Here is a 72089-nt window from a genome sequence, read left to right on the forward strand (position 1 = left end):
CCATTTAGAATGATATTAGCCATGGGCTTAGCATAGATGGCCTTTACAATGTTAAGGAATGTTCCCACTATCCCTATTTTTTCTAGTGTTTTGAGCATGAAAGGCTGCTGTATTTTATCAAATGCTTTTTCTGCATCTATTGAAATAATCATGTGATTCTTGACTTTAAGCCTATTGATATGGTGAATGACATTTATTGATATCCTGGCATTGAACCAACCTTGCATCCCTGGGATGAAACCCACTTGATCATGGTGCACTATCTTTTTAATATGTTTTTGTATGCGATTTGCTAAAATTTTGCTTAGAATTTTTGCATTGATGTTCATTAAGGATATTGGTCTGAAATTTTCTTTCCTCGATGTGTCTCTGTCTGGTTTAGGTATCAGGGTGATATTGGCTTCATAGAATGAGTTTGGGAGGGTTCCCTCCTCTTCTCTTTCATGAAATACTTTGAGAAGTATTGGAATGAGCTCTTCTTTAAAGGTTTTATAGAACTCGGCTGAGAACCCATCTGGTCCTGGACTTTTCTTTGTTGGTAGGCTTTTGATGACTTCTTCTATTTCATTACTTGATATTGGTCTATTTAAATTGTGTATGTCCTCCTCGTTCAGTTTAGGCAATTCATATGTCTCTAGAAACCTGTTGATGTCTTCGAAATTTTCTATTTTGTTGGAGTATAGGTTTTCAAAATAGCTTCTAATTATGTTTTGTATTTCAGTCGTGTCTGTTGTGATATTTCCTTGTTCATTCTGAATTAGTGATTTGTGTTTTCTCTCGTCTTCTCTTTGTTAGTGTGGCTAAAGGTTTATCAATTTTGTTTATTTTTTTGAAGAACCAACTATATATTTTGTCAATTTTTTGTATTGTTTCTTTCATTTCAATTTCGTTGATTTCAGCTCTGAGTTTAACTATTTCCTGTCTCCTACTACTTTTGGTGTTGATCTGTTCTTCTTTTTCTAGAGCTTTGAGCTGTAGTGTTAGGTCGTTTATTTGTTGAGTTTTACTTCTTTTATTAAATGCGCTCCATGAAATAAATTTTCCTCTAAGTACTGCTTTCATAGTGTCCCAGAGATTTTGATATGATGTTTCTTTGCTCTCATTTACCTCTAAGAATTTTTTAATTTCCTTCCTAATATCTTCTGTTATCCATTCATCATATAATAGCATATTGTTTAATCTCCAGGTGTTGGAGTAGTTTCTGTTTTTTATTCTTTCATTTATTTCTAACTTCAATCCATTATGATCTGATAGAATACAAGGTAGTGTCTCTATCTTCTTGTATTTGCTAACATTACCTTTGTGGCATAATATATGGTCTATTTTAGAGAAGGATCCATGTGCTGCTGAGAAGAAAGTGTATTTGCTCTTGGTTGGATGGTATATTCTATAAATGTCTGCTAAGTCTAAATTATTGATTGTGTTATTGAGATCTATGGTTTCTTTGTTCAATTTTTGTTTGGAAGATCTATCCAGTGGTGAGAGAGGCGTGTTAAAATCACCTAGTATTATTGTGTTATGCTCTATTTGGTTTCTGCAATTGAGAAGGCTTTGTTTTACATACATGGATGAGCCACTGTTTGGGGCATAGATGTTTATGATTGTTATATCTTGCTGATTTATGCTTCCCTTAAGCAGTATGAAATGTCCTTCTTTATCCCATCTGAGTAACTTTGGTTTGAAGTCCACATTATCTGAAATGAGGATGGATACTCCAGCTTTTTTGCTGAGTCCATGTGCATGGTATGTTTTTCCCCATCCTTTCACCTTTAGTCTATGGGTATCTCTTTCTATGAGGTGAGTCTCTTGCAGGCAACATATTGTTGGATCTTTCTTTTTAATCCAATCTAACAGTCTATGTCTTTTGATTGATGAATTCAGGCCATTAACATTCAAGGTTATTATTGAGATATGATTTGTATTCCCAGTCATTTGGTTCATTTATTTTATTTTAATTATTTATTTATTTTTTTGACACAACTTGGTTCCTCCTTTATTTGACAGTTCCTTTAGGATAATTCCTCCCTTTGCAGATTTGCTTCTTTGTTTTTCATCTCTTTCTCATGGAATATTTTGCTGAGAATGTTCTGTAATGCTGGCTTTCTTTTTGTAAATTCTTTTAGCTTTTGTTTATCATGGAGTGATTTTATTTCATCATCAAATTTGAAGGTAAGTTTTGCTGGGTATAAGATTCTTGGTTGGCATCCATTTTCTTTCAGGGCTTGAAAAATGTTGTTCCTGGCTCTTCTAGCTTTTAGGGTCTGGATTGAAAAATCTGCTGATATCTGTATTGGTTTCTCCCTGAATGTAATTTGGTTCTTTTCTCTTGCAGCCTTTAAAATTCTGTCTTTATTTTGTATTATAGTTATTTTCATTATAATGTGCCTTGGTGTGGGTCTGTTGTAATTTTGTGTATTTGGAGTCCTATAAGCCTCTTGAACTTGCTTTTCCATTTCATTCTTCAGATTTGGGAAATTTTCTGATATTATTTCATTGAATAGATTGTTCATTCCTTTGGTTTGTTTCTCTAAACCTTCCTCAATCCCAGTAATTCTTAAATTTGGCCTTTTCATGATATCCCATAGTTCTTGGAGATTCTGTTCATGATTTCTTACCATCTTCTCTGTTTGTTCAACTTTGTTTTCAAGGTTAAATATTTTGTCTTCAATATCTGAGGTTCTGTCTTCTAGGTGTTCTATCCTATCGGTTATGCTTTCTATGGAGTTCTTAATTTGGTTTATTGCTTCTTTCATTTCAAGGATTTCTGTTTTTTTTTTCAATATCTCTAACTCTTTATTGAAATGGTCTTTTGATTCCTGTATTTGCTCTTTTAACTGTTGATTGGTGCAATCATTCAATGCCTGCATTTGCTCTTTCATCTCATCATCTGCTTCCCTGATCATTTTAATTATGTACATTCTGAACTCCCTTTCTGTCATTTCTTCTGCCATGCTGTCATTGGATTTTGTTGATGTAACATCTAGATTTGTTTGAGGCATTTTCTTCTCTTGTTTTCTCATATTATTCAGGTATCAGTGAACCACTAAGGTATTGCAGATTTCCTCTATTGACTTATAATGTCCCTGAAGATTGCTAGTATATCCCCTCTTATCCTTCAGTAGCCTGAAGTCTTGGAGGAAGTTGATAATGCGGTGCTCCACAAGGAAGCTGCCTCTCTAAGGGTGGTGACCTTCAGGTGGGGTATATTCCCTGCTAGTGGGCAGAGGTGCCTCTACTTGTTGACCAATGGTCATCCAAAGGGGAACTATACTGCAGGCTGAGGCAAGGCCTGTTTGTGCCTATGTCTCTGGTTTTACTGTCCTTGTGGGAAAACCTCACCCGCCAGGGAAGACTCACCAGTGGGGAGGTCTTGCTGGTCTGTTCCCCTCCTAGAGGTTCCCCTCAATCTACAACTACCACCTGGGCTGGGCTGTCTTCCTCTGCAACGTTCCCAGGGGCCTGGACCTACCTCCTGGGCCTGGGAGCCTCACCATTCACAGACAAGTCTCCTTAGGCTGCCTCTCCTCAGAGAATCTGCCGGTAGTCCTGGAACCTTCACTCCACCCTAAGCGTGTCGCTGTGCGGCTCTTCCACCAAGAAGTCTCCTAGGTCCTGGGACCCTGCTCTGCACCTAATCACCTGGCTAAGCGGCCCCTCCTCTGAGCATCCACCTGGAGCCCCGTACAGTCGCTCTGAGTCCCAGTGACCCGCCACACGCCTCTTCCTCCAGACAGCCGCCCGGTGTTCCAATGCAGTCACTAGGAGTCCAAGCAACTCACTTCGCATCTCCTCCCCCGCTATCCGCCCGTAGCCCTAGGTAGTCACTCCGAGTCCAAGGGACCCGCCCTGTTCCTCCTCCTCCTCCGGGTAGCCCCCCGGGTGTTCAGGAGCGGTTGCTCCGAGACCAAGCGTCCCACCGCGCTCCTCCTCCGGGCAGGCCCCCAGTGTTCAGGAGCGGTCGCTTTGAGTCCAAACAACGCACCACTCGCCTCCTCCTCTGAGAAGCCACCCAGAGCTCTGATGCAGTCACTCCTAGACCAAGAGACCCACCGTACTCCTCCTCCTCCGGGCAGGCCCCAGTGTTCAGGAGCGGTCGCTCTGAGTCCAAACAGCGTGCTGCACAGTTCCTCCTCTGGCAACCGCCTGTAGCTCTGGTGTAGTCCCTCTGAGTCCAAGCAACCCACCGTGCTCCTCCTCCTCCTCCTAGCAGGCCCTGGTGTTCAGGAGCAATCGCTCTGGGTCCAAACAGCTCGCCACGCAACTCCTCCTCTAGGCAGCCGCCCGGAGCCCCAGTGGTTGCTCTGAGTCCAAGCACTGCCACCTCTACGATGTTCCCAGCTGTCCATGTTTACCACTCCAGTGGGGGGAGGGGCGTCTCGCCGGGCAACTCTACTTCACATAGTTCCTTGCGTTCCAGGACTACCACCCCATCCGGGACGCCTCCCCAACAGGAGAGACTCACCTGGCAGCTTTGAGTTGGTCCCAAGTCTCTCATTATCTCCTCTTTTGAATCCTGAGTCCTGGAGCAACATGAAATGCAGCCACCCTCTAGTCCGCCATCTTGAAATGCCCCCGGAAGTTACAACTTATATAGACATAAGTGTTGGTCCTGTGTTAACCACATCAACATAATATTTTGTTCCTTTATTCAACACATATTTATTGAGCATCTACTATGTTTAAGGAACTATTTGGGGCATTCACTGAAGATGAAAAGAATGAACAAGACAAATAAAATTTTTACCTCCTAGTCATAAATTAATAATAGTACTACACACAACTGAATCTAGACCTGTTTCTCCAGATCTAAAACAGAATTTCTTCATAGCACACAGCAATTATAAACATGCCTAATCCATAAGTTTCTAAATTCAATTGCATTAGTGACAAATGAGAATAAGAGACTCGAAGTCAGTGAATTCATGTATCACATAATTACATTGTTTTGTTTGAAGCTTAATTTTTAAAGCATTTCTACGATGCAAGAATATTTATATTTGAAGTAACTATTTCCAGTTATCCACAGTCACAGAAATTGTCTTCTGGACAAGAATATTGAATGAGAAACCTCACTGCAGTGGGTGGGTGCAGGAGGAGTGAACATCTGTCATTTCCCAGGGGATAGTCATCTCCCCACAAAATCCATTCAACATGGATTAGTAAACATGTATTAAGCACTAACCATGAAAGATGAATCCTGCTTACCAGTGGAAAGACAGAAAAAGGATTGTAGGATATTTACTTTCCTATAATAAGTTCATTACGGACAGGAATGAAGAGAGAGGGAGGGAGGGAGGGAGGGAGAGAGAGAGAGAGAGAGAGAGAATGGTTAATGCTTAGCTACCTCTGGTTTTATTGTTTTGTTCTAAAAAATAGAAAATAAATATAGTAGACACCCAGAAGTAGGAAGCAAACAATGAGAAGTCAAGACAGACATCAAAGGGCCATGAGTCTTAAGAAACTAGAGGTCACAGAAAGGGGTCTGACATCTCAGGGCACGCACTGCAAGATCCAAACCTCCCCAGTGGTGGAGAGCTAGGATTCTTGTTATTACAGAAATTAAACCCCAGTGAAATCACTGGTTGGAATGAAAGATGGCTGGATTAAAATAACAGACTTGCTGTTAAAAGGAAAAAAGGTAAGCAAGAAGAAATTGAAGAAGCTAGGGAATAGGGGAATTGATTGACTTATTAGCGGGATTATTCAAGTATGGCCAGATCTAGGTAATGATATGATGTCATCGGGAACCTCTTTCAACTCACACCTCTGCTATCCTTGTGTGTTTCTTTAGTCCCACTTCCTAACTCTGGAAAACATTGAAATCTCTCCTTTCTTGTTCCTATCCATACAATTATTTCCTGAGTCAGACATGTAGGCAATTGATTATATTTTTTTTCAATAATTTATGAGTTCAGTAGACAATCTCTTTTTTATTAGTCTTTTTATAAGATTTTCCAAGGTCAATGATATATTTTTTTACTTGTTCTAATTAGTTATACATGACAGTAGAAGGCATTTTGACCCATCTTACATAAATGGAGTACCATTTCTCATTCTTCTGGTTGTACATGATGTAAAATCACACCAGTCATGTAATCATATATGTATGTGGGGTAATAATGTCTGATTCATTGTACTATCCTTCCTACCCCCATACCCCCTCCCCTCACTCCCCTTTGTCTAATATAAAGTGCCTTTATTTTTCCCTAGCAACTCCCCTTATTGCGAATTAGCATTCGCATATCAGAGAAAGCATTTGCCCTTTGGTTCTTTGGGATTGGCTTATTTCACTTAGCATGATACTCTCCAGACTCCATCCATTTACCTGCAAATGCCATAATTTCATTCTTCTTTAAGGCTGAGTAATATTCCATTGTATATGTATACCACAATTTCTTTATCTATTCATCTATTGAGGGGCATCCAGGTTGGTTCAATAACTTAGCTATTGTGAATTGAGCTGCTATGAACATTAATGTGGCTGCATCATGGTAGCATGCTGATTTTAAGTCCTTTGAGGATAAACCAAGGAGTGGTCAAATGGTGGTTTCATTCCAAGTGTTCTGAGGAATCTCCACACTGCTTTCCAGAGTGGCTGCACCAATTTGCAGTCCCACCAGCAATGTAGGAGTGTACCATTCTCCCCACATCCTTGCCGACATTTATTGTTGCTTGTATTCTTGATAGTTGCCATTCTGACTGGAGTGGGATGAAATCTTAGAGTAGTTTTGATTTGCATTTCTCTAATTGCTAGAGATGTTGCCCGAGAATCTTAATGCTTGTCTTTTTTTCAGTCTGTAGCAGACTGTATGCCACCTTTCACACAGCAGGTGATCAATAGATATTAGGTGCTTTGAAATTATATTGAATTAATCTTAAGTGAGGTAGTTAGGGCCTTGTATTTGAAGAAGAGATTAGACATGATAATTTATAAATTAAGTAGTGGGACAAAGAAAGGAGTCAGCAACAAGTTGGAAGTGACAGGTGCAATAAACTTCTGTGGCATTTTCAAGGTCTACATGCTAAAAATGAGGAATAATGTTGACATGTAGCAATAACCAAACAGCAAAGTTAAAGAAAAATCAATTATTGGAAGAAAATAAATTCTACTTTGTATACCTTGAACTTTAACAGTTGATGTAATATATGAGTGACTAATTCATATTTTCAAATGCCTATAGAAAACAGAAAGTGGATGAGGTTTAGGCATAACAATAGGAGTTCAGGAATCAGAATCATTGTTGTTAACATAGACTTGAGGAGGACAGCCCTGAGAAGGGATAGCATTTCAAAGGAACAAACAGCAGCAAGTTTGAATTTCAGGAATTTGGATGGGCTACATATTCTGGAAAGATCTTCTAATCATAAACTCTACAAAATTCTGGAACAAATAGACTTTCAACCGCATAATGAACAACAAACAAAATAAGAGAAATTCATAGCGTTGTTTGTTTGTTTGTTAATGAAAAAAGAATCTGAAACCAAATAAAGCAAGTGATAAAGTCGCCTAGTGCCCAAGGGTATCTCAGAAAGCAGGAATCTAGATTCTCCAGTTTTAATGGTGATGAACAGAAAAGATGTAGAAGAACTTAGTCTGGCTCAAGGTAATAGGCCCAGTCTGAGACCCTTGTAGAAAGAGGATTACTTGAAGAGACAACCCCTCAATAAAAGTTTAAGCCAGAGACAATTTCATCCACTGAGAAGAAAATAAGAGCGGAGCCTGTTTGACTCAGGCCTTAGTAGAAAGGAAAAAGGAGTCTCTCCTGTAAGTTACTAACGACAAGCCTGTCCTCACCTGGGTGGGGTTCAAGAACACTTGTCATCTTTGCATTATAGTAGACTGCAAGCAAAATTAAATTTTAAGGGTTTCCAGGCTGTTAGTGACTCAGGATGCCTGACTGCAGGAAACAATTCTGTCTGGGGAAACATTCGCTCAGAGATTCCTTAGGATCTCCATAAATTAACATCAGCCAAATGGAAGAACAGAGCAGAAAATTATCAAAAACCCAAATAATGCACTAAATATTAGAGGCAGCAGGGAAAAAAAAAAAAAAAAAACTAAAGTCCTCACATGTTAGAAGAATCAAACACATTATATAAAGATATTCTTTAAACTTTTTTGGGAAAGAGAACATTAAAAATAAGAGCATACTTTTAAGAATTAGCTAGGAATATCTGAGAAAGAGCTCAAAATAATTTTCATAAGTAATTGAAATTTTGGACTTCAAAACTCAGTGGATTGGTTAAACAATAAACACAGCTGAAGAGAGAATTAGAGAATTCATAAGAATGGTCCAAAGAAACAAAATAATCAGAACCATTGAAATGAGAAAAAGAAAGTTAGAATGACTTGGAAAATAGAGTTGTAAGGTTATACGTAATTCTGTTTGAAGTTAACAAAGAAAAAAACAGAAATTAAGAGAACAGATATTCAAAGAAACAATGGTTTTGAACTGTTCAGGCTTCATGAGAGATATGTATCTTTGATTCAGGAAACACAACCAACACCAATGAGTAAGAGAAAACGCACCCTTTAGTTCACGGTAGGGAATAAAATTTCAAGATGCCAATGACAAAGTGAAAATCTAAACTGCAGACAGCATGAGAATAAAACCATATAAATGTCAATAGACTCTCTTAGAAATATGAGTAGAGGAATATCTCTAAAGGGTTCAGAGAAAATATTGCCAACCAACCCATAATTATATCCCAGTCTATGCTTTTATTCAAGAATACAAGTGAAATGAAGCATTTGATGATAACGTAATGAAATAAGACAGAGAGAAAGAAACGTACTATCAATATACCCACACCAAAGGAAGACATAAGGTACTTCAGAAAGGAAGAAACTCAGGTCATGAAATAGGTCTGCTTTTCAAGAAATGGTGAGCAAATCCACTGATGAATATGTAAGTAAACATGAATAAACAAGCATAAGACTTGAAAAGCATAAGACTAAAATGTTACACCAAAATAGCATGAGAGAAGATGTGGGAGACATGCATGGAAAATAGTATAAAACTTCACTGAAAAAATAATTAAGAATATCTAAATGGGAATATATACCCCTACCACAGATAAGAAGACAAGGCTAAAAAGATGTCAATTGTCCCACAAAATAATCTGTGAATTTAACAAAATTCAGATTAAAATGCTAGAAGTATTTTTTTTTTTCTGGAAACACGGAGAATTGATTCTAAAATTTATATGAAAAAGCAAACTGCTAACAAGAACCAAGTTCTCTTGGGAAGAAAAGTATGAGTGAGAAAAGGAGGGGAGGGGAGATTGGTAATGACAAATCTTAAGAAACCACAATATTTGTTTTGAAGCAGATGAAACTGGCATTTTTATAGGTCAAAACCAAAAATTTCTCATGATTCAGTCCAATAATGAAGATGTTATAGATTTGGTATTGGCAAATACAGTAGACAAGGAAAATCTAGAATAGAAAGCATAGACATCTAGAATAGGATAAGCAGATACATATCTGGAAACTTGTGGTAAAAAGTGCCATTATAGATCATTGGGAGGAAATTAGTGAAGGGTGTTCCAATAATTGCCTGACAGGAAAATAAAGTCACACTAGATTTCTTACCTAATGCCATAAACAAAATAGCTTCAGATAGATAAAACACATACTTATGAAAATCAAATATTAAAATCGTTAGAAGAAGATACTGGAGAGTGTTTCTTTTACCAATTATTTGTTTCCTTTTTCTACACTAACAGAATTTTCATACAGCTACATGACTATCCAGAGTAAGAATTACATTTCCTATCCTTCCTTGCAAGAAGGTAACTGTGACAAAGCTCTGTCCAAAGGGATGTACTTGGAAATGTCTATAAAACAGCTTTTAAAGACAACTGGTGCCAGGTATAGGTTGAGGCAGGAGAGTCCCAAGTTCAAGCCAGCCTCAGCAACATAGCAAGACTCTAAGCAATTTAGCAAGACTCCGTCTCAAAATAAAAATAAAAAGGGGTGGAGATATAGCTCAGTGATAAAGTGTATCTGGGTTCCATCCGTGGTATAAACATTAAAAAAGTAAAAGCTGGAGCACATATCTTTTACCCTTCCCCCACTTTTTTACTTTTCCTTTTTCTAACTATCTGCCTGGGATATGGCTGTATGAAGACAACACAGCATGGCAGTGGAGAGGAAAGGTGGAAGGAATCTAGAACTCTGAGGCTTCCTAGAACACAGCTTCCATACCTGCATCAAATTGCCTACCTTGAGATTTTTTATGTGAGAGAGAAAAGAAAGCTTCTGCCTTATTTCAGTCACTGTTATGTTACATCTCTGTTCCTCACAGTCAAATTTAATGCTAAATAGTGTAATCTGCAATGACATTATTTTCTTTCCGTATTTCAAAAGAATCTCCAGAAAGAAAAACAGAATGCATAGAAATAATCCTGTAGGAATAACCAATTTTGATACCCTAAATGGAAAGAGTGAAAAATAAAAGAGAAACTCTAAGAGTTAGAAATGCCACATACGGTTAAAATATGGAGAATGAGGACAGAAAAAATACTCCCACATTTATGTAAACTAGAAGGAGGTCACTGGTGACTTTAGAGGACTGTTTTCCAAAGAGTGACTAAGAAGTCAATGAAGCAACCCAGCACTCATGGGATTATTGCCACTTGCACGTTACTTGGAAGCCTTCCCGTTCCATACAAAACCAGCATACAAACACGTTCGGTGTTTCTGGGCTACAGGTGTAACTAGGTGCACCTGAATCATCGGGAAGCAGAAATAGCCCTTGCCCTGGATAATTTCTTGGTGCTTTTTGGTAATCATGGCATATCTGGTAGGAATGTGTCTGGAATACTCTGGTCATCAGGTATCTATTGCCAACTTAACTGCATTTTAACTTGTCTTTGTCCTTCACTACATGAAATAATTCTTTTTTTTTTTTTTCCTTCTAGGATTTAGAAGGTAACCATTGCATGCTCTGGAATGACTACTTGGGCTACTATTAGTAATGTATCTATATATTATATAAAGGCAGTTATCAGTAAATGACAACTCTCCTAACAGAGTAACCAGAAGGTGAGCCATCTTATCAATAGTCTCTGTACAGAGGCATGAGCACCAGAACACGGGAAGCAAAAGTGGATACAGGCCAGAACTTTGAACTTTGCAAAGTCCAAATAGGCATTCTTTGACATACCCAAGGGAGGTGCTTTTGAAAAAGTGTACACAAACTAAAAACAGACATGCCAAAATAAAATTTTCCATAAGAATTTGTAGCAAAGAATGAATTTGGAGGATTTCAGCCATCGCAAAATATAATAGCCTGTATTTATTTGTCTGTTAAGTTTAATTAGGAGCACACTTAATGTGCTAGATTCAGTTGTAGAATTGACAAAAAAGAAAAAAAACTGTTGAATTTCATGGAGGAGACGGTAATGATTTCAAAAGCAGGTGAGGTTTGTCTCCATAGGAGGGAGACTCTGTTAGAAATGAGAGCTTAGCTTCTCCTATCACCATCAGAGGGTGGGAGTTCCTAAAATCTCCCTCAGGATTTTCTCTACTTTTAAAAGTCCCACCATGCTGCACATCGATAAGAATGGGACTCTAACTAGAATAAGATTATTCTGTGATTGTGTATTTATATCAAAATGTATTCTGCTATTATATGTAACTAAAAGGAACCAATACATTTTTCAAAGTCTCTATTATGTCAAATATTTACATCACACACCTTCTCCCATTAGAATTGGTAGAGTACCCAACCTTGAAATAGATAAGATAGTGCCAGCAACCTATAGGGAACAAACACACAAAAGGCCATGCACACCTCATGAGTGACTATCCTGCAGCATCAGAGGCAGCCCAGGTGCCTCCAGGAGTGGTCCATTAGGATATCTGGGCCTGTGGACCATCCACATTAGTTAGTGACCTAAACTGTCTCTCGTGTCTTCTCGCCATCAATATGTTTTCCCCTGAGTTACAGATACTGTATTACCTATATAGTGCATGCCACACCATCCCACCTCTATGTTCATCGCAGGCTGAAGTTATCCTCCTTTGGAAAGACTGGGAACATACCCCGGGGAGAGAAAATCCAGGAGAGGAAACACAAGTCAACCTCCCTTTTCCCGAAGCAAGAATAGAAGTGGTGGGTTCACGGTTCCCTGAAATTCTCTCAGCCAAATCTCCCTGGTTTTGATCATTTACAATGGCCACAATTTATGAAAAGATTCCTGGAATCTCTACATTACCACAGCAGACCAAGGCATTATTCCTCCTGAACACGTCAGTCACAAGGTACAAACGCCCACCTGTGTACCACGTGGAGCCAGAAGCAGTTTTTGGCTCTGGCCGGCCTTGGTTCCTGCAAGCAGACCCCTTGAACTAGATATGTAGGCTCACCCAGAACCTTTCATGAAACTTACAATAATGGGATATGTTTTGTCCTGATTCAAAGTTTTCAACTTTTTTCATTAGTCTGTGGTAAGGATTTAATTCTACACTTCTTACTCAAGCTTATTTTCCTTTTGCTACAAAACAAATTTAAACCACGGTGATTGACTAAATTGACTAAACAGCAGAGAATCCTTACCCATGTGAAAGTGGAAAAATTGTGAGGGCCCCAAGACAATGCATTATGCTAAGGGATTTTTTTTTTCTTTTTGAGGCAAAATTTTATTCTGAATGTCATTTCATCAGTAGCTGGGCTTTTTTTTTATTGTAAACAAATGGGATACATGTTGTTTCTCTGTTTGCATATGGAGTAAAGGCATACCATTTGTGTAGTCATAAATTTACATAGGGTAGTGATGTTTGATTCATTCTGTTATCTTTATCCTTCCCCCCACCCCTCCCACCCCTGTTTTCCCTCTATACAGTCCTTCCTTCCTCCATTCTTGCCCCCTCCCTAACCCTAACCCTAACACTGACCGCTCCCACCCCCCATTACGTGTTATCATCCACTTATCAGCAAGATCATTCGTCCTTTGGTTTTTTGAGATTGGCTTATCTCACTTAGCATGATATTCTCCAACTGCATCCATTTGCCTGCAAATGCCATAATTTTATCATTCTTTATGGTGGAGTAATATTCCATTGTATATATATATATATATAATATATATATATACCAATATATATATAATATATATATATATATACCACAGTTTCTTTATCCATTCATCAATTGAAGGACATCTAGGTTGGTTCCACAATCTGGCTACTGTGAACTGAGCAGCTATGAACATTGATGTGGCTGTATCTCTGTAATATGCTGATTGTAAGTCCTTTGGGTATAGGCCAAGGAGTGGAATAGCTGGGTCAAATGGTGGTTCCATTCCAAGCTTTCTGAGGAATCTCCATACTGCTTTCCAGAGTGGCTGCACTAATCTGCAACCCCACCAGCAATGTACGAGTGTACCTTTTCCCCCACATCCTCGCCAACACCTATTGTTGGTTCTGTTCTTGATAATTGCCATTCAAATTGAGGTGAGATGGAATCGTAGGGTAGTTTTGATTTGCATTTCTTTTATTACTAGAGATGTTGAACATTTTTTCATATATCTGTTGATTGCTTGTAGATCTTCTTCTGTGAAGTGTCTGTTCATTTCCTTAGCCCATTTGTCAATTGGATTATTTGCATTCTTGGTGTAGAGTCTTTTGAGTTCTTTATAGATTCTGGAGATTTGTGCTCTATCTGAAGTATGATTGGCAAAGATTTTCTCCCACTCTGTAGGCTCTTTCTTCACATTACTGATAGTTTCCTTTGCTAAGAGAAAGCTCTTTAGTTTGAATCTGTCCCAGTTGTTGATTCTTGCTTTTATTTCTTGTGCTATGGGAGTCCTGTTAAGGAAGTCTGATCCTAAGCCGACATGTTGAAGATTTGGACCTATGTTTTCTTCTATAAGATGAAGGGTCTCTGGTCTGATTCCAAGGTCCTTGATCCATTTTGAGTTGAGTTTTGTGCAGGGTGAGAGATGGGGGTTTAATTTTATTCTTTTGCATATGGATTTCCAGTTTTCCCAGCACCATTTGTTGAAGAGGCTACCTTTTCTCCATTGCATATTTTGGCACCTTTGTCTAGTATGAGAAAATTGTATTTATTTGGGTTTGTGTCCATGTCCTCTATTCTGTACCATTGATCTACCTGTCTATTTTGGTACCAATACCATGCCGCTTTTGTTACTATTGCTTTGTAGTAGAGTTGAAGATCTGGTATTGCAATACCCCCTGCTTCGCTCTTTCTGCTAAGGATTACGTTAACTATTCTGGGTTTCTAATACTTCCAGATGAATTTCATAATTGCTTGCTCTATTTCTGTAAGGTACGTCATTGGGATTTTAATTGGAATTGCATTGAATCTGTATAGCCCTTTTGGTAGTATGGCCATTTTGACAACATTAATTCTGCCTATCCAAGAACATGGGAGATCTTTCCATCTTCTAAGATTTTCTTTAATTTCTTTCTTTAGTGTTCTGTAGTTCTCATTGTAGAGGTCTTTCACCTCTTTTGTGAGATTGATTCCCAAGTATTTTATTTTTTTGAGGCTATTGTGAATGGGGTAGTTTTCCTAACTTCTCTTTCTGAAGATTCATCATTTATGTATAAAAATGCATTGGATTTATGAGCATTGATCTTGTAGCCTGCAACTCTACTGAATTCACTTATGAGTTCTAAAAGTTTTCTGGTGGAATTTTGGGTTCCTCTGAATATATAATCATGTCATCAGCAAACAGGAATAGTTTGAGTTCTTCTTTTCCTGCTCATATCCCTTTAATTTCTTTGGTCTATCTAATTGCTCTGGCTAGAGTTTCAGGACAATGTTGAATAGAAGTGGTGAAAGAGGGCATCCCTGCCTTGTTCCAGTTTTTAGGGGGAATGCTTTCAGGTTTTCACCATTTAGAATGATATTGGCCATGGCTTAGCATAGATGGCCTTTACAATGTTAAGGAATGTTCCCACTATCCCTATTTTTTCTAGTGTTTTGAGGATGAAGGGATGCTGTACTTTATTGAATGCTTTTTCTTCATCTATCGAAATAATCATGTGATTATTAACTTTAAGTCTGTTGATATGGTGAATGACATTTATTGATTTCCGGATGTTGAACCAACCTTGCATCCCTGGGATGAAACCCACTTGATCGTGGTGCACTATCTTTTTAAAGTATTTTTGTATGTGATTTGCTAAAATTTTGTGGAGAATTTTTGCGTCGATGTTCATTAAGGATATTGGTCTAAAATTTTCTTTCCTTGATGTGTCTCTGTCTGGTTTAAGTATCAGGGTGATATTGGTTTCATAGAATGATTTTGGGAGGGTTCCCTCCTCTTCTATTTCATGGAATACTTTGAGGAGTATTGGAATGAGCTCCTCTTTAAAAGTTTCGTAGAACTTGGCTGAGAACCCATCTGGTCCTGGACTTTTCTTTGTTGGTAGGCTTTTGATGACCTCTTCTATTTCATTGCTTGAAATTGATCTATTTAAATTGTGTATGTCCTCCTGGCTCAGTTTAGGTAATTCATATGTCTCTAAAAACTGTTGATTTCTTCAAGGTTTTCTGTTTTGTTGGAGTATAGATTTTCAAAATAGCTTCCAATTATGTTTTGTATTTCACTCATGTCTGTAGTGATATTTCCTTGTTCATTCTGAATTTTAGTAATTTGAGTTTTCTCCCTCTTTCTCTTTGTTAGTGTGGCTAAGGGTTTATTAATTTTGTTTATTTTTTCAAAGAACCAACTGTTTATTTTGTTAATTTTTTCAATTGTTTCTTTTGTTTCAATTTCATTGATTTCAGCTCTGATTTTAACTATTTCCTGTCTTCTACTACACTTGGTGTTTGTCTGCTCTTCTTTTTCTAGGACTTTAAGCTGTAGTGCTAAGTCGCCTATTTGTTGATTTTTACTTCTTTTGTTGAATGCGTTCCATGAAATAAATCTTCCTCTAAGTACTGCTTTCATAGTGTCCCAAAGATTTTGATATGATGTGTCTTTGTTCTCATTTACTTCTAAGAATTTTTTAATTTCCCTCCTGATATCTTCTGTTATCCATTCATCATATAATAACATATTATTTAATCTCCAGGTATTGGTAAAGTTTCTGTTATTTATTCTGTCATTTATTTCTAATTTCAATCCATTATGATCTGATAGAATACAAGATAGTATCTCTGTCTTCTTGTATTTGCTAACAGTAGCTTTGTGGCATAAAATATGGTCTATTTTAGAGAAGGATCCATGTGCTGCTGAGAAGAAAGTGTATTTGTTCTTTGTTGGATGGTATATTCTATATATGTCCATTAAGTCTAAATTGTTGATTGTGTTATTGAGATCTATGGTTTCTTTATTCAATTTTTGTTTGGATGATCTATCCAGTGGTGAGAGAGGTGTATTAAAATTGCCTAGTATTATTGTGTTGTTGTCTATTTGATTTCTGGCATTGAGAAGGATTTGTTTGACGTACATGGATGAGCCAATGTTTGGGGCATAGATATTTATGATTGTTTTGTCTTGCTGATTTATGCTTCGCTTAAGCAGTATGTAATGTCCTTCTTTATCCCTTCTGACTAGTTTTGGCTTGAAGTCCACATTATCTGAAATGAGGATGGATACTCCAGCTTTTTTGCTGTGTCCGTGTGCATGATCTCCCATCCTTTCACCTTTAGTCTGTGGGTTTCTCTTTCTATGAGATGAGTCTCTTGCAGGCAGCATATTGTTGGATTTTTCTTTTTAATTCAATCTGCCAGTCTATGTCTTTTGATTCATGAGTTCAGGCCATTAACATTCAGGGTTATTATTGTGATATGATTTATATTCCCAGTCATTTGACTCATTTTTGTTTATTGACATGATTTGGTTTCTCCTTTATTTGGCTATTCCTTTAGGCTCTTTCCTCCCATTGCTGATTTGCATCATTGTTTTTCATCTCTTCCTCATGGAATATTTTGCTGAGAATGTTCTGTAATGCTGGCTTTCTTTTTGTAAATTCCTTCAGCTTTTGTTTATCATGGAAGGATTTTATTTTGTCATCAAATCTGAAAGTAAGTTTTGCTGGGTATAGATTCTTGGTTGGAATCCATTTTCTTTCAGAGCTTGGTAAATGTTGTTCCAGGCCCTTCTAGCTTTTAGGGTCTGGATTGAAAAATCTGCTGATATTCTTATTGGTTTCCCCGTGAATGTAATTTGATTCTTTTCTCTCGCAGCCTTTAAAATTCTGTCTTTATTTTGTATGTTAGGTATTTTCATAATAATGTGCCTTGGTGTGGATCTGTTGTAATTTTGTGTATTGGAGTCCTACAAGCCTCTTGTACCTGGTTTTCCATTTCATTCTTCAGATTTGGGAAATTTTCTGATATTATTTCATTGAATAGATTGCTCATTCCTTTGGTTTGTTTCTCTAAGCCTTCCTCAATCCCAATAATTCTTAAATTTGGCCTTTTCATGATATCCCATAATTCTTGTAGATTCTGTTCATGATTTCTTACCATCTTCTCTGTTTGGTCAATTTTGTTTTCAAGATTAAATATTTTGTCTTCAATGTCTGAGGTTCTGTCTTCCAGGTGTTCTATCCTATTGGTTATGCTTTCTATGGAGTTTTTAACTTGGTTTATTTTTTCCTTCATTTCAAGGATTTCTGTTTGTTTGTTTTTTTCAGTATCTCTAAGTCTTTATTGAAATGATCTCTTGCTTCTCGTATTTTCTCTTTTAACTGTTGATTGGTGCGATCATTTAATGCCTGCATTTGCTCTTTCATCTCTTCCTTCAATGCCTGCATTTGCTCTTTCATCTCCTCGTTTTCTTCCCTGATTGTTTTGATTATGTACATTCTGAACTCCCTTTCTGTCATTTCTTCTGCTGTGCTGTCATTGGGTTTTATTGATATAGTATCTAGGTTTGTTTGGGACATTTTCTTCCCTTGTTTTCTCATATTGGTCAGATATCAGTTGGACTCTGAGATATTGCAGATTTCCTCTATTGGCTTATAGTGTTCCTGTAGATTTCCAGTATATCACCCCCCAGCCTTCAGTAGCCTGAAGTCTTGGAGGAACTTGATAATGAATGCTTCTAAAGAAAGCTGCCCCTAGCCTGCTACTGGGTCCAGGGCTGGGGGCTGGTTCTGCATGGAAATCCTTTCACTGGTGGTCCTACTCCTGGAAGCTGGCTATAGACAGGGCCTGCCCTCGCCTGAGGGAGGCAGGCTACTCAGGGAAAGCCTCTCCCTGTCCTGCCTTGGTCCCAGAAGCCGCCTGCCCGCTGGGGCCCACCACTGGGTTCAGTGCTTGGGGTTGCCTCTGTGCAAAAAAGTTCTCACTGGTTGGGCCTGCTCCAAGAAGCTGGCTATGGTCCCCACCTACCGCTGGAGGGAGCAGGGTTGCTTGGGGACGTCTCTCGCTGCCCTGTCCAGGTCCCAGAAGCTGCCTGTGAGCTGGGGCCCACGGCTGGGTTCAGGGCTTGGGGTTGGCTCTGTGTGGAAAAGGTCTCACTGGGCAGGCCTGCTCCTAGATGCTGGCTGTGGATCGAGCCTGCTGCCAGAGAGAGCAGGGCTGCTTGGGGAAGATTCTCGCTGCCCTGCCTTGCCCTGCTCCAAGAAGCTTCCCCTGTCCGGGCCTGCCGCCCGGACCGAGCTTCACCCGATGGGAGAGACTCACCCCATGGTTCTATGTTGGTCTGAGTCTCTCAATACCTCCCCTTCTTGAATCCTGCATTCTGGAGCTATGGGAAATACAGTCACCCTCTAGTCCGCCATCTTGGATCTCCCTAAGGAATTTTTTTACATAATTTCCTGGAATATATGAAGGACTCAACACTAGATAGAAGACTTCATTATTTTTTAAGTGTTCTTTTCTATATGTTTCTTCTTCATTTTCTTTTAAAGGTCATTTAGGTGGAGTTAAATGCAAAAGCTTCAAGGTTTCAAGGCTCAGTATATCTGGAGCTTATGTCTAGGATATTAGATATCTTTGTGTTTATATTTTTCATTTACCAATTAGACTGTAAACTGTAATATTGTGGGCAAACATATTACATATAATTTGTATGCCACCCACTGAATGCAGTACCTTATAATGACTAGTGGTTTATTTATGAGCTAATAGGTACTCAAAACATTCATTGTTGATTATATTTTAATTATTTAAATGTCTGTTCACCCAAGAGAGGGAGGAATATAAAGAAATGTAACAACATAATTCATATCCTTGGTTCCTTTTACTTTTACTGAATTGAGTTTAATTCTCCCTACTAAGTATGATTGACATATTTAGTGTCTTTGCTTTTTTACTAATTTTGTCTCTTTAGTCACAAAGGATACTTAGTAAATATATATTGACTGCTCATCTTCTCCATCTAAATCTTGCCCATCCTCCAAGTTCTATTAAGTCCTTTAAACTACACAGTCACTTTTTGGAGCTCTATTCACAGGGTGATTCCTTATTTTGAACTTATTTTCATTGATTCTGCATATTTAATAACTAAGGAAGATAGCCTGTAATAATTTAATATTACTATTAGGGAAGTTAAAAATGACCACTTGAGACTTCTGATTTCCAATTCCACATGTAAGGAACTTGCAAGTCAACACTTCATCTTAACCACAACTACAAAGCTGAACAAAGTAATTCTTTTTAGATCCATAAGTGAGGTCTGGACAAAGTACAAGGCACTATTCCCGGGACTGAAGAGACAGACAGACAAATGCAAGCAACCATAACTTACCAGAAAAGAGACTCACAAGTGGAAAGCGCTGCAGGAACCATTGCAGGAGTAGGAAAACCTAAAGTGTAAGTGACACATTGTTGGAGGTTGGCTCCGTCTCCATGCTTTTGTGAGTTTCGCCTCCAGAGACTTGACCAAGTTCTCAGTAAATACTGGGAAAGAGTCCTCTCTGACATCCGGCAGGGAGAATGTGAGAAGAACCATTTTGAAACACACCAGAGTTCTCTGTTCTTTCAACAAGTCCTATCCACAGGAGAAGCTAGTTAACCAGAACCTAACCTGCAGGGTATTATCAGAGCTAAGTGATCTCAGCAAAGGGAAACACCCAACTCCAGGCAATTGTAGTCATCTCTTCCACCTACAGCAAGGGGAAAGGATTGAGAAACACTCTGCAGTTCACAGTTCAAGCATAAGCTTCCTAAAAGAGGCCCAATAACAGACTATAGAACACTTACCATTCCTTGATTACTGAAGGCCTATTTACAGCAGTTTCTTGTACCTAGTATGGTTTGTCTATCTATCATGACAAAGCATACCAAGAGAAAAAAGCAAACAGAAAAAAGAAAAAACCAATTTGGAGAAACAGAGCAAGAATTAGAACCAAACATAAAAGAGATGTTGGAATGATCAGACTAGGAATTAAGAACAGCTACAATTAGTTCGGTAAGAGTTCTAATGGACAAAATAGCACACAGCAACAGACAGACAGTGTAATAAAACAGATAGAAATTCAAGAAAGGACCAAAGAAAAATGCTAGGATCAAAAACAGTGACATAGAGAATGCCCTTCCAGTGTTCTAAACATGAATGGATACTGTATTTGTCAAATGCTTTTTCTGCATCTACTGAAATAATCATGTGGTTCTTATCTTAAGTCTATTTAGGTGATGTTAATTTTGGGATGTTGAACCAACCTTGTATCCTGAGATGAAACCCACTTCCTGAACAAGACTTCTAAATCACAAGAAATAAAATAAAAAATCAATAAATGGGATGACTTCAAACTAAAAAGCTTCTTTACAGCAAAAGAACTAATCAAGAGCATGAAGAGAGAACCTACAGAATGGGAGAAAATACTTGCCACCTGCACTTAAGATAGGATATATAAAAAACTCAAAAAGCTTAACACCAAACAAAAATAAAAAGCAAAACAAAAACAAAAAATACCCCAATCAATAAATGGGCAAAGGAACTGAAAAGACCCTTCTCAAAAGAAGAAATACAAATGATCACCAAATATGAAAAAAATGTTCAACATCTCCAGCAATTACAGAAAAATACCAATTAAAACTACACTGATTCCATCTCACTCCAGTCAGAATTGAATTATTAAGACTATAAGTAACAACAAATGTTGGCAAGGATGTAGGCAAAAGAGAACACTCGTACATTGCTGGAGGGACTGCAAATTGGTGTAACCCATTCTGGAAAGCAGTATGGAGAATCCTCAACAAAGTTGGAATGGACCACCATTTTACCTAATTATCCCACTCCTTAGGGTATATGCAAAGGATTTAAAATCAGCATACTTCAGTGACACAGTCACATCAATGTTTATAGCAGCTCAAGTGACAATAGCTAAGCTATGGAATAGACCTAGATGTCCATCAATAGATGAATGGATAAAGAAATTGTGTTATATAGGCACAATGGAGTATTACTCAGTCATAAAGAAGAATGACTTCATGACATTTGCCAGTAAGTGGATGGATCTGGAGAATATCATAGTAAGTTAAATAAGCCAATACCCCAAAACCAAAGGTGGAATGGATTTGCTGATATGTGGAAGCTAAACTATAATAAAGGGGTGAGGGTAAGAAGAGAAGTTCAGTAGGTTAGACAAAGGGGAATTAAAGGAATGAAGGGGATGGGAATAGGAAAGACAACTGAATAAATCTAACAATTTTCCTATGTACACATATGAAAATACCTAAGCTATTCCTACCATCTACCCATCCACAAGAATGGGGCCTTAATTAGAATAAGATTTATCTATGCTTGTATCATTATATCAAAATGTATTCTACTATCATGTATAACTTAGAAGAACCAATAAAATAAAGAGTACCTTTGATGGGCCTATTAGTAGAGTGAACACAGCTGAGAAAAGAATCTCTGAACTTGAGTATATATTAATAGAAACCCCCAAAGGGAAAAGCAAAGAGAATATAGACTTAAAAGATAAAGAAAAGAATACCCAAGTGTGGGGACAACAACTAAATGTATAACATTTGCATCAAGAGAGTATTAGAGGGGAACAAAGAAAGAAAAATAAGAAGAAATATTTGGAACAATGATTGAGAATTTCCCCAAAGTAATGTCAGACACCAAAACAGAAACAGGAAGCTCAAAGATCACCAGACAGGATGAGTGTAACAAACAAAGACCATAACAATTAGATATATTTTCGAACTATAGTATCAAAGATAAAGGACAAATCCTGAAAGCCATAGAGGGAAAGCACCTAATCTATAGAGAAAAAAGATAAGAATTATCGCTGAGTTTTTCTCAGGAACCATGCAAATAAGGAGAAATTGAAGTGACATATATGACTTTATATTCAGAGAAACAAAGCAAAAGAATGAAAAAATACTAACCTACAATTCTGTAAACTGAAAAATATCCTTCAAAACTGAAGAAGAAATACTTTCTCAGGCCAAAAGAGAGAGAAAGAGAGAGAGAGAGAGAGAGAGAGAGAGAGAGAGAGAGAGAAAATTTACTACCAGTAAAACCAGCCTTGAAAGAACGTTAAAAAATGGAAAATAATATAGGTAGAACTCAGATCTACATAAAGAAATAAAATAAAGGTAAAATAAAAACTTTTTTTTCTTTGTACCAGAGAGATGGATCCCAGGGGCACATAACCACTGAGACACATCCCCAAACCTTTTTTATTCTTCTTTTTTTTTTTTTTTTTTTTTTGAGACAGTGTCTCATTGAGTTACTTAGGGCCTCAGTCAGTTGGTGAAGCTGACTTTGAACTTGCGATCCTCCTACCTCAACCTCCCAAGCTGCTGGGATTACAGGCTTGGGCCGCTACTCCTGCCTCATATTTCTTGTTCTTCACTGTTGCAACGGATAAAAGTTTACCCAAATAATAACAACAAGGTATATAATTATGTATGCCTGGTGTGTGTCTGGTGTGTGTGTATGCTTATGTACCTTACACTTAAGTGAAATGAATGATAACATTTCAAGGGATAGGAAGGAGAAATTAGGATTATTTTTTTATAGGAACTCATACTTCCTATGAAGCAATTTGGGGGTTAATTTGAGAGTGGACTTGGCTTAATTGTTATTGTATATTGCAAATTTTATGGAAACCATTTTAAAAAGCAAAAATAAATATATAACTGATAAGTTAAAATAGAGAGAACATGGAATTGTATAAAATGTTCAATTGAATGCAGAGATAAAAATAGGGACAAAGAACAAGGGCAGCAATATGTAACAGTAATAAATACAGTAGATAATAATCCAACCATATCAATAATTACTTTGAACATCAAAATGATCACCAAATATATCAATTGAAAGACTGAGAAGGTCACAGTGAATGAAAAACACACAACCAAGCTAGATGTTTGATAAAAGAAACTCACTTTATTAATATGCAATAGGTTAAAGAACATAGATGGGGGAAAAATACACTGTGCTGATCTAAGCAGAAGAAAATAGGAAAGAGGGTAAAGTTAACTTCAGACAGGGTAGAGTTGCAAGCAAGAAAATTTCAGAGACAAAGAATACTGTGTAATAATAAAAGGGTCAGTTATCCAAGAAAACAAAATAATTTTTAACATGCATGCACCTAACAGCAGAATGTCAAAATACATTAAGCAAAAACTGATAAAACTACAAGAAGTAGATGAGTCCACTATCATGGTTGAATACTTCAACATCTCTTTATGAAAAATGGACAGAGTCAGCCAGGCAGAATATCAGTACGGCATAAGTGAATCCAACACCACCACCATCAATCAATTGGATATAATTTATATCCATAGGCTACTCCGTCTAACAACAGCAGAATACACATTTTTCCCAAGCTCACCATCTTGGAATACTTACCAAGATAAACCACATTCTGGGCCATAAAATACACCTTTGAAAATATAAAAGGGTAAAAATCATACAATGCCCACTCTCAGATCACAGTGGAATTAAACTAGAAAGAAATAACAGGAAGAAAACTGGAAAATTCCAAAATGCATGGAGATTAAACAACCTACCTCTAAACAATACACCAGTCAAAGAAGAAATCTCACAAGAAATCAAAACATATGTGGAACTAAATGAAAATGAAATTTCATCAAATTTGGAGGATACAGTGAGAGTGGTGCTTAAGAGGAAATTCGTACGATTGAATGCATACTATTAGAGAAGAACAAAGATCTTAAATCAGTTATCTAAATCCCCACCTTAGGAAACTAGAAAAAGAAGATCAAAGCAAATCCAGAGTAATTACAAGAAAAGAAACAATAAGAAATCAATGAAGCTGAGTACGGTGGTGCACGCCTGTAACCCCAGTGGCTTGGGAGACTGAGGCAGAGGATCATGAGTTCTTAGCCGCTTCAGCAAAAGCAAGGCGCTAAGCAACTCAGTGAGACCCTGTCTCTAAATAAAATACAAAATAGGGCTGGGGATGTGGCTCAGTGGTCAAGTGCCCCTGAGTTCAATTCCTGGTACCCATTCCCTGGGAAAAAAAAAAAAAAGAAGAAGAAGAAAAGAAAAGGAAAAAAAAAGAAAAAGAAACCATTGAAATTAAAAACAGAAAACCAAAAGAGAATCAAACAAAAAGCTGGTCCTTGAAAAGAGCAATAAAATAGATAAACCTCTAGCCAGGCTAATCAAGAAGAGAAAGAGTACAAAATAATAATTTCAGAAATGAAAGAAGGGACATCACTAGAGATAACATGGACCTTAAAAGTATAATAAAGGAATGTCATGAACAACTCTATGCTCTCAAATTTGAAAACCTAGATAAGTAGACCAATTCCTTGGAAGATGCAACCTGCTAAAACTCACAGAAGAATAATAATTTGAATAGGTCTGTATTTATTAAATAACCTTAATCAGTAATTAATAACCTTCTAAAACGAAAAACAACAGATTCAGATGGATTTGCTGGTGAATTCTACCAAATATTTAAGGAAGCAATTTTACCAATTTACTAAAATAGTTTTCAGAAAATAAAAGGGTAGGGAACAGCTACTAATTAATTATATGACCAAAGACATTAGAAGAAAACCTTGAACCAATATTGCTTTGAATATAGGTTAAAAAAAAAAAAATCCTGAACAAGACTACCCAATCAAATTCACCAGCCTATAAGAAAAATAAAACACCATCTCAAGTGTGGTTCGTCCCAGGTATGAAAAGCTGAAGTCTGATTCAATATTCAAAAAATAATTAATGGAATCCATCACATTAACAGGCTAAAAGAAATCACATTTTGCATTTTTCAGAAGCAGAAAGGCATTTGACAAAATCCAAACTCCATTAGTAATAAAAATTCTTTAAGAAAAAAACCAGTAAACTAGGAATGAACTGTTACTTCCTCAACTTGTTAAGGAAGATTACAAAAATCCCGTAGCCAATACTGAACTTAATGGTGGGAAACTCTGAACTCTTCCACTGTGAACGGGAAAAAGACAAGAATGTCCCAGCTTGCAACTCCTTTTCAACACAATGTCAATACATCCGCAGCCCCTCAAATTAAATACTTAGATGCAACTATAGCAAAATAAGTTCCATATGAGGAAAGCTACAAAACCCTGATGAAATATATCAAAGAGCTCAAATAGGAGAGAGATTTCATCACAGCTTCATGACTAGGGGGTTTTTACCATAAGGAAGTCACTGGTAACTTTCATAAATCTGAAAGGAAAGACTCAGTATTGTCAAGATGTCAATTCTTCCTGATATGGTTAATAGACTCATTCAATCCTGATCAAAATCCCAGCGAGTTATTTTGTGTGTATCACCAAACGAATTCTGAAGTTTATATGAGGAAGCAAAAGACTCACAAAAACCAATACAGCACTGAAGGAGATGTAAAGAGCCAGAAGACTCCATTACATGTTCTCAATTCTTAGTGGAAAGCTACATTATACAAGACAGTTAGTGGTGAAAAATAGATCAATACAAGGCCTAGAAATAGACACACAAAAATATAGTCCATTAGTCTTTGACCAAGGAGCAAAAACAAAAACAATGAAACAAAGGTAGTCTTCTCAAATTATGCTGAAACAACTGATATCCATTTGGTAAAAAAGAAGAAAGAAGGAAGAAAGAAGGAAGGAAAGAAAGAAAGAGAAAGGAAGAGAAAAAGAATCTATTCACAAACCTTACACCCTTCACAATGGTAAACTCAGGATAGATCATATACCTAAATGTAAAATACAAAACTATAAAACTCATATAAGATAGCATAGGAGAAAAAAATTAAATGATCTTACATGCAGTAATGACATTTTAGATCCAACACTGAAGACATGACCCGTGAAAGAAATAGCTGATAAACTAAACATTAAAATAAAAAAATTTTACTGTGTGAAAACAATGCCAAAAGAATGGGAAGAAAAGCCAAGGACTGGGAGAAAATATTTGCAAGAGAAATATCTGACAAAGAATTGTTATCCAAAGTATAAAAATAACCCTTAGAAATAATAAGAAAACAAACTGACACCACCAAATGCTGACAAGGAAATGGAGCATCAGGAACTCTCATTCATTGCTTATAGAAATGCAAAATGATACAGGAAGTAAAATAAGCAATACATACAGACAACACCAATGCTGGTGAGAACATAAAGCATCTGGAAGACAGTTTGCCAACTTCTCATACAATTAAAATGACTCTTAATGTACCATCCAGTAATTGCACTCCTTGGTATTTACCTAAAGAAATAAAAAATTTGGCTGGGGTTGTGGCTTAGTGGTAGAGTGCTTGCCCAGCATGTCTGAGGCACAGGTTCAATACTCAGCACCACATTAAAAATAAATGAATAAAATAAAGATCCATCAACAACTAAAAATATGTATTAAATTTTTTTACTTGATTTGTTTTTGTGTGTGTGTTTTCATATTTTTTATTTTTTAATTATTTACAGATGACATTTTGATTCATTGTACACAAATGGGGTACATCATTTCATTTCCATGGTTGTACACGATGTAGATTCATACCATTCGTATAATCATACATGTACATAGGGTAATGATGTCTGTGTCATTCCACCATTTTTCATACCCCCTCCCTCTCATTTCCTTCTACATAATCCAAAGTTCCTCCATTCTTCTCTCACTCCCCACACCTTCCACCCCCATTATATATCATTCTCCACTTATCAGGGAAAACATTTTGATCTTTGGTTTTTTGGGGATTGGCTTACTTCACTTAGCATGATATTCTCCAATTTCATCCATTTATTTGCAAATGCCATAATATTAGAAATGCAAATTAAAACAACTCTAAGATTTCATCTTACTCCAATTAGAATGACTATTATCAAGAACACAAACAATAATAGATGTTGGCATGGATGTGGGGAAAAAGGCACACTCATACATTGCTGGTGGAGTTTCAAATTGGTGCATCCGCTCTGGAAAGCAGTGTGGAGAATCCTCAGAACACTTGGAATGGACCCACCTTTTGACCCTGTTATCCCACTCCTTGGTTTATACCCAAAGGACTTAAAATCAGCATACTACAGTAACATGGCCACATCAAAGTTTATAGCAGCTCAGTTCACAATAGCTAGATTGTGGAACCAACCTAGATGACCTTCAACAGATGAATGAATAAAGAAACTCTGGTATATATACACAATGGAATGTTATTCAGTCATAAAGAATAATAATATTATGGCATTTTCAAATAAATTAAAAAAAAATGAAGTAAAAGATTTACGTCTACATAACAACTGGCACATGGGTGTTTATTGCAGCTTTCTTCCTTCTTGCCAAAACTGGGATGCAACCAAGATGTCCTTCAGTAGGTGAATGGATAGATAAACTGTGGTACATTCAGAAAATAGAATACTATTCTTCACTGAAGGAAAGAGCTATCAAACCATGAAAATACAAGGTGAACCTTTAAATGCATATTTCTATGTAAAAGAAGTCAATCTGAACAGGGATAATTCCACGTACATGACATTTGGGAAGAGGTCAAATATGAAGACAATTTTTTAAAAACCAGGGTTGCCAGGGGTTACAGGGGTTAGGGTGGAGAGGGATGAATAGGTAGAACACAGCATTTTAAGGGCAATGAAAACATTGTTTATGGGACTATAATAACATATTGTTATACATTTGTCAAAACACATGGAATTCACAAAACCAAGAGTAAACCCTAATATAAATTGATGGACTTTGGGTGATTCATGTCCAAGTAGATTAGTCGATTGTTTAACAAATTTACCACTGTGACAGGGAATGTTGATAATAAGGGAGATTAGGCATGTGTGGGGCAGGAGGTATTTGGGATATTCTATAGTGTACCTTCCTTTCAACATTGCTACTCTAAAATAATAGTCTATTACTTTAAACACAAAAAAAGTCACTAAGTTAATTTCTAATACCTTTGAATATTCCCAGCCTTTGTAGCTTTGGTAACAAACCCTACCTCTGTGCCTGACAACAGAGTGGGCATGTTATATCAGTTGGTCCAGTCCAGTACTTCCCTGGGAATAGGGTCAAGCTTCATCTAAACCATCTTATAGCTAGCATGCAAGAGAGTAGCTTATTCACAGCCAGGTCACCCAACATAAGGAGAAACTGGTCTGAGAGAAAATGCAGAGACAAAAGATCTAATAATCACTGAAAGACTCTGTGACCCTGGATCCAGCTGTTCCTGAAGATTCATTACAATTATTCATAGGGCTTAGTTCTATCATCCAATAAATTCTACATTTTTAAGATTAATTTGAGTCTCTTTTAGGGTTTGGTGAATCTATGACAGGCTTCTTAAGGGAATTGTATCTGCAAGAGTTCAACTATACTGCTTCTGCACGTGATACTGGGTCTAGTACAGGGCCCAGCAAAAAAGTAAAATGGAAATTCAACAAATAGTTGTCAAAGTAATGATATTTTGATGTTCTTTTAAAAATTGTAGAATATTTTGTAAGATGCTTCAAATATTCATGAAATTTGTATGTAAAAAGTCATGAGCAAGTTCAGTCTCAGGAGATACTAATATTTTAGTGAAGTCAACTGTTTTAAAGGTACACAAAGCACATATTTAACCATGCTGCAAACATATCCCTTGTTATTAACAAACTACTGTCTCCATTTGTCATTTCTATCCTTATACCTTCTCATAGTGGAAAATGCTTAATATAAATGTGTTTAAATGTTTTTATTACACATTCCCGCACTGCCAACCCCATAACAAATAATATCTGTGTATATATGACGTGTGTGTGTGTGTGTGTGTGTGTGTGTTTATGTCTGTGTTGCTTCAACCGGCTTCCTGGGAAGTTCATTTATCACACTTAGAAAACCTGGGATGTAAATCTAACAAAGTTAAAGTTTGCTCCAGTTTCTTAAACAAGCCCCTTTCCATGAATTCTGTGTGTGTCTTGTTCATAAATATGGAAAGTAACTGAAGGTTTTCTCTTAACGTGTCTTGATTTCCTTGAAGACTCTGGCACACAGCATGAGATTAAAATAATCTGGCATCACTGGCTCCTTTGCCCACGAATACCAAGGAATAAATATTGGAGTGATGGATTCTCTTTCCCTTGTCAACCATGGATGTGTTCCAGCCTGAGGCAAGGTCTAGAAAGTAATTTAAAAATAAACAAATAGAACCAAAGAGTAACTCTATTCTTTTATTCAAAGTTTAATAAAATACAAGAACAAATTGTAAAAGCACACATACCACTCAGCACCAATATAATAACACTCTTTCTACGGATAGTGTCCCAAGCGTTTCTTCTTCTGCAACAGAGCAGCAGAGATATACACACATACATTCTCACCACAGTTACCCAGGACTCTCGCATTGTGTCCCGAGTATTCTCCTTGCCAGGGAGACAAAGATGGGGAGAGACAAACCAATGTGACTACATCCAACCACTAACTGAGTCAAGGACTCTTTCGTCAGTAGTTATCATTCGCACACTGGTAGACTCTGCACATCTCTGTCTCCCTCTTCGGGTGCCCGATCACTTGGGCCAGCGAGTCCGGTGATAATGTGATGCAAAACTAAACAAAACTGGCCAACATTCCCTACCCAATATCTTGTAATTGCTTTGGTTATAAAGTACTGGATACTCATGTCTTCACATCCCCCAATCCTAACACATGAAAACCACACTGACCAGCAACACGGGCTGGACAAGTCTTGAGAGAATTTTATTTATTTCCCATCCCCTTCTGTGGGCTTCTTTCATTTATATGTTTACCTGTTTGCTTTTTTTCGAGGTGGAGGGGGGAGGGTAGTTCGAGCCAAAATAGTGACTTCATTAAACATCTGCTGGGTCTCCGAAGTCTCAGTAAATATTAAATAAACTCCCCGGAGCTCTGGTGCTGCTGCCCAAGACGGGCAGGCGGCCCTGACTGGCATGAGAAGTCTTGTTTGGATATCTGTGCGCTTGCTCTCTGCGGTTCAGACTCCCCTTGGAACAGAGCTGGGTCTGTGCAGTCTGAGACCTTGTTTCTGGTGCAATCTGGAACACAGGGCTTTAGGAAGTAGCCCAATGCTTTGCTCATCCTAAAGTCACGCAATGGCACTCCACTGCCTTTCTCCAACCCCAAGAACTTTCTTTTCAGATCTTTCCAAATCAGTAGACCAAGCCCTCAGAGGCTGGTTCTTATTCAGTGAGCAATTTTCCTCCCTTACCCAGCCTCAGTCCCTTCCTTTGGTAGAGGGACTCAGGACAAGACCAAGCTAGCACCCTTAGCAAACAGTAGTTGGTGTTTATGTCCCATTCTGCAAGGACATATGAACAAGGGGTTTGACTCCTATGTTTAAGGCAAATGAGGAAGTTGGGATATAACCAAATATACTGGTAGCTCTTATTTTTGGCAACATCATTTCTTGAAAAACTCCTAGAATTAAAAGACTTATTGTTAATCTCCACTTCTCAGAGACATGACTCTAAATGCTAGTAAAGGTTTCCATTCATCCTTAGATGGAACAGAAGTAGTGTCTACATTTTCCTCTTTGTAATAGCCAGGGGATTCTTATTAAACTTATTTTCCAAACCATCAGTCAGAAGTCAGATGGAACAAATGTCCAGGTTCATTCTCTTATGATATACATAATGGGAAGTCCTGAAAAATCTGTGAATTCCTCTTCCTGTGGGCATAGCCTCTAGAGCATGCCAAGGGCACCTTGTATCCACCTGAGAATTTTTCCAAAGCCATTAATGTTGTGTTTAACCTGCCACTCTGGTATTTTAGGCAGCAAGGCAACCCCCATACATGACCCTCACTATGTTTCATAGTTTTTATTCAAGAGCCCTAACAGTGAAATAGACTCAGTCAAAACAAAAGACAATAGTCTTTTCTTCTCTCCCTGATCAGAGAATAAACATCTCTTGGTTAATGGGGTAAGAATTTAACTAAATCAATAGACCATTTAGAAGCCGATATTACCCAAAAATCAGGGACACATTTTATGAATGAGTGAAGACACAGGATTAAAGATCCAAAATGTGAAGACAGAAGTCACAGAGGTTAAATGGCTGCCACTTTAGCTACACAAAGCAAGAACGTGACTAGTTCGCCTCTAAGAAGGTCAGTCACACTTCCATAGCTGTAGGAAACACCTTTAGGTTATCCTGCAGGCATTTCATTCATGCCCGTTCAAGAAAGTCATTGTAAATTCCACTAATACTTTCTCTAAGCAATAAAGTAAAGTAAGTTTTGGATAGTTCAAACAGTAAGTGCTTGAGTAAATCCAGATGGTGTGATAATATCTAAAATTTCTTGGGAACTATTTCAATACTAGACAAGCTCACTCAGCTGCAAAGAGGCTAAACTGATAGCTCCATGTAAACACTGGCTATGGGTGGGGGATTTTTAGGTGCAAAGAGAAAGAACTCAGAGTTCTATATACATTTTTTTCCCTCGTGAGAATTACAACTATCAGTCTTCAAAGAGCAAACTTTATAAAACACACTATGGGTGGGTATTGATGATCTAATCATTTCTTTGAGCATTATCAGCTAAGCATTGGTTTTCTTTTATCTCCAAGAATGAGTTCTTATTGATTTTACAAAAGATACATCATAGGATATTATAAAAGTTTATGTTGAGATAAATAGGTTACATAATTACAGGCTTATCATAACACTGATAAGACCAAGCCATTCTATATATTGTAGGATTCCTGAGCTTTGTCAATCCACTTTCTCCATTGGCCCTTCAACAGCCTTTCTTCCAGTACGTCTTCCATGTTCTACTGAACATGTCTTTCTCCCTAACAGTCAGCTTATACCTTTGCATGTTTACTTCCTCTGCTTCATTTCTCCTTCAGAGTTCCCTCCGGGAGAAGGATTGTCTGCATGCATACACACATACACACACACACAACCTTCTCTTTCTTTATAAATAGAGCACAAATGGGTGATTTTTCCAACATCCTCTTTCCCCAGATGACTAGCACCGCCTTAGCCAAATCTCATCCCCCCACCAGCTTCTCTGACATCCTGTTCCATTATCGCACACGTAGAACAAAGGGGAAGTTCAAGGACAGCGATGTGGGTGTGCTGCTACCAATTTTTCATTTTACTTCTCCAGGCACCACATAAATCTCAACACCATTTTGAAGATAAAAATCAATGGGGGCCACTGATAAGGTTGGCTGTAGAATTCAACAATGGCGAAATCTGAAATAATCTATTCTCGGTTTGATTTTACAGCAATTCATAGATAACATCACATTTTCAAAATCTGCCTTGTTTCCTTGTGGGTGTTCTTTAGTAGAACTTAAAACATTGGAAAGCTTAGATGTTGTAAAAGAAAATGTGTCACAATGGAGCTTTAGTATCTGAACAATATACCAGCTTGTGATATGAGTGATTTCTTGCTCCAGTTTTTTTTAAATACATTTGGTTCCTGCACACCCAGTTCCCACTTTTTTCTCATTTCAGGAAACTAGTTTAAGAAGATACTTTCAAGTTTTGATTATCTTTTCCTGTTAGCTTTATTTTATGATACAGCTATGAATGAAATGGACATAAGAACATTAGTGCCTTTAAACTATATACTGTGATTTGAAAATATACTCAGTTTTTTTTTTTTTAAAAGTTATGGTACAAAACTGTTGGTCTATTCTTTTGGGGGTTACAATCTTTAGATATTACTTATGTATAAAACGACATTGTTTTTATCTTAAAGAGAAACATGACATATATAAGTATGTACTCTTGGGACTTTAGATTACTGAGTCTCAGCTAAGGGGACTAAAGGAAGACCCCAAGTTCAAATGTCAATAGAAATTCCACTTTACCAAATTCCTTGATATTAAGGAAAGCCTTATGTGAAAGGCTCCAAAATTATTGATAGGAATTAAACTAACTTTCTCCTATTTTGCAACTGAAGAAAGAATGATTGTTTGCACCTATAATTGTACTTTGGAAGGAGAAGAGGGCTGTAGCTGAATGGTCAGGGTACTGACTCCCTTGCCTTCAGCTCAGCATTCTCTGGAGACTGAGATGAGGAATGAGTAGAGCCACTTTATAAGTGCAGGAACCTGGAGGAACAGCCCAGCACCACCAGACTCACTGGGTTTCCCCTGGATAGGTATCACCAAGTATAATTCACCCACTAACACATATACACCCATATACATGTATCATAAAGTAATTATTTCCACAGAAAAGCCCTCATTAGCATACATTTATGTGTGTGGGTTTTATCCTTTCAATCCCCTTTTCACCCTCAATGTAGAAACATATGATACATATCTTGTCTTCATATGTATTTTTCCTATGCTATTTTTAGGTGAGCTTTTTCCTTTTCTGGCTTTATAAAGTTTCTATGTTTCTGGGGCTAGCAAATTAGTCTCACTTTGTGCAGCTTCAAGGTGAAACTCTATCAAGTTTCCTAATCTTTCTGCCTCCTCTTTCCTAGCTGATAATTTGATTTTCTTCTGGCAGTGTTTCCATCTGCCTAGAAAGTACCCCTCAAATTTCAGATGATCATTCTAACCGTTCAGATTGAGGAATCATTCTTGGTATCTACAAACATCCCTGGCAAAAAGCACTGCATGGCTAGCACTACTCTAACACATTAAACACCTCCAAGGCCATGACCTTGGGGCCCAAGTTCAAGGATTCATTGTAAGTATTTGGGAACTTCGCATTTGGCCTCTATCCAGGCTGTCTAAAGCCTACATGACAGACTTTATCTGTACATAGATAGTAACTTCCCTAACATAGTAATTATTCAGGTAATTCTGGTCTTCTGGTCCCAAAGCTTTCATCAGCAGTACCACTTCTTTCTCAAGGAACACTGAATCAGAATTTCTTCCTTCCCAACTTGGATCTTTTTACTCAGGGGTTCTCACCAAGAAGAGAGGTAACAGGGCTACTATTTAGCCCAATGCCATTTGAGTAGTTAAAGAAGTACGGGATGTTAGAGGTTTATGTTCTTCTGACAGGTAAATTCCCGTGCTGTCTTTCGCGGAGGCAACGGGCCTCAGTTGAAATAGTGGATTCAGTTCTTCTTTTCCTCTCCTTTATATAACTTTTTTTAAAAAATAATAAGCTCTATTACAATCATACCTTTAACCAGCTAATCTAGAATTCATCTCTTGTTGAAATTCTTCTCCAGCCAATGCCGGACTTCTTGAAGGTTGTAGCAGAAGGGACCCTTTCCTCCAAGATAAGCAATCTTCTGTCTCTGCACAATGCACACACGTTCAAAGGCTACCCCGTAAGCCACATTGGCATTGTTGTCCATGCGGTCAGCCACAACCCGGCACTGGGGCGGCAAGGAGAAACGCTCCAGGAGCTGCTGGGCTGCTGCACATCGATCTTCCTGATTCTGGTGCTTCTTCACCTCAAAAGACAAAGAGGAGTCCCCAGGCACCGCCCAACCATCTGAAGGATGAGCCTCATCAATGTAGACCAACAGGAAGTCCGCCACTGATGAAAACTCTTCCACCAGTTTGCTGAAGGCAGGTAGCTGGCTAGTAAAAGGAGGTCAAGTGGCGGAACCAAAGTTGACCACCAGTGGGCGCTCCGGACTGGCAAAGTCAAGAAGGTGGCATTCTGCTCCGTCCAAGGTCTTCTCCTGGGTGCCACTTCCACCATGGTTACCTTCAGGATTGGACACATGTACCACACTGGAATTGGGGGCATCTTCACCCAATTTCACCTAACGGTGAAGGCATAAAAGAGAAAGAGAGAATACCATATTAAACACATTGCGGCTTCAAGTCACTCTAATAAAATTGACTCTAACACAACTGACCCTAATAAAAAGTGGTATTTCCTTCAGAGGATGTGGCAAACGTATATTGATTTGAGGAAAAAAGAGTCATGACAGGTGATGTAAAGGATGACCAAGAGAATAAGGGTCTTTTTCATTCTGTGTAGTCACTGAAGGTAATTCTTTTCATCTTTGAAGACACCACAGTTAACACCTTTCATAATTAAGTTCAGGTTGGTATTGTTTACTAGCCTAACTTTGCTGTCAATACTTAGCAAGTGATTAATCGACTTCATTTTAAAAGTTGGAAGCAAATGGTCTCCTTCAAGACAAATGATCAGGGTCTTGGGATGCACTGTCTCTTTTTGAATTCCAAAATACTCAGGCATCACCTAAGTTTTCATGTATGATGCTAAGCATTTTAATCTAAACCCATGATCTCCAATCCTGGTCAGAGCCAGAAAGTCTGAAACCCATCATTTACAATAAGAGCTACTCACTCAGCCTCTACAGCACTTTCCCATCTGTAGGATGGAGATACTAACCCTGTCTTCCTTATACAGGTATTGGAGGATAGTACCAGGAAGAGAGAACTTTGTATACTAGAAATCTCTGCATGAGTGTACACTGCATTATCAGTTGCCATCCCACCCTGTGAAACAGAATAGCACTTTTCTTGGGCAATTCTGTGTTTTAAATAAATAAATGAGTAGTCCTCAGAAGAGATTTGGGCTTCTCCAGAGTATGGGACCTCCCTGGAGGTTTCCACCATTACTGTTTGCAATATGGGTCTGATGACTAGAACCTTATAATTTCCATTAAAAACAAAAATATGGTTATTCCATAACCCTACCTTTGGTTAATTTCTCATTTTACATGCATTTTTGTTTGTTTTCCCCCTGCTTTACAGAAGAAGTCACAAACCATACATTTCTCAATCATATAATTTAGTATTGAGCTCCTCTGAATGACAAAATTTTCAGGTAAAAGAGGTACAGACAAAAATTGTGTCATGTGCCCCCTCTGCATGTGGTTAAAATAGTTGAACACCAAATAATAAAAGTAAGTTTGTGGCCTTTGGATCTGTAAATTGATAATAAAAAGCAGGCAACATAAAAGAGCCAATTACTTCAGTTTGAATTAACACAATTGGACCTTTCCCTAGAATGGTTTAATCAAAGCCAATAACATTAGGGAGAGCTTATGGCAGTAAAATTGATTCTTACACACTATCCTTAATATTACAAAACACTTCCAACTAGATCGACTTATTCCCTCTCATATAAACACAGCCACATATAACAGTGCTGCTAACTGAAGTCACTTAATAGTGAATTGTTAAAGATACAACAATCCAAAACTGATAAAAAAAACACTCAGAGGTTTTTGTTCAGTGGCCTCTATCCAATGTTAATGCACAACTCATTTTAATAGTAGAGAAAGAGTAAAAGTTCTTCCTCTCCCTTCTCAAAAATCCTAGCAAGCCAGGTTTGAAATAGGTACTATTTGTTTTCGAAAAGAATTATTAAAATAATCATCTTCCTCCTGACGAAAGAAAGCTGTTGGTATGATTTAAACAAATACATTTGGGTTCAGTCACCACCCAGGGAGAAATTATTCTATTAATTTTCTTGGCTAATCTGCAAGTGATACTAGACAGGAATCTGAGAAGCCAACTTTAACTAGATTATTTCAGGTGAACTATGTTAGTCTTTGATGTAAAACCTCTGAATCTATGGGTTCTTTGGGTCATTTGTTGTAGACACAGGTGGTGACCAGCATCTCCATCATCTCCTCATTAGGTCTTTCCTATTTAAGATAACAGTAAGTATTCTAGAAGGGTTGCTTTTAACAGAATTATCTGTGCTGTGCTCCTCAGCATACTGTGATAAGATCTGAATACATTCAGGTCAGTCTGCTACTGAGATGTCTTGTTAAGTAAGCAACCTGCACGCAGGAGAAAAATAATCTCTACACTATTGACTGGTAGGTTCCTGGGAGGTGAAAACATCCTCCTGCATTTTGGAGTCATTGTTGAGGTCTCTAAAACAATTGTGTGGTCTTGATAAGTGGGCCTCTGATCCCCTAACTCTCACCCAAGCAGACCTGTTGATCCTTGTGTTATTCCTGACCATTCAACTGAATAATCTAATTTGATACTTCGGTCACAGGTGATCTCTTGTTACCTGCAGTTGATTTTCTTAGAAAGTTAAAGCACACTTCTCTTCTTGGAACAGACAATTTAGCCACAGAAGTCTTTCCAAATTTGACTAGTATGTCTTAGAAAATCTAGGACAAGTACAACACTGTCACCCTAAAGTTAAAATTTAGGAAAGTTACCAAACACATAATGCTCTTTGGGAAGGGGAAGTCAGCATTTTGTTAGGCTGGGATACACGCATTTTAAAATTTTTGACTGGATTATCAAATAAGTGATTGTTGTTATAATCCTAGAGCAGTGGGGAATTTTACACTTATAATAAACTTGACCCACAGTGAAATAATCACATTTGGGTGATGGGAAACTCAGAGAAGCAGATAAATTGAGAAATCTGAATCCCAGAGCCCTCCTGTAGATTACTGCCACAATCAACACCTGATGCTCTTGACTTGCTCTTGATTATCTCAGTTCCTTAGTGAAAAAGACAAACATGACTAATCCTCTTTATTTTGTTGAGCAGCCACAGGATTTGACTATAGACTAGACTGTCATAAACAGATGGATATTCTTATTCATGAAGGTAACCAGGTAAGCGATTATTCATAGGAATGATTAATGCTATTAATAATGCTAAGAAGGAAAAACAGACACCTGTGATCCATAAGTCCAAATGTTAACAGGCCAGCAGTCTGCTTTTGTAAGCATCATATAACTAATCATAAATTTGTCCATCTTGGCTAAAACCTGATAGAGAACAACTTAGCTACAATAAAGGAAAACAGATTTCAGTTTGCTTTGAACAAAATAAACATCTTTTCAGTGGACACTACTGTTCATTCTCATCTCTGTGTTTGATCGCCATGAAAATTAAATTCCTATTAGACCAGAGTTTAAAATGGAGAATTTCTCGATTTGCTTGGTTAACAATCCTGCTGAGATAGAATTAGAGAATCGCCATCATCGTCAATGATGGAGAATTCTTTGCTCTCCCCAGGAGTAAAGCATTCCTTGACACAGAGCCAAGTCGATGAAGAAAATAACGTTGGTCCCATAATAACATTAAGGCTGCAGGAAAGAAGCTCAACAAAAACAAGTTATCCCCTGGTACTCCCAAACTTTGTTTTAATTTCCCACAGTGGCACAGAAAGTCTCCTGGCCACAAGTTACCTATCATCTTAATTTCTCCTTCTTAGAGGGTTTGTGTTTGGTTTTTGTCCTTAATGAGACATATTTGCCAAAGAGGCATTCAAAAGGCATTTTTTACTCTTGCGGAAGAGTAATTAGGTCGGTACCTCTTTCCCTGCCAGCATTAGCCGCTCTAAAGAGAACCCTGCCCAGTATTTAATGCCCAAACACAAGAAGCATCATTTCCACTAATTGGTCTTGAAGTTCCGATGTTCCCAAAGGGTCCCTTTATTTCACAAGGATCAGAAAGGACATACGTAAAATGTGATATCGTCATCACTGACTTTTATCTCCCCCATCTGCACTAGTACAGTTGTCCTTTCTTATGTTTTTGCAAGCAACATGAACACCACCAACAAAGGAGGCGAATAATGAATTTGCATGTTTACAACAGAGGGATCTCTAGCCCAAGTTCAGGGGCTGCAATGGACATGTTTATGAGTGTGAACATGAGCGCAAGCACATAGCACACATAAACATCTGATTCCCCTGATGTTAGGGTCCCTTCTACTGACACTCTTTAGGACATAAGGGAAGAGGATGCTGCTCATGTGGACTGTGCAATGCAGGGCAAGGGGAAGAAAGAGCCATTCAAGTGAAATTGGAAATACAGCATATACCACTAACCTGGAGTTTTTGTTGTTGTTGTTTCTTTGTTTTGTTATGCTTTGCTTTCCTGAGAAAGGATTTTGCATAAATTATCACATATTGTCATGACAAGAAGAAAAGTGAATCACAAAAACAGGGGATGGGTGTGTGGCAGAATATTTACACAAACAAAGTCCTGGAAATGGTTTTATTAACTATCTTGCTAAACAAAGTCCTGGAAATGGTTTTATTAACTATCAGGAAGTTTTCAAATTCTTTGATATAATCACCAGGCTACATCAGTGGCCTTAGAAACATGGTCAAGCAACCATCAAGCAGAGGTTTAACCCCTTGCATTCAGATTGGCCAGATAAGTCAGAGCTGAAGAACAAATTACCTACTTCTTCCAAGCTCAGTTCCCTTCTCTGGCAAATTCTCTCTTTGATTTGTACCTAGAAAAAGTACCTCTGAGCCCTATTCTTTCCCAATGATTTAGCCAAGTGATGGACAAGCCCTGGCTGGGACCTCCTTTGTGTACTTTTGGGACAATTTCTCTCTTAAAGGAGCCATTTTTCATGGCAGAAACTTGTGTCAAAAGGCTTGAGGTGAATGAAGAGGAGGAGGAGAATGTTAAAGAGACCCTTTCAAAACCAAAATTGTATGTTCAGATGAATGTTTTCTGTATCGCTGCAATATTAACCGTGCAGAAACTGAAATGCTTGTCAGGATCCATACTGCGTGTTGACTTTTACACTTCATTTAGGCAAGAGCCAGACTCCCAGACAGGAAAGTTTGCTTATTGGTTGTGTTTTCTGAGTCTTTGAGCACCAGCACAAGGATCCAGTGTTCAGATGCAATGACACCAACTCAAGAAACTTAAATAACAAATATCTCTTGTTTACTTCAGAGTCTCTCATGAGTTTCTATAGAGTTTTTCTATCAAAATTTTGTACAGAATCCCCTCTTACCAATCTAATTTAACTTTAAACCTCTTTCAGTATTTTAATGAACAAGTGTTTTATTAAATTTAATTTTGTTCTTTTTAATTTTTTTTATTATATCCATGTTGCCTCTGGTGTGGGTAAAACACAGGATCATACTTTCAGTCCAATTTCTCTAAATATCTTCCTAAGTATCTAACATTCCCCAATCAAGAGAATGAAAGCTAGCAAATGATACATCCAATTGTCTCCCATGTGGACACGCCCCCTCATTCTAGAAACCTCTGCATCTGGGGTGGCAGCCTCACAATAATGCAAGTCAAGGTTAGGGAATACTGTGATACCCTCTCAGACAGAAGCTCCTAGCTCCTCCAGTGCCTCTAGAAACATCCACACCCAAAGACAGTGGCACAGATGGCAACAGCATTTGGCAAAGTGACTCAACCTGTCTGAGAGGTTCTGAGTGACCCTCAAGAGCCAACACAGCAACCATCACCCCAGTCATACCTGAAGACAGAAAACACTAACATTTGGTTCAAGCTGTGCCTCAGTGTTTCCATTTATCATGCACCCAGTCCAGTCTTATCTCTGGATATCTGGTTCCTGGGGTTGCTTCTGCACGTGGTAACTATGACATAAATCATTAAAGGCCTAATAACAGCAGTCATGAACTTGGCCAGTAATAAATCAGTAGGTAGAGACAAAGGAAGAAGAGGAAGATGCCAACTACCTGCCAAAAGAATAAGCAAATCGTTCAGCCTTCCCAATTTCCTAGAATGTGGATAGTGACATATCACAGCACAACACTGTACATTAGTTAAAAACAAATAATCAAGCTTATTACGGAGGCATTTGTTTGCTTTCCCATTTCTATCTCACTAAGCTGCTTAGTTAGGGGGGAGGGGAATCCTCACTTGATACACATGGTTAACATTATAGCCCCTACAGTGGATATAATTAAGAGATGACATTTATATTAGACATATATGCATATAAGTGAAATTCTCCCAAGAAGTGGGTTTTTTTTCCTTTTATAAGCAAAAGTCAATCGTGTTTCCAAGAAGTTAAGACTCTAATATACTGAGATTAAGACTCTGACATTTCCATGTTATCTGCTAAGACATGCAAAATACAGATGCAGATGAAAGAACTTCCTAATTAATAATATTTTATGTACTTGTGTACTCATCCTTCTCCATATTCCCTACCTTTAAAACAGAACATAAAATTTTCACATTCATTGTGTACATTTGAATCTGATCATTTCAGCATCTCCTCATCCACACTTCTCATCTGCCTTCACATACATAATATAAATGAGACATCATTACTCCATGTACATGTATGATTACACGAATGGTATGAATCTACATCGTGTACAACCATAGAAACGAAATGATGTACCCCATTTGTGTACAATGAATCAAAATGCAGTCTGTAAAAAATTAAAAGCTAAATAAAAATAATAATAAAAAAATAAATAAAAATAAATGAGTTTTTACTATGAGGACTTTGAGCATCCATTTATATTTGCATAAAGGAATTGGCATTTACTAATAAGAGTTCTTACTATTCACCTGTCTTTAGGGCAATCAATGCAAACCTTCTGTAGGTCACCTCAATAACAAAGACAAGAAACTTCCCTCATTCACAATAGATATTTTCCTCTTGAACCTTTGAGATTTCAGTGGAACAATACTGCCCTGGATTCCTTGTTTCTTCTGTTCTCCTGGTGGAGAGCTTTTTTAGTGTTTATTTACAGAGGATTCATTCCCTTTCCCCTCTATTATTCTGAGTTGCGGTCTCTGTTTCTGAGGTTCTGCCGGCTTTGCCTGTGCCACTTTGTTGAACACCTGGTTTCAATATTCCTCTCAAACTCCCATTCCTGACATTTTCTACAAGGTCCCCCCATCCTGTTGGGAAAACCAGGATAGTCTCCTTTGATAACAACGTTTTGCCAAATGAGTTCTCTCTTCCCAACCTCAGGGGGTCTTCAGGAGTCAAAGGAGCTGAGGGTAGGGGTTGGGAGCAAATTGACAAAGAACAGGTAACCAAGCATTCTCTTTGCCCCTTAAGATCTCAGTTGAAAATGTTCCACCAATACCTCTAAGCAATCAAAATCAGGGACACCAGAATCCAACTCTGGCTTTTCAAGAGCCGCTGGGAACAACACTTGCACAGACAAGGGAGGCCACTGTTCTAATGCTCAAGGCAGGAGAAGGTAGTGACCCAAGTAGATCCATCAGATCTCACAAGACAATGTTTACACTTGGAGAAACAAAGTAAATTTGGTTTCCCTTACAAAGTCTGTATTTTTGACAGCCAATTTGCAGATCACTCTTACAAACCGAGAGCTCGTAACTAGGGACTCAGAAATCCTAGGCTTGATCTCATTAACTCTCACCTCTACCAGAACCCAAGCTGCTGTGATGCCCAGTCACACTTACCAGGAATATTTTGTTGTCAATTCTCTGACAGTTTTGAACTGTCTTTCCTAGTGCATCTCCTATCAAGCAAAACATCAGAATTCCTGCTTATATAAGAGCAAAACAAAGGCAGCATCTCCCCTCCCACAACATTTTCTGACTTCAGGCAAAGTTATTCCACGGGCACAAAACCCTCTATTCCAGAATCACAGCAAGATAATGAGAACCTTTATTTAAAAGACTCCTTATTAGGTCATAGGGAGTCCTTAGGGCTTAATATCGTCACTCGAAAATCAAACCTGTGCAACAGGTGTAGAAAGTAAAGGTAGAGAGGCTCACTCAACCTCACATAACCACTCACGGAACCACCAGGCAAGTCCCCAAACACAACTTCACGGCTCTCACCCCAATGCCCCCATGACCTCCAGCCCCCAACCTTCTAGCCCCCTGCCTGGCTGACCTGAGGAGAAGCCCTCTGGGCTCAGCTCACCTGTTTGTAGGCATCCAGGAGGAAGCTCTTCCAGACGCAGCGCAGTCCCTCTGAGGTCAGCATGCGCCGCCACTCTCCGCGAGTGGACTTGGAGCGGCTCAACAGCAGCACCACGTGCTTGAGCAGAATGACCGAGTCATAGAGCGCCAGGAAGAGGCAGTTGGAGAAAAAAACTGGCAGAATTTGCAGTGTGATCAGCAAGTCTACGCTGAGGATACCCATCTTCTCTGCCTCCTGAGTCAGTCCCCTTGTGCGCTCTGGTTCCCCTTCGCCCTCTTATTTAAAAGGGGGGTGGTGGTAGAGGGGGGTGGGGGAGGTAAGGGGAAGGTTGGGGGTGGGGGGAGAAGGAGAAAAACCAAATTAAAAGGAAGCCCAAGTTGTCTCCTCTTTCAAAGAAGCAGAAATGGCAAGACCAAGTTCAGTCTCTCCAGCCCAGCAGTTGGAGTGTGCCCATCAATTCATTCAATTCGGAGCTGCTGCCTTTTTTTTTTTTTTTTTTTTTTTTTTTTTTTTCAGGATTTAAGATGTTAAAAAAAAAAAAAAAAAGAAACTGGCATACCCGTCCCTAATCCAGTTACCCCTGTCAGAGTCCGTTAAAGACAGGCAGCTCTACTTTCATTTCCAAGTACCTATGAGACTGTGGCAGAGACTGCAAAATTTTCTTTAGCTTTTCATTGTCTCTATGTTCTTTAAACGTAGCCTGTTTCTTTCTTGAATTGCCAGAGTTTTTAAAATGTGCTTTAAGGGTGGTTTCTTTTTCTTTCTTTCTTTACTCCGTTTTACACACACTTCCTGCTCTTCTCCTTTTCCCCAGCCTGTCTCACTCTCTCCCTTTTCCAGGAGCGAGAGGACCTGGCTCTTCTTTCCCTCACTCCTCTGGCTTTTCCTTCCTGCTATCTGTCTGTGGTGCAAAACGCCTCTCTCTGCTCCCAGCGAGGCTCCCTGAAGCCTTTTATACATTCCCTGGCTAATTGCTGCAATAGAGAAATGAAAGCCTAATCTTGCTAAAGATCTTGACGTCATTGAGAAAGAGGGCTTTACTTTGGCCAGGACTGCAGTGAATAGAAAAGCAAAACTCGACAACTTTTTTTTTTTTTTTTTTTTTTTAAGAAGGGGTGGGGGAGAGACAGTGGAATTTTGCTTTGTGATTTAAAGAGAGAGAAAAAAAATTAATACCTTTGACAGCTTTCAAGAAATGCTTCCAATCTCTGGGCAGAGTAGTTTACTATAATGTGTAGATTAATGTGGCAACACTCTCTCTTCTGATTATCATTATTAATTTATTAGGGGTTTTGGAAAGAAAGGATCCTGGCAGGCAGGTAGAAAAGAGGAAGACTAAGCCCAGATGGTCTTTGCTCCATTTCTTTAGATATATGTTGTTTACATGTGACCTTATACACCTTTACACCATAATTCTGTTCCTCATTACATTTGTGACCTAGGTCCTTTAAATATTTTTGAGTCATGATCTTATTTAAGAAAATGCAAAGTGGGTTGTGAGGTGGAAAACTTTTAAACTATTTGAGTACCATCACAGCATTTCTCTAAAGTTTCTTGCAGAAACTTAATACAAGTTTTCTTTTTAGTTTACTGAAGCTTCCAATATCCAAAAAAAAAAAAAAAAAAAAAAAAAAAAAAATCCTTTAGACACAGAAGGAGCTACATGACCAGACCTTCTTTGAGCTTTATTTTGCTTCCATGCAAATGAAATTAAAACTTTCCATTGAAAGGTACTCAGATGCCATAAGGCTAAGAAATAAATGATTTGTAAGACAGCTCTTTTAAAATTCAGTCCTTCCTGCTTCTGTTAGTATAACCCCTAAGAGAACTAAAGCTTTAGGGAAGCTTTCTTTATGCTTGGGAAAAAAAAAAAAAAACTAAATATATAGGTGGTTAGAGAAACTCTGAATTGGTTGAAGGTACCACATTGACCTCAATGCCTTGCCTCTCCCACTGGTCTCTAAGACAGTTACTTGAGCAGCTAATGCTTGGGCATAATGCCATGATCCCCGCCCCATTTACTTTCCTTCCCCACTTACCTACAGATCACCTCTAAGAAATGTTTCCTTGGAAGAAGAAGTGGCAGGTACAGACACACTAGGGTGGGATGTGAAATTTTAATTGAAAACTATGTGAGTTTTCTACTGCACAAGCTCTTAAGAGTGAGCTCAGCAGTGGAGGCAAACCTGTGGTCAATCCATGGCTGCATTTTGTCCCTGTGGCTAAAACCTGTGAGATCACAGAGATAATGTAAAAGCCTAGAGCAGAGGTCATCAATCAGTGGGCCCATGGGCAAACGTCTGCATAAAGAAGCATTTTGATTGGTTGGCAGGGTGCTTTTTTGCCCTTTTAAAAAAACAATCAAAGGCGAGGCCCTTAGGTCGTCTAAAACCAGGGATTCTTGTCTGCTTTGTTCTTTGCTACCTCTCCAGCACTTAGAACAATGTTGGATGAGGCTGTTGTAAATGAATGAATACATCAGGCATGTGGAGGACCTCAGCTTCGCTCCACACTAGGGGGCACCATTCACATACAATATGATGCGAAAGGGGCTGTCCTGGAATTGTGGAATGTCCCCTGCCTTTCCCAGTGACACAACCCTCACCACTCCCTACAGCCTGACTCTTTCATTTTTATCCTGTTTGGCCCATGATATGTTTTGGATCTCCATCCCATGGACTAAATTTATAAAGAAGACTTCAGAGGTTAGAAAAAAGTCAAAAGAAACTACACAGAAAATTTTGTCCTAAGCTCTGCATACATTGTTAGCAAGAGAATATTATTCATATATATAACATGTATTTATTCTTAAACTTCTCAATGTCCTTATGGGAGAAAAGAAAGGACAAAGAGGAGGGGAGGTAACAACATGGTATTTGAAATAGCATAGATGGGAAAGCTATGTACAGTGCCAGACCAAGTCTCAGCCAACAATGACAGAAGGAGGTGTGGGCTCAGGAAATGACGCTTCCTTTTGCTGCTCAAGCCTGAGAATCTCACCCCTCTCAGACAGTCATTTCGCCTTGTTTGAATTAAGCCAGTGCTCTGAGGTAGACACTTCAGCAGCTGTAAACCAATTCACTTGTCAAGGACTGAGGTCTTGTTTGGAAATGGCAAACCAAGGAGAAGAATTAGTGGGGAATCAGAAAAAGCTTTCTTTTTAAACGCAAAGTTTCCAAGCACATCCAAACTACAAATGGTTGTAAGTCAGAATTGTGATGCTGTTGGGTCCTGTTTTTCCTTTCCCTTTTTCTTTTCTTTTTTTCCAACTGTTAAAGGGGAGCGTTAAAAAATGGGAGAATGAATAGGCACATAGCCAACCAGGTCATGTCATTTCTCAGATTTCTTCTATCAATTTTTTTTAAGTGAATGAATAAGTGAATCACAGAACTGAAAGTCATTCTTCCACCAGACAATCTGTCTATCCATCTTGGAAATTACAGTTCTCCAAATTTTTATATGTTCTCTCTTTTTATATGTGGTTCACAGATGCTTATTGTAGTTATGAATATTTAGCACTTTGATCTTCAAGTAATTTTATGCTCATTAACAGAATAATCATAAGGTGACAATATGATTTTTTTTCCCATCATGTACATCATAAAAAGTGGCTGAGCATGGTTGGAGAGTCAGCTGATGTGGGATATTTTCCCAAACTCTACACCAAATTTTTCTCTTGAACTGTCTTATGGGCCCTTGTCATTGCTCTGAGAATCAAAACTCATACCAAAAGTGGTTCACTGGTAATCTTATCTTCTAAGTTGCAAAGGATAGCTGGGATTTAACATCTGTTTAATATTGCCCCAACCCAAGCTTGTTTACATTTCATATGACCATTTAACAGGCTCAGATATCTTCTTGGTCGTTTAAGTGTCCTCAGTAATCTACATTGTAATGACTTGAACACATGCCAACATGTGGCATGCTGATTTTATTTCCCCACACAATGTTGTACACAAGTTTGAAATTCCCAAAAGAGATAGCCCAGGGCAAAATGCTTTGGATTTTTTATTAAGTATAGAACCAGTGTAAACTATGATACTTAATAAGAAAAGTATCATATTGTACCCTTGCTTCTGTTGCAAAAGTCACAAGAGATGAGTTTTTCTCTAGTCTGATTACTTCCTGAGTCAATTAAGACTGAGAAAATGAAGTGACCTGACATCGGACTTGAAAGTTTCAAGCATGGTAGCTACCACCTTCATATGCAAAAGAGCCAAAGAGCATCCACAGAATATTCTGTGCTCTTTCAAGCAGTCTTAATTCCATATAATTTTATTCCTTCTCATTCAAGTGATTTTTCAATGCATAATTTTTTTTTTAAAAAATGGCATTTCATTTTTACTTTATAAAAAAAACTTTGTAGAATAAATACAACAATTTTTAACTCCAAAAATTTCTGGAAAAGACAGGTGTGGTTACTGGACATACTCCCCCCACCCAAACTAGTGCAGCTCTTATCAGAGAAAAGAATCACAAACTGTCCAACCTCCTGCCTTTAGTTTTGTCCTGATTGTGCCCGAGAGGGAGTTGTGATGAAAGGTTTATACCACAACTACTGAATCACTCCAGACTCCCTGTGGGCCCATCCATTCTGCAAACACAGCCGTGTTCCCTGCCTTGTGGTGAAAGGAGAAGCTCAATGGATAAAATACACAATCCCAGAGTAAACGCTGACACACCTTGAGCAAAGCGACTTGGGGCTGAGGCAGGGAAGGCGGCGCTGTGGGAGGCAGGAGCTCTCTCCCCACAGCCCTTCTCAAGCTCCTGGCAGGCAGGCGCTGGCAGAAGGCACAATCCCAGTATTATTGCATTCTCCCCTCAGGAACTGTGGCTGCTCTTTTTCCAGGCCACCTACTGGTAAGCAGAGGAAGGAAAAGAAAGGAAAAGGGTGGGGGGGTGGCAAAAAATGAAGAGGGAAGGGAAATAAAGATGGTGGGGAGGAGGGAAAGGAAGAGGAAAGAGCAGAGAGGCAACCAATTGCCCATGGCGGCGACCCACGAGAGAGCCAGTTGGTGCCAGTTGTGGTGATGCTTTCTGTGAGGAGGAAAGCTGTCCAGAACCTGGATGGCAGCCACCACCTCATTTCACAGAAGCCACTGAACAGCTGTTAGGAGACAAGAGCCTTCATCTGCCATTGACCTGGTTTAAATCAGAATTGATGGCCACTCCTCACCCCTAGCTACCCACACCTGTCCAGGTGCCATCAGGCTCTCTTGAGTGTTAGTTTGAAAATAGTTTGTTAACCTCTAGAGGCACCCCAAATTGGAATGCATGGGGACAAGGAGGTCATTGGAGAATGGAGCAGAAGAGGATTCTATAATGTTCCACAGGGTACTTTCCTTCGGGACAAAAGCCCTCCGAATGAACAAACTGAACTCATTTTTTTCTGAAGATAGGACTCAATCTCTTCCTTCTCCCTACAACTTTGACCCAACACAGTAAACCAAAGGAAACTGGTCAAAATAGTTGCCATTTTTTGGAACAACTTTTCCTTTACCTTGTTTCATTCCACAGCTCATAGGAAACCACCAGACGATGTTCAGTTTTAAAATAAAGTAGGTCATTCTTTATAAATGGCTTTACAGCAGCCTTTAAAAAAAAATCACTTATGCATCATTTCACTTATATGCTGAGTCCATGAACACAGAGCATGACAAAATATATTAAGATACATGCTGGCTCATGCCATTCCAGAGGTAGGTTGTTCTTAATGAAAGCAAAGGATGCCACACCTCCTCTCTCAAGAATCCATAGAAACTAATACACAGAGGAAATAAACTAGATATTCTGTTCCAACCTCAGTGGAGATGGCAAAGCTAAGAGATGTAGCATGGAAACTTCATGTTCGGTAAAATACCTGCAACAAGGATGATTGTACAATGCAGTCTGTTACAAAGGGAGGTTATGAAAATGTTACCAAGGTATCTCGAGGTAGAGAGGAAGGCTAATAAGATAATCTTTCCAAACCTCTTTCTGTGTATGGTGCCTTTAAGATAATGGTTTAGAGTAAGTTGCTATATAACACATACATAAAATCATGCAGCTGGGCTGATGGCAGAAAACTGCATGCACAAATGATAGTTCTCTTGCCATTTCAATTTCAAAGACTAATTTTTTTTATCAGTTTAAGTGCATGATGCTTTTCTAAGAGATGGTAGGAAAGGATTAGTGTGACTTCCAGAGAAAAATTATAAAGCACAAAATTTAAATGTAATTTTAAAGCTGGTCTCATTTATTAGATGGACACTAGGAGTCTTTTTTTATCAAGATGAATCCATTTAGCTAACTGATTATTTTCAAAATATATATATATAGTCAAATTCCTGAGTAGTCCACACTTTGATTTCTCAGAGGAATTTTCTGTCATGTTTTAAAGAATCTAAATCTTCCTTCCCAAAATAAAACCAATAGACTTTATGATTTTCGTATCAGTAATGAACTAAATGGTCTACAAATCAAAGACCTCAAACAGCTCAGAGCAAATATCTGCATTTCTTCCTGGAATATGTTAAATACTAATAACTTACTTAGCAATCTGGCATTCACTTCTTATCAAGAGATGTCATATTCTGATGGACTTCAATCATAGGACACAATCAACTTCTAACACATGACTTCAGTCATGCCCAGATGACCAAAAACAAACTTCTAGTTTTATTTTAGTGCCTGTGAAATGGATCTAAAATGTTTTCTCATATTTATTCCACATTGATGGGTAATATAGTCTGATTTGTACAAAACTTAACTGTGCTCTAAAAGTATTCAAACTAAAAAGTCACCTTGATTGATAAGTTTATTCAGACTTGTCTAAGTCAATAAATTCCTTCAGAAAAAAAGAATAGAACTTTCTCTGTCAAAAACGCATCTAGTTCCTGTAAGCCAGATATGAATCTAGTATGAATTATCAACCTGCTTTTCATAACTTGATGAAAATTTCAGACATAGTATAAAACAGGAAGGATTGCCTATAATTGGGAATAAATATTAGGGATGGGTACTATTTGTAAGGAATAATAATAGATAGCCTAAATCTTAGCCTTACCCAACTTGGAATTGCACCTGATTAGAAGTACCTGATAGGCAGGTTCCTTGACTCTAAATTATTTACCATGTATCATTCCCTCTGTCTTCCACTCTTTTAGGGAGAATAGAAAGAAAAGCTGCCCACATACCCCTGAGGAGAAAATGATTGTTCTCCTAGACTTCCTGGACCAGAAAGGAGTAGCAAAGTTTCAAAAGTAAAGGAGGAAAATCACTGACATTTTAACAGACAATGCACTTGTCAAGTTCAAGTCTAAACAAAATTTAATGCCTGTCAATGTTTTGGTTACTGCTTTCATCCTCTTTATGACATTATTTTATTCCTCCCACACAGAAATGAAACCTCAGAACTATGGATCTCAGTGCCCTGTTGTAGCTCAGTGGTAAAGTACAAGCTGAGCAAGCTCAGGGCCCAGGGTTCATCCCCCAACACCCACCCCCAAAATAACTACGGACCTCAAAAGAACTACAAAGACCATTCGTGCATGATAGACTGATTCTTCTAGGAGGAAACAGTGGCAAATGTGGGGAGGGAGAGGCAAAGGAGAAAGATGGAAGGTAGGACTGAACATAGATGTAGTAAGAATAGAGGGGGCCAAGTGCAATCATAAACAGCATTTGATTACATTAGGCACAACAGGTGCTGTGTATGAGGGAAGTAGAGAAACATAAGGAATGTCAAGGTTAGTCCAATAAAAAGACATGAAGTTGGAAGTTTGTACACAAAAATATTTTCCTTTTTTCAATGTGGCCCTAATGTAAGAAGGTGAGATATGTGAAAAAAGGACCAGGAAAAAAGTAAAGATTTATCTGTTTACATTATAACATCAGCTCAAATTACTTGAAGAATTGGCCACTAAACATCACTATTCAACCATCCTCTTAAAACAAAAATTTGTTGAAACCTACAAGAGCTAGTCATGGTGCTGAGCATTAAAAATGTTCCCTGACCTCAAAAAAAAAAAAAAAAAAAAATTAAGAGCCCAGCAGGGGGAGACAGACATGTAAACTCAAGAAGGTAACGCAGTGTTAAAGGTGGTGTAATAGAATCACAAGATAGGTAAAAAGAAAGAACTAACCAATGCTCTATGAGCTAGAATAAAGAAATGGTTAATGAAGATTATACACCCGACTAAATACAGAATCAAATTCATTCATGTGATATTTTGAGAATGGAACAAGTTTTAAACAATGGTTCCTTCTACATCTATGTTTATAACATTTTATCATGAATCTCTGTGAGAGAAACTTATTTGGTATTTTTTGACCTTAGAACATAAGTTATTTAGGAATGGATAATCTTCAATCAATAAACATAAAGCTTACAGACAAAATGAAAGAAGTTTGTTTAACGCTTTGTTTCCACAGATCCTATCAGTAATAGCAAGGAACAGAGACCCGGCCATATCCTTTCTTCACTTGCCAATTGATGGACAATTAGAAGATGTAAGTTTAGTCACTCTTAGGACCTACATATTATGGATATGCCATGGGAACCAGGAAGCAGTTCTTTGCAATGCTGCTGACTTCTAGTTAAAGAGCACTTTAGTCAGTGGTAGGGACATCAGTGACTGGATCAAATTCTAGTTCTTCACAATCATGCTAAAATAATGTTGAGCTGTTCTTTTCACTTGGGGATTGGCCAGGTACCAAGGCATGCTCCAAGGCATGCTCATAAAACACACCGAGATTCCAAATTAACAACTAGATACCAATGTAGCCTTTGGAACCTTTGTGCTGCTGTAGGGTGGAAGAGAATGAACCTGCTAACTCAGGATGACTTTAATCCTAATTGCCATCTTCCAGTGCTGTTCACTGTAGCTCAGTGTATTCTTCTTGTTTCATTAAGTGTGATGACTATTACCTATGTCCCCTTATGACAAATCACCCTCATGGTGTGTGGGGAATAGGATTAGAGATCTTGAGGATGTTCACTGTTGGGAAATTACAGGGGCCAGTTCAAAGGAGATGTAGAAATTAAGATTTTATGTAGTAGGGGCTGGAGTTGTGGCTCAGTGGTAGAGCACTTGCCTGGCATGTGTGAGGCCCTGGGTTTGATCCTCAGCACCACATATAAATAAATAAATAGATAAATAAAATAAAAGATCTGTTGATAACTTTAAAATATTTTTTAAAAAAGACTTTAAACAGGAAAGACTTAAGAAATAAAGAGCCTATGGCTGTTTGCAGAGTGAACATTCTTTTTTCCATATATAGGATATAGATTCCTGTTGGGAAATCATTATATCCTGGGATTAAAAAACTTAATTTTGGAAAAATTTGAACATATGCAAAAGTAGAAGTGTAAAAGAACCACTTAGCTTCAACCCATCTCATTTCATCTCCACTACCTCTACCCACCTCCCACTTCCTGTGAAATTTTAAAGGAGGTTCCAATAAAGCTGTTAATATTCCTAAAATGTTCATAATTTTTAACCAGAAAGGACCATATAGTTATCTTGCTAATTGGTTGATTTTCCTGTATAAATTCTTGTCTGTCTTTGACAATCTGCTATCAAGCTGCTAAGAAATAAATTAAAAAATAGAAATCTATTTTCACCATTTCTGAGTTAGAAAGCAATCTTTTGTTTGAATACCTTTATGTTACAGCAATAGATGATATTAAACCATGCATAGATAATAAAGCTGCAACATTTTTCATCAATTATTGAACTACAGTCATTTCCTTTTTCCAACTCATCTTAATAATATGCAGTACACATGCTGACTCAGAGCGAGATTGCTTTTTAAATTATGACACGGTCTCAGTTTACTCATTTGCATCCTCCCCAAAAGGCAGGTACCACAAGGTGTGATGTGAATCACCAACTAGGTCATATGAACCTTCAGATAGAAGCAAATGACAAGAATTCATGTAAGTTATCAATACCAAGCTAATGTGTTTCTCAATGTCAAGTTTCTCATAGGGAAACTTCATTGATAGAAGAAAATCATAGAATTGACCATAAAATCAAATATCTCATGAATATAAAACTTAACTTCTTAGTGAAACCCATAACAATAGGTGTGTGGTGTGCCTTATTCTCTAAACTCATTCTCCCCGCCCCTCCAGTCATCAAACTTTCCCCACATGTAATATAATCTCTTCTATTAGAGATCCAGAATCTTCTCAACTACTTACCATTCCAGAACAATCCCCAGCCCAACAAGTGATGAATGGATGTTTTGGAGGGTTTTATGGGAAATGTAATATTCTTTCTCTTTATCACTGATCACTAAGAGAGAGGTGGAGGTGGGGAGAGAAGTGTGTGCCTCTATTTGCTTCTCTGCAATCTCTTCAATAGAAGAAGCAAAATTCTACCTGATGCAATATTTACATAGTGTACTTGCAATATGCATGTACATTAAATTTTGTAGGTGTGCTTTGCTATATTGAAAAACATATTCAAATAATAAATCTCAATACATGAAAATTACTTTCTTTTCCAACAGTATATAAAAATGCCAGGGCAATCTGCTTTCTATGATCAGACACCAAAGAGCTAAACATTGAGTGATATCCAGCTTTATGAGACACATAAAAATGAAATAAAAATGGGTAAGAAGATAAACACTTAAAGAGATAAACACTGTCAAACAGAAATGATTACAAAGTTTGTAACAATCTGCATTTTTCATTGTTTTCTGTTTACCTGACTTTCACCACTGTGAATTTCTTCTGCTCATTTCCCTTCTTTTAATAATGTATGTTCCCATAGTCATTGACATTAAAGTAAAGAATGTGAACCAAGACTCATTTGATATTTATTGGAGAAATAAAAGAAACTGGAAAATACAAAAATCTTACATCCTTGAATGTTTCACCTAGCTACTTTCATTTAATAGCTTTGGAAAATTGAGCTCCTTTTCCACAAGGGTACTATTTACCTCATACTCTAGGAAGCTCCACATTCAGCCTTTTTTTTACCTACAAAAACGGCAATTTCTTATGGTTTAACCTAATACTCTTTCAAATAGCAAAGGCCTGCAGGTTTCCATTGCACTGGAACTGTGTACAGTAATTTCCTCATGAAATGCATAGAGGAAAATGGCGTTATTTTTTCCATTGGTGCACTCTTGATATTACTATTTGAAATTTTGTTTTACTAAATTGTATCATATTAATAATGAAAAATGAATGAATGTTATTTTTAGCCTGACCTGTCAATGAGGGTGTCATTGGAGTCATGTGACCCCGGAAGAAATTACATACCCTGCCAATCACTGTGTACAATAGGCACCATCCTACCTTCTTCAAAATTACCACAGTATAACATGTATGCTATAATATGGAAGCTTAGCACCTATAACACCTAGTAAAACTCTGAACTAGAGAAGGTTTTTTCGGCAATATATTGTTTTGTTATTGACAGAACAATTAGTTGTGCTTATGCTACATAATGTTCATCAATGAGTTTATACTATGTTAATATGCTTTAATGATGGGGAGATGAGGTTAATTTAACATTTTAGAGGTAAAAAGGAGACCAGAGTAGGAGACTAACTCAACTGCAGTTATATTAGGTAAGCACTCAAATCAACAGAAAAGGACCTCTGTTATAATTCAAAAGTTTGAGATTTTACTTACATCCATAAGAATTTAAAAAGGTAAATCAAATGTTTTTAGAGTACAGGGTAATTTCTTCACTGCTACTCCTAAGGCCATAATTCTTAACAGGATCTTTTGTAACTCGGTTTCTGAGTTTGCCTACTCAATTCAGGGATTAGCTCAGTCTGCCCTGCTATAGACAAAGTTAAATAAACTCCACAAAGCAGATTAAGTGCATTCTTCAGACACCAACTCACCACTTCACTTCTGTGTCACACCTTAGTTAAGTTTGTCAAAACACCATAAAGTAACAGTAAAGAAATAAAGATTATATCATAGGCCACCATGCAAGTGTCTAATTATCTTCTCACCTAATCCCTTTTTGTAACAATGATATACAACATGAATAGCATGAATAAGTAATGATGGCTGACACTTACTAATCATAGCAAACTTATCATGGATCACTCACTCTTTTAAATGTTTTAATAGTATTAAGTCATTTAATGTTCACAATAATCTGATGGCCTAAACAACATTAGTAGGTTCATTTTGTAAATGATAAAACCAAGACTCAGGGAAAGGTGAAGCAAATTGACAGAAGTCACAGAATCCTAATGCTGGATGCACCCATGCAGCAATCAACTAGTTTATCTCTCCATGTGAGTGGTAAGGCAAAAATTTCCAACCTCTCCCCATAAAATATAGTAAATCCTCATCTCTAGAACTTGTAAATGTTCCCTTATTTGGAAAAAAAACAAGTGTCATTGCAAATGTGATTTGTTAAGGATCTTGACATGGGGAAATCATCCTGCATGATCCAGGAGGGCACTAAATTCCGTCCCATGAGTCCATTATAAAATAGAGGCAGGAGGAAATTTCACACACGGGAGACATCCATGAGAAGATGGAGCAGGGAGCAATATGAAGATTAGACCCATAGGGTAAGAGTGATATGTAGAAGATGAAGAACAAAAGAATAAAACAAAGGGGATCTTGTGAAAATGGAAGAGAACAGCAGAGTAGAAGCAGAGGTCCAAGAGTGAGGGAGGTGGGGAGTCCCAGGGGAAGAACTGGGGAGAAAAGGGGACCAAATTATGCCATGTGCATATATGAAGATATCACCTTACATTCCAATTTCATACATAACCGTAATGTGCCTATTCAGAATTAAATAAATAGAAGGAAGACCAGTAGAGTAGAGGAAAGGGATTGGCGAAGGAAGAGAGGGTAGGAGACAGTAGGAGACTGAAATGAAGAAAAGTACACCATATGCGTTTGCAGATATATTAAAGTGAACTGTCCAATTAAGTGTAGCTACAATTATAACATATCCATATTTTCTTCCCTGGAGCTCTGTCAGATTTTTCACCAACCTGACAAACTCCTCTGAAATAAGAACTACATTACCCCATGAGAGAACAGCCAACAGAGGTAAGGCTGTCCACCAATACCATTTCTCTTTCTACAAAAAAAAAAAAAAAAAATAGGGTTCAGCAATCAGAACCTATTTTACTCAAGCCAGTTGATGTAGACATGATGAACCATGACACAAAAGACCTGGGAGCCCATGACCAAAGGCCACATTTGCAGTTTCCAGTAAAACTTTTCAACGTCATGATCAAAAAGACTTCGCTCTTTCTACTTTGTGTGTTCCGTTTAGGCAAGGGTTTCTCATGCTAAGCACTTCTGACATTTTGAGATGGTTAATTCTTTGTTGTGGGAGGCTATCCTATAAAGTGTAAAATGTCTGGCAACATCCCTGGTCCTGTTCACTAGATGTCAGTAGTACCAGCCCACCCTATACCCCGATGTCACAATCAAAAATGTCTCCAATATGGTCAAATATTCCCTGGAGCATAAAATTACCTAGGACTGAAAACGCTAACTGGATGAAGTGAGGTAAGATTCTTTTTTTAAAACCATAGAATAAAGGTCTCCTCTACAATGGTATTGCTTTAAAGAAAATAATCAATTCATAAGCCAAGCTGACAAGGACCCCCTTTAACATAGATAGATTTCTTTAGAAGAGTAATTGAGAGTTTAATTTTAATCAGCCAATTTTGTGGCTGATCTTTAAGCCAAAGGACAACTTGTCCATGTTCCGTATTTCTTCAACAATGTCACCTGAGGTTTCTGGGCACAAAGATTTTAAAGCCAATCCTTGATATACCCAGCTTATGCTGATACCCAGGGCAGGTGTGTATCCCCAGAAGTTCCATTCATATATGTATCTAGAGCGTACAGAGGCGAAGGTCCTGCATTAGACACAAGTAGTTTCATTAACTTAAGTGGCCAACAGGTACATTTTTAATTTCCTGAATAATTTAGAAGTGGAAGTGAGGAGAAAAAGACTTAAAAAAAGACCAACTGGGAGACACTTTCCCCCTGTTTTCTTATCCAAAAAGGATCTTTCTTTTCACAACAGATAAATCTAAGGGATATTGTCAAGGGGCTCTCAACTGCCATAAGATAGCATCAACTTTACAAGAAACAGAGACTTGGAAAGCAGATTTGCAACCCTTTATTTTCAAAATAGTAGCAAAAGTACAAGCACATAATGTTTTAAAAAACATCAGTATGATGAATTTTTGTGAATGTTCATAGAAACGATATCATCTGAGTGGCTAGAATCCCAAGTGCCAAGTGCACTGTGATTTCTTTTCAGGTCATGTAAATATTTGAAAAATTTAAATCATACCAGGGGTTACATGATGCTCACTAAATGTCTTTCACATAGATTTGGGGTCAAAAACTTATGGACCTGTTTCCTGATCTAAATAGTCTTTAACAACCCCAAAAGATAGCTCATTTCATTTCCCTTGTTATCAAGTGAGGACAAAGCTTTATGGCTAGCTTTCATTTCTCAGACACCCAGTCAGCAGTTCATTTCTACCCATCCTTCAAAGGTAGCACAAGTACAAACAAACATGGGCATGTGTTTATTGTTATTATTTATAATCAGACAAAGTTGTAACCCTCCTGTTCCTGGCATTGCCTCTACTCCCTCCCAAGGCAAACGACAAAGCTCCGCCCCAACTCTTGTACCAGCAAGTCTACAGCTTCTCTTTAGGATCTTTGTCACAGTCTTGCAAAAATAAATTCAAGAGGCTACGTGGACTGAAAGTAGATGAGGCTAGTTCTTGCTGCCAGAGATCCGTATTCCTGCCCCTCCTTCAGATGCAGGGTTTTGCTCTTTTGGCTGGGGGACCTTCAGTGAGTAAGAAAAGCTACCCTTGAATTGTCATTTGTTAAGAGGAAGCTGACAGTGGTAGCAAACAGTTCAAGCACAGGTTGATGGATGAGACTGTCTCAACCTGAGAGGTTGGCAATCTTTGTCATTTGTAAGGATCAAGCGAGTAGCTTCAGCAGCTAAAACACTGGTATCTCTCCTCCTCCTCCTCCTTCCACCCCACCCAAAAAGTGAGGGCTGGGCACTACTGAAAATAGAAGGCTCATGTCATTTGAATTTTGTTGACTCTGCAGATTCAAGGACTTTGATTTGCAAATGGGGAGATTCCACCACCAATTCTTCCTAGTAAATAAAGTGGAATATGAGGGAACACAAGGGCCAGTCTAGGTTTTATGAGAACTGAAGGGTCTATAATATGGGAGACCCTATTTTTAAAAAGATACATAGTTATAAATACAAAATTTAAGTACAGAAGCATGTAGTTATTCAGAACCGGAGAAGAAGTCCTGACATTGTCAATTTTAAAATGCCGAACTATACCACAAAATCTATAAAAATAGTACAATATGTTTGAGTTAATTATCTGATACATGTTTTACATTTTGTAACTGTATATTCTTTAACTGCTTCTTCATAATAGAATAATATTGCCAAATAATTTTCTATAAAGAGAATAAAAGATAATAATCTTTTGTACAAGTCTGAAAATAGGAATAAAGTTAGTTCCTTATTATTATTGATCGTTTAAAAGATTTTATTTCAGCTTTATAATCCATTAAAGGCAATGAAAAATTTTAGTGTGGATGTCAACTTTTCTCTCATATAAGAGCTGTTAAGTCTAGAAGTTCCAGTGATGAGTTTCTGACTTTATATATTTCCAACATTATTTTTCCTCCACGAGCACATCTCTTAGTCTTCTGGTCCTATACCTTGCCATCACAATAGCAGGTGATTTATCAAAGAAAATAGTATTCCTAGAAGTTTCAGGAGAGTTAACAATATGTTAACTATGCACAGTGAATACAAATGACGTAAACATAGTCTTTTTAAAAAAAATTTAGATGTTGATAGACCTTTATTTTATTCATTTATTTATATGTGATCCTGAGAATTGAACCCAGTGCCTCACACATGCTAGGCAAGTGCTCTACCACAACCCCAGCCCCATAAATACAGTTTTAAACCCAAACTAAATATATTTCTACTAAAATGTCTGCATCTCTCTAATACAACTGAACACAAAAGTATGCATGATCAAAAACCAAGAACTAAAGAAACAGTTTTTTATAGTTGACTGTGGTTAAGATAGCTTCCTTTTAAAAATTGCAAAGAGGTGACTATGTATGTACATTGCAAGTGAACGACCTGAAAATTTGTTTCACTGTAAAGCTTCCATGGAGAGACCAGTAAAGGCTGCATCCCTTCCCAAGCACTCTCATCCTGCATTTATTTGTCCTGATGTACCTCACAACTCCTTGCATCATAAAGTCTCTGGCAAGAAAGTTAGTCATGAAGCTTTAACAAGCAAAAAATATAACAATAGAATGACTATATTAATTGTAAAAGGAAGAAACCATGAGAATTTAAGCACACAATCAACACAGGATCTTAGGAAAAGGAAAAGGCAATAACATAGTGTTTTAGTCAATTTATGTTGCTGAAACATGCAACAAGAACAACTTAGAGGAGGAGAAGTTTATTTGGGGCTCATGGTTTCAGAAGTCTCAGTCCACAGATGGTCAGCACCAGTGCTCTGGGCCTCAGGTGAGTCAACGCATCACCTGGGAAGAGCCCAGCCGAGGAAAGCTGCTGAACTCATGGCCGAGTCAGGGAGCAGAGAGACAGAGAAGGGAACGGGCTACAGGAAAGATGTACTCACAGGAAGATGCATGCCTCTAGTGACCCACCTCCTCTAACCATGCCCCACCTGCCCACAGACACCACCCCATCAGTCCTTTCAAACTAAAATAGACCAATTCAGTTACACCTCTCATAATCTAATCATTTTACCTCTGAACAAGACTCCCAAAGCACGAGAAATCAAAGCAAGAATCAATACATGGGATGGACTCAAACTAAAAAGGTTTTTCTCAGTAAAGGATACAATCAAGAACGTGAAGAGAGAGCCTACAGAGTGGGAGAAAATCTTTTCCACACACACTTGAGATAGAGCACTTACCTCCAAAATTTATAAAGAACTTACAAAACTTTACCAAAAATACAAAGAACCCAATCAATAAATGGGCCAAGGAACTGGACAGACACTTTACAGAAGAAGACATACAGGTGATTAATAAATATATGAAAAAGTGTTCAACACCTCTAGTAATTAGAGAAATTAAAACAATCCTAAGATTTCATCTTACTCCAATTAGAATAGCTATTATCAAGAACACAAACAATAATAGATGTTGGCATGGATGTGAGGATAAAGGCACACTTTTACATTGCTGGTAGAGTTGCAAATTGGTGCAGCCACTCTGGAAAGCAGTGTGGAGAATCCTCAGAAAACTTGAAATGGACCCACCTTTTAACCCAGTTATCCCACTTCTCAGTTTATACCCAAAGGATTTTAAATTAACATACTACAGTAATACAGTCACAACAATGTTCATAGCAGCTCAGTTCACAATAGTTAGATTGTGGAACCAACCTAGATGCCCTTCAACAGATGAATGGATAAAGAAACTGTGGTGTATATACACAATGGAATATTTTCAGCCATAAAGAAGAATAATATGGCATTTTCTGATAGATGGATGGAGCTGGAGAATATCATGCTAAGTGAAATAAGCCAATCCCAAAAAACCAAAGGCTGAATGTTTTCCCTGATAAGTGGAGGATGATATATAATGGGGGTAGGGAGGTGGGGAGTGAAAGAAGAATGGAGGAACTTTAGATTATGTAGAAGGAAATGAGAGGGAGGTGGTATGAAAAATGGTGTAATGAGACAGACATCATTACCCTATGTACATGTATGATTATACGAATGGTATAAATCTACACTGTGCACAACCATAGAAACAAAATGATGCACCCCATTCATGTACAATGAATCAGAATGCAGTCTGTAAAAAATAAATAAATAAATAAGTAAATAAATAAAATAAAAATAAAAATAAAAAATAACAGGAGTTTTGAAGGGCACCTCATATCCAAACCACAACACGAAGATGCAGAGTCACTGGAAAAATAGGTACACGAAGACAACTTAATTCTATATACACTCATTTAAATGCAGGAATTACATACCTTTTGTTCCAAACACTGTGTTTAGAGTTAGAGATGATGTACAACCTGGACTTTTGCTTCTGAAGGGTCCTCATCTTGAGGATAATGTGTGAACTCAAATTCATATGGGAAAAAAAGAAATTGTATTCCTGTTTAAAAATGTACAGAATCATGAAAAAACTACAGGAATAAATGGGTAAATACTTAAGTGATCTCTTTTGGAGGAAGAATAATTACAGGATATTATAGAAGAAACCACAAAGGACAATCCGTAGATTTAAATGTAGTATAATTAAACACAACTCTGTATACTATTATCAACCAAATCAAAAGGCAAAAAGAAAGCTGGGGAAAATATCCAACAATATTTATAGCAAATGAAGGGTAAGTGTAATTTCTATATCCATAGTATGTATGTATGTATGTGTATATGTATGTATTATTATCATTATTATTATTGGTACTAGGGATTGAACCCCAGGGATACCTAACCACTGAGCCACATCCTCAGCCCTTTTTTATTTTTCCCATATTTTATTTAGAGACAGGGTCTTGATGAGTTGCTTGATAAGTTGATTAGTCACTGAGCTGTTAAACTGACTTTGGACTCACAATTCTCCTGCCTCAGCCTCAGAGCCACTGTGATTACCTCCATGCACCACTGCACAGGGCCAGAGTTTTTATTTAAATAGAGAAAAAAAATCTACCTATCCATAGAAAAACAGGCAAGTGATATGAATAGATTATTCACCAAAGAAAAATATGACCAAAATGATCACAGGAACACATATTTAGAAATCAAATAAATGTAAATTAAAGATAAATTGTTTTTTGCTTAACTATGATTTCTTGTCTTTAAAGACAGAAATTAGTCCTGGTGATGATATGTTCTGAGTGTTTCACATTGTCAATGAGAGTTTCAATAGGTAAAAATACCGTGGTTGAATAATGGACCCCAAAGATATCCAGATCGAAATGCTTTTGTTTTTGTTTCTGTTTTTGTTTTCAGTTATCAATAGACCTTTATTTTATTTGTTTATATGCGGTGCTAAGAATCAAACCCAGTGCCTCACACATGCTAGGCAAGCACTTTATCACTGAGCTACAACCCCAGTCCAAAACGATTAATATTCATGAACAAATACTTCTACTTTCAAAACTATCCTACTAGATAGATTTTTTATTAGTGTTTTATAGTTGTACACAATATTGGCATTATTTTGACATAATCATATGGAAGATAATTTGCTCTACTTCAGTCCCCAGTACTTCTCCTTCTCCTCCCTTTCTCCCTCCCCCTTCTTTTACTCTACTGATCTTCCTTGTATTTATTTATAGGTTTTTAAATTAGTGCATTATACATAAAGGTGAAATTCACTGTGGTACATTCATATATGGATATAGCATGGTTTGGTCAAATTCATTCCACCATTCCTCCCTTTTCCCATCTTTCCTCTCTCCCCCTCAATCCTCTTCCTCTGCTCCACTGATCTCCCTTCTTTTTCAAGGAATTCCCTTCTTTTTTTCACCCTCATTTTGTTCTAGCTTCCACATATGAGAGAAAATATTCAACAATTGAATTTTTGGGTCTGGCTTCTTTCACTTAGCATTATGTTCTCCAGTTCCACCCATTTACTAGCACACGCCATAATTTTATTATTATTTTAATGTTGAGTAAGACTCCATGGTGTGTGTGCGTATGAGACATACATTGGATATATATGGATATATATCCAGAATCATCTGTTGACAGACCTTTAAGATGGTTTCATAACTTGGCTATTGTGAGTTGTATTTCTGCAAATACTGATGTGGCTGTATCCTTATAGTATGCTGATTTAGTCCTTTTGGATAAGTATCAAAGAGTGGGAGATCTGGGTCATATCATTTTTCCATTCCTAGTTTTTTGAGGAATATCCGCACCATTTTCCAGAGTGGTTATGTTAATTTGCAGTCCCGCCAACATTGTATGAATGTACCTTTTTCCCCACATCCTCACAAATATTTATTATTATTTGTATTCCTGATAATTGCCATTCTGACTGGACTCAGTCTAGTTTTGATTTGCATTTCACTGATTTTTAGGAATGTTGAACATTTTTTTCATATATTTGTTGACCATTTATATTTCTTCTTTTTAGAAGTGTCTATTTAGTTGTTTTACCCATTTATCGATTGAGTTATTTTTTGGTGTTAAGTTTTTTGAGTTATTTTTATATTCTGGATATTAATACCTTGTCATCGGAGCAACTGGCAAAGATCTTCTCCCATTTTGTAGGCTCTCTCTTCAGTCTTGTTTCCTTTGCCCTGCAGAAGTTTTAAAATTAGTTGCTGTCTCACTAATGATTCTTGGTTTTATCTCTTATGCTTTAGGAATCTTAAGAAAGTTGGTGCGTGAGCCATATGTTGGATTATTGAGCCTGTTTTCTTCTAGCAGCTGCAGCGTCTGGTCTAATTCCTAGGTCTTTGATCACTTTGAGTTGACTTTTCTGCAGGGTGAAAGATGGGGATCTAGTTTCACTCTTCTTCATGTGGATATCCCATTTTTCAAGCACCATTTGTTAAAAGGCTATCTTTTCTCCAACATGTTTTTTGGCAACTTTGTCAAGTAGCAGGTGACTATATTTATGTGGATTTATCTCTATGTCTTCTATTCCATTTGCCTTCACATCTGTTTTGGTGCCAATACCAACCCTTTTTTGCTACCACAGCTCTATAGTGTAATTAAGATTAGATATTGTGATGCTCTCTGCATCATTCTTCTTGCTCAGGATTGCTTTGGTTATTCTGGACCTCTTATTCTTCCAAGTAAATTTTAGGACTATTTCTCTATTTCTGTGAAGAATGTCATAGGTATTTTGATGGGCATTGCATTGAATCTGTTTAACACTTTCAGTACTATAGCATTTTGACAATACTAATTCTGCCTATTCAAAAACATGGGAGGTCTTTATATCTTCTAAGGTCTTTTTAAAATTTTTTCTTCAGACTTCTATAATTTTCATTGTATCACTTCCTTGGCTAGATTTATTTTCAAGTATTTTTTTCTTGTCAGGGGCATTATTGAAAATGGAATAGTTTTCCTGATTTCTTTCTCAACAATTCATTATTAGATTATACGAAAGTTATGTTAATTTTATATACTGCTACTTTGCTGAATGTGTTTATCAGCTCCAGAAGCATTTGACACGATCCAATGTACATTTATGTTAAAAGCACTAGAAAAACCAGGGTTAGAAGAAACTTACTGTAACATTATAAAAGCTATATATATGTATAACAAACCCAAGGCCAACGTCATACTAAATGCAAAAAATACTTTAAAAATATTTTTTAATTAGGCACAAGACCAGGATGTGCACTCTTACACACTTTTATTCAATATAGTTCTTGAAATTCTAGTCAGAACAATCAAGCAAGAAAAAGAAATTAAAGAAATACAAACAAGAAAAGAAGTCAAATTATCTTCGTTGCTGATGACATGATTCTAAATTTAGAGACCCAAACACTCCACCAGAAGAGACTAAAAACATTTTTATGAAGACTAAATGAAAAATGGCATGGTATTGGTACCAAAATAGACAGGTAGATCAATGGTACATAATAGAGGACATGGACATGCTAGCATATTTCTAATGGCAAAATAGTAGATGCAAACTACATGTTGAATCATGAGGAGTATAAATTAGTAAATTGTAGTTTATAATATATAATGAAATATTTTGTCCTCACAGATTTTTGGAAGAATACTCAATGTCATAAAACTATATCCAAGGTATAATATAAAGATATTTTAAAGTAGAACATAAAAATATGTGGGAATGCAAAATCTTACACAATCAAGTTCATCATACTATGCTTATAATCATGATAAAGGTGGGAAAGTACAAAAATTCAACAATTCATAAATAATATTCTACCATACAGTGGGATATTGTGAAGTTATGCCAAGGATTACAAGATACTTTCCCAACATTCTATCCTACCCCTCTTTCTTAATAACATAACCCTAATTCTCCTTGCAGGTACTTCCTATATAAAATGCTATGGTTTCCCAAACTCCTTCACAGGTAGGAGTTGATCATGAGATTAGGTGATCATGAGATGGTGTTCTTGTCAATGAGATAAAAGTAAAATTATTCTGAGTAGAACTTCTGAGAATATTGTTTTAAAGAACAGAAAACTGGTAGGTTTCCATTTTCTCAATCTTCCATAAATGCTTCTGTTGAGGGCACAGTAGCTGAAGTTCTGACAGCCATCACAGACCCTGTGACAATCCTGAGGATGGACACCATGTATTAAGCTTTGTAGAACAGAAATATAAAAATGCCCTGGATCTTTAATAGCTATATATATGCCCAACATGCATAGAGTGAGTTTCTTCTGGACTTGTTTAATATTAAAGAAATGTAAACTTCTCTCTTAAGTCACTAATTTGAGTTATCTGTTATATGCAAACTTAAACTTACCTAAAAAAGCAATTATTTAAAAATATGGAAAATGCAGGGAAAATTCTCCATGTTGTGTAAGTACTAGGAATGGACACCCAGAAGGATGTTCAACCCCCAAAGCAGCAGCCAATGATATTTATCTGTGGAGAATGTCAAACAGAAAATTTAATAAAATCCAGGGAGCCCATCAGATACAGAGAATGTAGATGTAGAGTAATGTACAAGAAAAAAAAAAAGACTGGTGGTTTTTGATGCTCAATAAAACCTGGAAATTCAGAAGAGTGTCTTCCTTTGTACTAGAATTTGACCCTTTAATATTTCTCATTATTATATAGCTTTTCATTTAGCACACTTACCTTATATATACAACTATATACAAATTATTTCAATTTATATCATTTTCCAAACCAAATTGTGGTTAGGTAGCAATAATTTGTATAATTTTTTTTGTTTTATTAAATGACTTATTTTTAAAAATTATTATGTTCAATGATATTGGTTAAAATAGGTAATCAAGGCAAATCCTCCCACTGAGAACAAATAAAATTATTAATTTTTAAAAGATTACTTGAATCTATGAGCAATAAGAAGGCAGCAAAAAATTACAGGGCAAAGATTTAGGAGAAATGGACAGAAAAACAGATCTAGCATCTGGTGACACTTTGATAGTAAGACTGTTGATAGATTCTGGAAGGGCAGCTGAAAGACTAACAGCCAAGGTAGAGCTTTTAAAAAAACTTTGAGGATAAAGGGATAAAAATTTGAAATCTAAGACCCCAGTGCTTTATATGAGGATCAGAAAAAGCTAAACTTTAGAAGCAAGAAAAAAAATCAGAAATATACCAACCCTCAAAGGGAATGAACATGAAATTCCAACAATTTCAAATCCTTAAATTAGATTAAGCTTATTCTATATAGTTTATGTCCCTAGCCACTTTCCAAGAGCGAATGTAAAGCATTGCTGAAGAAAAATAGCATTATCTTAGTTGACAAATTATTTCCATATTTATTGCTTATACACTGTGACTCATATTCAATCAAAAGTCAAAAGAAAAGAAACAAAAACCCTGACAAAACAGAGGGAGGAAGATGGAGAGGAAGAGGGAGGAAGAGAGAGAGAGAGAGAGAGAAATGGAAGTCAACAGAAACAGAACGATCAGATATCTGGATAATGGAATTATCGAAAACAAATATTGAATCAAGTAACTAGAAAATGAGTTTATTAAAAACTAAGCTGAATATATACAAGAAAATAAACTTCAAAATTTTAAATATTTGTCTTCCCCAAAAAGCCTTCTAGAAACTATAAAGGAAGTGAATCAAATCAAAATTCCACAAAGCAAAAATACAATGATGGAAGTTAAGAATTCAATGGATAAATTTAAGAACAAATAAGTTGAAACTGTAAAATAGTATTTTATGGAAATAAACACATTAGCCTCTTCCCCTAGACCCTAACCCTAAAGTCTTTAGAGCTCCTCAAATCCTTATAATTTCCTGAGGTATAGTGTTTTAGTAGAATCTTTTGCTTTAGTGTTGATTTATGACCCAGATCCTGAGAGAGTGCTCCTAATACCTATAGACAAGAGAGATAGGAAAGACTTTTCTTCTGACATTTGACCTTTGCCTTGGGTTTTTGATAAGAACTCCTAAATACCTTGGGATTTCCTGGGTGATAGGAGCATTTGTTGTCCTACTGAGATGACTCAGAGTTTCCAGGTCACAACCTACCTTTTTTTTTAATTTATTTTTATTGTAAACAAATGGGATACATGTGGTTTCTGTTTGTACATGGAGTAACAACATACCATTTGCATAATCATACATTTACATAGGGTAATGATGTTTGATTCATTCTGTTATTTTTTCCCTTTCCTCCCCACTCCTCCCACCCTTCTTTTCCCTCTATACAGTCCCTCCTTCCTCCATTCTTGCCCCCTCCCACTCCCCATTATAAGTCATCATCCGCTTATCAGTGAGATCATTTGTCTTTTGGATTTTTGAGATTGGCTTATCTCACTTAGTGTGAATTTCTCCAATTTCATCCATTTGCCTGCAAATGCCATAATTTTATTATTCTTTATAGCTGAGTAATATTCCATTGTATATATATACCACAATTTCTTTATCCATTCATCAATTGAAGGGCATCTAGGTTGGTTTCACAGTATGGCTATTGTGAATTGAGCAGCTATGAACATTGATGTGGCTGTATCTCTGTAGTATGCTGATTTTAAGTCCTTTGGGTATAGGCCAAGGAGTGGGATAGCTGAGTCAAATGGTGGTTCCATTCCAAGTTTTCTAAGGATTCACCACACTGCTTTCCAGAGTGGCTGCACTAATTTACAGCCCCACCAACAATGTATAAGTGTACCTTTTTCCCCACATCCTCTCCAACACCTATTGTTGCTTGTGTTCTTCATAATCGCCATTCTAATTGCGGTGAGATGGAATCTTAGGGTAGTTTTGATTTGCATTTCTCTTATTACCAAAGATGGTGTACATTTTTTCATACGTTTGTTGATTGCTTGTATATCTTCTTCTGTGAAGCGTCTGTTCATATCCTTAGCCCATTTGTTGATTGGGTTATCTGTATTCTTCGTGTAGAGTTTTTTGAGTTCTTTATATATTCTGGAAATTAGTGCTCTATCTGAAGTATGAGTGGCAAAGATTTTCTCCCACTCTGTAGGCTCTTTCTTTGCATTGCTGATAGTTTCCTTTCCTGAGAGAAAGCTATTTAGTTTGAATCTATCCCAGTTGCTGATTCTTGCTTTTATTTCTTGTGCTACAGGAGTCCTGTTAAGGAAGTCTGATCCTAAGCCAACAAGTTGAAGATTTGGACCTACGTTTTCTTCTATAAGATGCAGGGTCTCTGGTCTGATTTCAAGGTCTTTGATCCATTTTGAGTTGAGTTTTGTGCAGGATGAGAGATAGGGGTTTAGTTTCACTCTGTTGCGTATGGATTTCCAGTTCTCCAAACACCATTTGTTGAAGAGGCTATCTTTTCTCCATTGCATATTTTTGACCCCTTTGTCTAGTATGAGAAAATTGTATTTATTTGGGTTTGTGTCTGTGTCCTCTATTCTGTACCATTGATCTACCTGTCTATTTTGGTGCCAATACCATGCCATTTTTGTTACTATTGCTTTGTAGTATAGTTGAAGATCTGGTATTGTGATACCCTCTGTTTCATTCTTTCTGCTAAGGATTGCTTTAGCTATTCTGGGTTTCTTATTCTTCCAGATGAATTTCATGATTGCTTGCTCTATCTCTGTAAGGTACGTCATTGGGATTTTAATTGGAATTGCATTGAATCTGTATAGCACTTTTGGTATTATGGCCATTTTGACAATATTAATTCTGCCTATCCAAGAACATGGGAGATCTTTCCATCTTTTAAGGTCTTCCTCAATTTCTTTCTTCAATGTTTTGTAGTTTTCATTGTAGAGATATTTTACCTCTTTGGTTAGATTGATTCCCAAGTATTTTATTTTTTTTGAGGCTATTGCAAATGGAATTGTTTTCCTCATTTCCCTTTCAACTGTTTTGTCGCTTGCGTATAAAAATGCTTTAGATTTATGTGTATTGATTTTATAGCCTGCTATTTTGCTGAATTCATTGATGAGGTCTAGAAGTTTTCTGGAGGAGGTTTTTGGATCCTCTAAATATAGAATCATGTCATCAGCAAATAGTGACAGCTTAAGTTCCTCTTTTCCTATTTGTATCCCTTTAATTTCTTTGGTCTGCCTAATTGCTCTGGCTAGAGTTTCAAGGACAATACAACCTACCATTTTTGACAACAAAAAATCGAGAAAGTCTTGTGAGACTGGTCCCTAAACCCATGGGATCTGACACAATCTGGAAGATCATGTCAGAATGGAATTAAACTAGAAGACACTCAACTGGTGTCTTCTGGATAATCTCTGGTATAATTAATGAATTGGCTGCTAGTGGAGAGAAATCCTTACACATTTTGTTGATCAGGGGTTGTAGAAATATTCCGTACTGAGTAGTAGTATATGAGAATAGGTTAAAAATAAGTGTGGTGGTGGTGTGTGTGTGTGTGTGTGTGTGTTGTTTTGTTTTGCTTTGCTTTGTTTTTGGTTTTAGGTTTGTTTGAGTTTAGTTTTTGTTTCAAATAAGTTGAAAAATGAGAATTAGGTGATACGTGAAAAAAGCCTAAAATATCTTGTGGACTCTAAAATCAGAAGAGAAAAAAAGCTCTAAGAATATTCCAAAGCTGAGGAAAATGTCATAGTTCATGAACTCAAGCAGCCTATTTCAAAAGGAAACAAAATAACTTCTGACTCTGTCCAAGATAGAGTAATAGAAACAAGATTTGTCATTGCATCATGTTATAGTTTAGATATGAGGTGCTTGGCATCTTTATTGATCTTTATTGACTGATAATAATTGTTTAAGTCTCTCTCCTTTCTTTCTGTGAGTCTCTCTATAGAGAAAGACAGATAGATAGATATAGATGATAGATGATTCATGTTGATATATTGAACTGTTTAACAATGTCTTCAGTTATCAAACTCTTCTTATTCATTTTTTCCTCTTTGTTTGGTGTTATGGTTTGGATATGAGGTGACCCCAAAAGCTCATGTGTGACAAAATACAAGAAGATTCAGAGGAGAAATGATTGGTTATGAGAGCCTTAACCCAATCAGCAAATTAATCCCCTGAGAGGAATTAACTGAGTGGTAACTGAAGGTGAGTAAGGTGTAGCTGGAGGAGGTGGGCATTTCAGACATGCAGTTAGGGAATATATTTTATATCTGAAAAGTGCAGTCTCACTTGTGAGCTGATTTCCTCTGCCACACTCTTCTGCCAGTTACAGGTTAGGGTGTGTAGCTTCCAAGTGGTTATGCCATCTCTCTATCAAAAGCTATTTTGATTTCTCTTTCCTCAAGCAGGTGTGTCAGCCTGTCTTTAAGAAGCTCAAAATTCATAGTATAGTTATCTCTCAAAGAGGAAGATGGCAAACTCTGCTCATCTCTTCAGTGTCTAGAAATTAACTGCTGTACACCTTTACACGTTCACAAATTTCTTATGTATGTGTCTAAGAGATACATGGGTGTCTGTGTATGAATATACATATTTATATTTTATTTATTATAACTAGATATGCTTATATATTTATATATATACTTGTATAAAAGTATGTTATTATATACATATATACTTGTATATATAAATTTTTATTTTATCCCAGGTTTATAGTTGTTACAAAAGAAGCAATGTTCTGTTACTACCTTATATATCTTTTAGGAAAATAGAAGCTTAGAAAATAGAATATAAACTAATTTGAATCTTCAATTAAAAATTTTCATGAGGGATCTCATGAAAATCAAAGAACCAGGGAGAGGGAGGAAGAGAGGGAAAGGAAAAATACTGGGGAATTGACCAAATTATATTGTTATACTGTGTGCATGTACAACTATGTAACAACAAATGCCACTCTTACTTACAACTTTAATGCATCAGTAAAAAGAATGAAAATTTTCCTTTCAGAAAACTTTATGACTCTATAGATAAATTATAGTGCATACCTGAGGAAGCAGTAACATCAACTTACACAAACTTCTCCAGAGAATAAAAAAGAGAAAATAATTTCCAACTCATGTTTTTGACTCTCATAACTTTGATAACTAACTTTATAAGATAACAAATTATACTACATTTTGTCTCTTGATTATAAATGGGAGTAAAATCTAACTATTTCCAAACAAATACCAGCAATCTATTAAAATAATAATACATCAAAATCAAATGGGCTTATTTCAGTAAGGTGGGGTTTAACATTTGAAAACTTAAATTCTACATTATTTAAATAAAGAAGCAAAATTATTTTTTTCTCAATATATTCAGTGATATTTTATAAAATTCAAAATCTACTTTTAAATCAAAATTCATTGCAAACTAAGAAGAGAAGAAAACTTTAACTGCTAAAAGTTATCCAAAAATACCCTATAGAATGACATTTTAAACGTTTAATCTCTGCTATCAGTAACAAAAATGGATTCCCATTACTGTTTAATACAAATGTATAAGAAGTAAAAGGAAGAAATAAAAATTGATAGGATTTTGCACACAGAAAAGCAAAAAGAACCTGCAGATTGGAAAAGGGATCAGTATGCAAAAATCAATAGTATTTTTATAGACATCAAGAAATTAAAAAATTCTAAATATATGTGTGATAATATCTAAATATACTGTATTTCTAAGAATTAGTCCAAGAAAATATGTAAAGCATCTCTAAACAGAACATAAAACATTATGGGAAGAAATAAATAGCCAAGCCAAAGTCCAGCAAAGTTTTTCTTTAAGCATCAGGTAATAAATATTTTAACTTTTGCAGGATGGCTGGTCTCTGTCACAACTACCCAACTCTGCATTATAATGACAACACAGAAATAGACAATATGTAAACAAATGAGTTTGACTGTCTATTAGTAATACTTTATTTTCAAAAACAGGTAAAGGATTGTATTCAGCCCATGAGCTACTGTTTGATGACCCCTGAGCTAAATAATCAGAGCAATATAATGTATTAACTGCATAACCAAAATATAATTGAGATAGTCATTCTTCCAAAATTGATCCGTCCATTCAAATCCTTCAAAATTAAAATTCAGGAGGTGTTTGTGGTTGGTTTGTTTTATTTGTGTTGAAACAGACAAGTTGATTCTAAAGTGCAATAAAAATTCAAAGGGCAGAAATTTTCCAAGACAATTTTAAAGAACAACAAAAT

General features: G+C 37.2%; 2 protein-coding genes across 2 annotated transcripts; one reads left to right on the forward strand and one right to left on the reverse strand.

Moving 5' to 3' along the window:
- Positions 1-28200: 28200 nt before the first annotated feature.
- On the reverse strand, positions 28201-43297 carry Dio2 (iodothyronine deiodinase 2). The gene is given in 3 exon segments (XM_047542522.1): positions 28201-34449; positions 34452-35019; positions 42865-43297. Coding segments are annotated over 3 exon segments (813 nt in total). The 5' UTR covers positions 43087-43297; the 3' UTR covers positions 28201-34426.
- A 22122-nt stretch (positions 43298-65419) lies between these two features.
- Positions 65420-65584, forward strand: LOC124978319 (DNA-directed RNA polymerases I, II, and III subunit RPABC4-like). The gene has a single exon (XM_047542589.1). It carries the CDS (start codon positions 65420-65422, stop codon positions 65582-65584), a length of 165 nt encoding a protein of 54 aa, XP_047398545.1.
- The last annotated feature ends 6505 nt before the right edge of the window (positions 65585-72089 follow it).

The sequence above is a fragment of the Sciurus carolinensis genome, chromosome 2, assembly GCF_902686445.1.
Source record: "Sciurus carolinensis chromosome 2, mSciCar1.2, whole genome shotgun sequence".
NCBI lineage: Eukaryota > Metazoa > Chordata > Mammalia > Rodentia > Sciuridae > Sciurus > Sciurus carolinensis.

Bases quoted from the DNA above. Each gene is read 5' to 3' on its own strand.
- LOC124978319 (XM_047542589.1), top strand. From the start codon at position 65,420: ATGGACACCCAGAAGGATGTTCAACCCCCAAAGCAGCAGCCAATGATA.